This window comes from Saccoglossus kowalevskii, chromosome 14, assembly GCF_978046115.1.
Source record: "Saccoglossus kowalevskii chromosome 14, keSacKowa6.1, whole genome shotgun sequence".
In the NCBI taxonomy this organism is placed as follows: Eukaryota; Metazoa; Hemichordata; class Enteropneusta; family Harrimaniidae; genus Saccoglossus; species Saccoglossus kowalevskii.
The window spans coordinates 21,788,614-21,848,811 of NC_140654.1; the positions used below are offsets into that span (position 1 = coordinate 21,788,614).

Sequence of the window (60,198 nt, forward strand, 5' to 3'; positions counted from 1 at the left end):
TCGCTTTTAACGTGTAGGGATGAAAATACGTTTATCTAGTTTGCCTCATATGTCCGATTTCACTGCCAACGCACAAATGTGCACTCGGTGTTCATCTTTCGGTGTTGGCCTTAGATCGTGTTTTTTTCCCAATATTGTTATATTGTCGTTCATTTTCGTTACATTGAATGAGACTAATTACCTGCTAAATAAAACCACGCTTGTTAGAACCAATTTTCAGTTTTTGTCTTCAGAGGCCGAACAGGTGAATGCAAACCAGCCGATAGTGAAGCCAACGAAAGCGAGAAATGATATCGTGTTTCTCTCCCGACAGCTAAGCTGATCTATTGGAAATGGGTTTTTTTCCTATCGTGAATAGGCAATTACAATCACTGGCAGGCGATCGATGATTCGGCGCTAGACAGAAAGAGAGAAAAAGAATAAACTAAGGAATTAACTAAGGAATTCTACTTGTTTCATAGATTACCGGCCCCAGGAGCTGAACGACTTAGAGCAAGATCGACCTGGTGCTTTCAACTGGTTGCTGCGCTCGTAAAAATCTGTCAGTGTGTTGTTTTCTTAACTAATCGACAATTCTAATGTAAATTGCCCTGCCTTGGACCCTTATGTAAATGTTTGTCCTGATTTGAAAACACTCTTCAGTTTGTACAAATACTCGCAAAAGGGCAATTTATTTAAGACACACATACGTTATGTGACAGTTTGGTTTTCACGTATCTTCCGCCATGCAATAGCGTTGCATTGCGGCGATTTGAAATTAAAATCGGTTACCATGATGTAGTATCTGTCGACATCGCTCATAAAAAAATAGAACGGTGCATTTCGTATACGGAATAAGGTATCTTTAAACAAGTCGACGCAAACCATGAAGGAGAAAAACGGAATTACTAAAGAGTTTGACTCTGGACAGACTCCGTCCACAGTAATGGAAATGGAGAGGGGGTCCCGTAATCGCGATGTCATGGAGATCCCAGGCGGTGCGCTTTGTGGGGATAACTGCCTCCCAGGATGTATAGGGAGCCACTTTGCCTCAACCTCCATGGAGGGGACCTACCGGGCCTATTTTACCCGGCAGAAGCTGGATATGCTACCGGTGTTGTTGCTATTTGCCTTTCTGTTCGACGTGTGCGTCCTGACTTTATATCTGGCAAGTTACGACGAATCGAAGCTGACTGAAATCTCAATTATGGGTATCTCCGTTTTAACAAACCTTATCTTATTCGTCCTGTGTAAATTCAGACTGGTATCGGAGTGGTCTTTAGCCAACGTCATGCCGTTTTTCATTTGGATACTGTTGTGTGGACAACTTTTCGCCCACCTGGGACTTCACTACCATCCCCTTACCCCCAGTGACGGGGTCGGATGGGTGGTGTTTTTCATTTACGCGTCGTATGTCATGATGCCTCTGCGACTGCTTTTTGTGTTATTGCTGAGTGCCATCGCCACGCTGGGTCACAGTTTGATGATTGGAATCCTCGCTTCGGCGAATACCGAGTACCTTGCCTTACAGGTAGGTGGTTGAGACTAGTGTCTCTCTTACAACATACCAAATTTCTTCTCGAGGAACTACCTTAGTCATTTCCTTCTATCACGTTTATTTATTTATTTATTTATTTATTTATTTATTTATTTATTTATTTATTTATTTATTTATTTATTTATTTATTTATTTATTTATTTATTTATTTATTTATTTATTTATTTATTTATTTATTTATTTATTTATTTATTTATTTATTTATTCACCCTACTTGGCCCAAGTAGGTACAAAATATGTTAAACATTCCCATTAAAATGAACAATCCAACGATTTTCGTGTGATTTATAGCCCAATCCCTCACAATTTCATACGTGAATTGTTATTTTCAAATTGAAAAAAACAAACATGTAATTCCGGGGCCATTCAACATGTTGCAAGCAATAAATAACTTGCCAGTACTATAAAATCCACAATTCACAATCTTGTGGGTGTGTTATCTGCTCAGATAAGCGCTCCATCGTAGAACCCATAACTAGTTTATGCTTTTTATTTCCAAGAGAGATTAAAACATTTTTGTTGTTGGGGAGGGGTGGATTTTGACTTGAACTGATCATGTGATTACACGTGGTGATCACGTGGAACACACCGGGAGAGGGGTATATTATAGTTCTCAATATTGATCTTAATGATGTTATTAACAAATAATTTGTGATGTAGACTCGTCACTTTTTATATAAAAGGGGCGCGCATCCATGCTGCTCGGACTTCCAGCCATTGAGTGACAATGAAGGTTAGTTGTTTCGGCGATGTAGTAATAATTGCTTTTTCAAACACTTGTTCAATACCTTCATATGAAAGTTTTGAAAAAAAAATGAATATCCAAATTGTTTTTCTAGTAAGTTTGTTTGGTAATGTATATTTCTTAAGGAAATTGCGTACACAAGATCACGGTGTCCCGGTGTTACTACAAAATCGAAGTTTGTTTGAACTCAGATTGGATTGATTTAGCTGAAGTAGATGCCCTCCTTCAATATTGGACTATGTCATTCTCATATAATACATATTCATAAGTTGATCATCGTACAGTATATCTTAGGCACAGCATTCATGATTTAAAGTTCGAAATATCCACGATACGTGAACACGTGTAGTACAGGTGTAGAGGAACCGTGTACATATTTACCATAGGAACGGGTTTCACGTAATTCATTCAAAAAACAAATTAACGTTGGTCAATATTTGATGACGCCCTCCGACTGAAATTTTCGATGTAGCTTCCTTGTTCCAAATGCTCTATTTTCCAAGCAGTTTTCTCCATGCGTAGTTTAGTTCCGTTACATCAAAGTTTAATAACGCTGAATCTGCATTCAAAAGTTGCCGATATAGTATCCGAAGAAAAAATTCCCACTCACTATAACCTGAAATCGGACACTACCAGCCGAATAACGTGAATAACTACATTCGTCTTATACGTGTGCCTATAGCCTATATCGTACTAAGTCACGTGGCTTAACAGATCGCATTTATTCTACACAACCCCCATTTCACTTGACACTCGCTCTTGTCAAGTAAAAATCCACATTATGCATGCTTTATTTTCATTTCCTAGAACACAATACTTGTAATTATCTCTATACTCACGTGAATAATCGAATCCGCGTAGAGCTGTGCGTAGAGCTTACGCGATGATAAATCACGTGGATTGGGATCGGGCCATGATCGTTTAATTGTGGTAATAATAATCATATTTAAAGGGGCGGTGGTCATCAAGTCGTGTCGTGTTTGACATGGGTCACATAGAAACGTAACCAACACAAGTAAAGTACGCTTATCTGTGCATGTTTGCTCGAATGTTTGCGCGACGACCACCGCCTTTTTTAGTATTTATACTGAAGTTCCTATCCAGCTTATTCTACACAGCACGCACCCCGAAATTGAATTCTCCACTCTGGGACTTAATTACAAGCATCTAACATCGCCGATTATGCATTGCCACAAAAAGGCACATAATTCTTAACGATTTCTGAATTCCTCAACCCCATACATTGACATCAATGTTATCTGCCTCAGTAGTTCCAGGCTGTATCGGAACAAGCTTAAGATAACCGATAGCGAGTTTGTACTACTCGCACGATAACTCCCGGGATATCATTTATTATTTAGAATTTTGTTTAAAAAATCAAGTTTTATATTGGGTTGCATACTGGTCATGGTTACCATGGTTTGCATCGCAAAATCCTATATATGGTGATTGCTTAACATATGATGCGTATAGGTCGTTACCATTAGCAACGCGTTTTTTAAATAAATACCGTGTACAGGACGTAAATATTAGTGATTATCGGATTTATTTTACTGCCAGACACAATGCAGTATATAATGTGATCTGTTCTTATTATATAAACTCTCGTCGATTTTCTCAAATATTTTCCAATGAACTCGATTAAATATAGCGATTTTATTGTCAATATACGGCAGTGTTTCTGTGTTCATCATGAAGTTGGTCGATCTTCCTCAATCGTATTTAGCTCTCTCTTGTGATGTAAAATAAAGCTCAAATGGAAACCCAATTCGACTTTTCATCGCAGTAATCTCGATCGTGTATTCAAAGCCGAGAGCAGCAAGATATCCGGATTATTCGATAATATGATCTTCGAGATCGCAGCTAACGAAATAGCTGCTGTCATTTCCGGTGAATGCAAGTCATTTCCGGTGTACACATAACATGCAGCGCGCATTACGTGAATCAAAATTAATAGCCTTCTATTTTTATGCATATGGCGTACAGAAGAGACCATACTTGACTCGTATTATTATTGGGCTGGCGAATATACTCGTGTTTGCACCAGTTCGAACGTATTGTGAGAAGCTCGCGACAGACGCGCTACAAAATACAAAACTGCGTTGGAAATTGTGCTTGATCATTCAAGTATTAAAATTGTATTCTAGCACGAACATGTAATGAAAATTAACTTCAAATCGTCGTCATGGAGACCAAACCAAAATGATTTCTGCTCTAAAAAAAGATCGACTGATATGAAGAGTTATGTATATTATTACGACTTGCCAGCGTCGACAACAATAAGCGTAACAAATGAAACTCCGGGGAAAGTGTTCAACAGAGCATATCACTTGATGGAGGGATGAGCAGGTGTTTTTAGGCGTTTCATTTTGTCATTCATTGATATATCACGACAAATAAAAATAAGACTTATTACGTTAGCGATTGATATCACAGCTTAAAGGCCGGTACGGTGGTCGTCGCACCGCGTCCTGTTCGATATAGGACTCATAGCGACGTATACAACGCGTGTAAAACACATTGTTTATTTACATGAAATTCGAACACGCGCTGCGCGACAACCACCGCACTTTAAACTTGTCTGCGTATATTGTCTTTGTATAACTTCTGGCAGTTTTTTTTTTACTCTCTGCTGACGGCCACTAGTGACGTACAACTACGATGTTCGATTACGTCTGGTGATTTCAAAGTCAAGTATTCCTCAAATCGTCACTTCGTGGTCAGAACGAATCGCCCTCGGATCTATTATAATTCGTCGAGCATGTACAATTATGAGTTACACATTCCAATTTTAAGTAGAAATCAAAGCGGTGTTATGAAAATCTAAGGTTTATTTTAACTCATATTGTGATGGAAATCTGCGAAGGCCGAAGGAACAGCTTCATACCTAGATTTCTGGTAGAACCTACATCGTTGTAATTCATCGCGCGCTTTCGTAAACAGCTTCTCGCCGGCCGTTCAAATGACACATACCGTGCAATTATCAAGGAATATAGCATTAACGATATATACAACAGCCATTTGATGGAAAGACATTCTGAAGAGAACGCTACTCGTGAATCAGACAGCAAACAAAAAAAATACTCTCTTCAAACATCAACGTGACTCGTAGACCGCTCCTCGTGATCCTGAAATAATTTCCGCATCATTGACGTCAGAGTTTCAAACAAGGGTAGGAACCATATGAGCGTATCTGCGATCGAATCTTGTTCATATTATTCATTTTTGAAGAACTATATCATGAATAAGTGTGGAAAGATGATTATATTGCTAGATACGGCGATTAGGCGTTTGAAAACAAACGCAGAATCCATACTTACCGCTAGTGATCATGGTATATATAATATATTCGGGTCGCAAGAAATCTCATAGATTTTTCTTTGTTATAGAAAATCACAGTTCTTCCGATTCTTCGGAATTATATCACATGACGCGTCATATTGGTTAGATGCAAAATATGCAAATATTAGGAAATCATCTAAAGATATTTCTCTCATTATTAACAACATTCACTCAACCTGTTCGCTCTGTAGAATATGAGAATCAGTACACAATGGCCGCCATTCGTGTTTCCCGGTTGTCAACATATATTTGTATAACCATTTCTTCCAGCTCATGGCTAAATCTTTTTTTTTTTTGATTACTAAATTATACTCGCGCCCTAGTCGCTGACAATGTCACATGACCAATACAGGTAGTGAACGCTAAATCATGATGAAGCACCTGTCGCCGGAGTACAATTTTTACATTGGCATGCGCGTAATTTATCGACGTTTCTAGTTTTCAGAATGACGACCGAGCATTTTTTTTTTAATAAAAATTTCATTTGGCCAGGTCTCCTTTCACAATCTAGACGTGGGAGAACCGCCATTGTTTCCTTTTTAAATAATCTTCCGCGTTATTTCGTTTTCTGACGGTTACTTCTCCCAATAACAAACCTAAATTCGCAAGGTGCACAACTGAACGTGTCTGTCATATGAACAGTAACCACGTAACGATGTATTGTTTCAAAACAACATGCCAAGTGCGCATGCGTTAGTGCGTAAAAAATACTTACATTGGTACTGGCATGGCAGTGGTTGGTTTTTTGGTCATTAAAATCATACACGTGGAGTGTTGTTTATCACTTACTTTAAAAAAAACAAACATTAGTATTTGTTTTAGTGTTTAAAGAATACTCCGAAAATGCAGTTATACAGTAAGACGGTATTTTATTTTCGCTATTGCTATGTTATTGCTTGCGCGTAACGGGTTTCTGTGCAGCATCACGTCGATTGTTTAAGTTACGCGCATGCGCCCCGTATAAACTATACGTACCCAATCGGACAGAAATTTATATTACAAACACATTTTTGTTTTCATTCAGCGATGATGTCTTCTGGATAATGAATTGAATAATATTTAAATTACTAACCACGGGACGTACATAAACAAACGTCTCAACCGGCATTCAACATCGAATTAATCAAATAATACTCGTGTGTGTCGACAGTGAAACTTAACTCGCCATTTTAAATTCAGATGCCCTAAAAGAAGACACTTACCTAATAAGCCGTTAATTGCAGTTTCCATGACAACGCTCGTTACTACGCCGCACTGAGGCAATTCAATTCACTGAATTGAATGTAATTAGCATCACGTATGTACATTTCATTATTGTTCTCTGGGCGCTGTGTTCTTCGCTATTCAAATAGTGTATTTACCTTGTAATATAATTTGAGCTGCAGAATCTACAAGCTAAAATGAAGTTTCAAATTACGAGAGGATCTTCAAACTGAGAAAAGTGATCATATAAAGAGAAAAAAATACGTGACCGCAGAGGATTTCTTTTTGTAATATAACATATTACAGTTACATAATGATAACAAAATCTTTGTAATCGATTCGTTTATCCAGGAGGGCGTATGTTTCTCAATGTGCCCTTTGTGTGAGTAGTGTTCCCATTCGTAGGGTACGTGTTTAGTCACAGATTGTCCACGGATCGTCGTGCTTGAAACATGTTTAACAAACTAGCCTAAGAATGAGAACCGCATTCCTCGCAGCCGTGTTTTGCTTTGAATGAGGAATACTGACTCGAGTGGCCGTACTTCAAAGAAATATGGGTAATTGTCTCTCGTTAGAGTTTTACAGCCACAACGTTAAGTTCAATCGGTCGCACGTGGGTAAAACAAAGATGCGTAGCAATCGACCTCATTAACAGCGAGTAAAAACTGTCTTCGCATCATTTTTACGACCGTTCTCATACGAACATTGTATCAGAGGAGCGTATTCGTATATCTGTGCCGATTAGAAGTGCGCGCGCAGTGTAATAAACAACGAACAAACACACCATCACGTGATGAATATATAGCGCACTAGTACTTTACATATAGTTTCGTTTCGTTTAGCCCGAAATATACATAGATACTAAACAATTTACAAAATGGAGGTCAGTGAAAAGAAACTATACAAAGAAATCATTGTTAGAAAATGTGTTAATAACTGTAAAACGAAGTGTGACTTTGAAAGAATTGCCTTCAGTAAATTTTCCACTCATTATTTTGTATCAGACATTAAAAATATTTGTTTATCTCAGTAATACTTTTTGACGGACTAGCTAAAATGGGCAATTTAGTATTAAAGAATAATCTGGAGAATGTTACCAGTATGACATGATAAATTATGTAATAAAAACGTTTTAACAAATGTTACCGTATTGTTTATAGTTTATGACCGTATAGCATTAATTCCGCCATGTAAAGACGAGAATTACGATACCATTAACGCGTCATTTTTTTTTAAATATGATTTCTCGATACTGATTTTTTATATATCTTATACACGAAGAAAAACGCTGCATGCTGTTGTGAATTTATTTACGTTAATTTACGTGATTGAATGTTGGCCAGTGTAAACTCTGAGAACAGGTGTGTATCATGGAAACAATGAGCAGGGACGTTTACAGAAACTAATATATAAATATAAAATAAATCTCATTTAAAATCTAAGGCAACTTTTCACACGATCAAATTGGGTGAGTAATACTAGTAACTTAAACGCAAATACAGCAAATGTGTCGTTAATATACCACACGCAGCTTTGATGTGGCACCGTCGACTCTGCAGGCGAGACACGGTAAAATCAATTTACAGCTGTTTCGTACCCACCATTCCGGGACTAGCGGCTACGCAATGGCCACGGCACGAATTTAAGGAATTTCTCTCGATTACGTGTTTTGAATCATGTATCAACGCCATTTTTTTCGAATCATGAAAATCCAAATAAAAAAAAATATCGCTGAACGAGGTCGGGACATGGCCACAATAATATCATTTGTTACAATGGAGTCTTACAAAGTTATCTCAAGTACAATCTATATTGACTGATTCTTTAAATAAGAAAATTCCATTATTAACACAAATTTGTGAGTATCGCACGTTGAAATGAACATCTACTTCACACTGACACCAACTGTTACAAAGTTCCCGTTATTAATATTTCGGTTTCTATTTGGTAATTTTGAAATACTGCTCCAGACAACTGAGAGTATACCGACTGCTTTGACGTGACACCCCTTCGAAAGTTGTTAAACCAGAGAGCTGTACGGTTACAGACACCAATGTGTTGCCAATAACGATTACATCTAACCCGCTGTCTCACACGGCCTGGGCATGTCAACAAGACGTCATTTGGAAGCGACAGTGTTGCCATGAAACGAGACGGTATTCGCGACGCGTGCGTGGAAGTATTTGCACGGTTCTTCCACTGTTCTTCACTTACTTAATCAGCGCGAAATTGTCTTCGCTTCCAAGAAATCACCCCATGGCATGCTTCATGGAACTGAGTTTTTAATGTTATTTTCGAGTAATTATTTTGGCATAGTCTACCGTAAAACATTGCAATATAAACTAATATTTCCAGTTTGTTGCTGCCCACTGAACTCAACATATGAGAACTAGGGTTGGCGTGTCAACAGAAATAGTGATGCTCAGTCCCGTGATAGAAGAACTGTGAGTGACGATAACGCGATTTGGCGCTTTGCAAGCGTTGTCACATCGCGGCCAGATTAACCTTCCTAACCAGGCTCCTTTCATTTCACAATATAACACAGTAGTAATTTGAATAGTCTATTCCAAATAAATTGATTTTTAAGAAACAAATTAGACCCGAGCATAACGGTCCAATACATTATCCATAATTGCTTTTGGGGGATATACTATTTGTTGTGCATAAATGTAGAGAAGACAGACGTTATAAATGTGTGGGTTGTTCTCCCGTCTTCCCTAAATTTGGTATTGGTTGTACATTCCAAAGAGACATTATCAATACTGTTCTACTGTTATATTTCCCACGTTGTGTCTGCCGCGCACTATATATATATATACATACTGTGGCCTTAATTGGCCGTGGTTGACGCGCCGCGTCGTGTTCGATATGGAACACATAGCGACGTATACAACGCATGCAAAATACATTGTTTATTTACATGAAATTCAAACACGCGCTATGCGACGACCACTGCCTCTTAAAAGTGTGAATTGCTGGTGATCACGCACCAATACAGCACTAATCCTGCTTGACAGCTTGTAGGTGCTTGGTCTAGCATCGCATTCTGAAATCAAGTGACGTGCCATTTAATGTCACTAAATATGACGAAACACTCCCTATCATATGACATCTCTGCTACTTTTAGATTTACAGTTGGAAAATATATTGCCTAGGAAATGAAAGCAATTATCGGGGAAAATGTCAACGCATTGTAGCGTAAAATCGAAAAGTGGCGGTAATATTCAGTTGGCATGCTATCAATATCGATGAAACCCGGAATTGTAGTTTAATATACTAATTGACTTTACTTTGAGTGTCGCCCTGTCATTTCCCTGTCTTCACTATCATTAGTTTTCCGCGAATTCATCCTTCATCTGCTTTCAATATTTTACAACGTCCTCTCCCAGTTGTGCGACTTTCGTTATATAATACGCAAAGATTCGGGCCGATTAATAGTATCATGATACACAGTCAGTTTTAGCTATTAATTAATCATCGTCAGTCGGTTATCAAGAGAACCCATAATGCACTGCGAGCAAGTATGGGCGTACGTATACAGAGCTGGATGAAGTGCTGGGCAATCCAACACAGTTAAAAAAAATGCTGAATTAAAATCACCATTTCCGCTGCTGAATTAGAATATGTCGAAAAACGCCCAGCTTTGGGCTCGGGCAGTGTTTAGGGTATTCTACTGTGTTTTTATTATTTAACTGTGTGTATCTTGGCCGGGGGTGTGTGTTGTCTCTGTAGTCAGCCCACAAAAATAATGTTGTTTTTTTTGTTTTTGTTTTTTTTTGATATCGTCATTAATTAATTGGTAGGCAGGGGAAGGGCACTTGGAATGATAGAAACCAGTCAGTGGATCTCTCAGAGTTGTACTAAAGAATGTTTAACGCCGCATCCTAGTAAATCTTAGTTAAGGTTTAACGCGTTTATGTTCGAAAAAGATTCGATATAAATGACATGATTGATAAACTAAGTAACGCATTTACCGGCAAGTTAATTGTATCGTGCTTTGATATTAATAGTATTTGACAATATATCGATCACACTATAACGAATCAATGTCAAGTTTCCAGGTCAGCGACCAATGCAAGGAGATACTTCGTCATATGCAGCCACGTGATTCAGCTCTGAGGACACTGGTAATTAAGTTAAATGTATCAATATGGATGACTTCATTAATCTTTTAGACTAATAAAAAAAAAAAAACATTCTGCTTGATGTTATAATAGTGTTCTTTTGGTGTTCCGCGCACCCATTTTGGATTAATAATACGGACTGTTAAAGAGCGGCGATCGTCGCGACGCGCAAGTGCGACATTTGTCTTGATAAACATTGAATTTTCCTACAATCCAATGCGCTCCTCTAATCCAAATCATGAGTATGTGTTTTGACCAAGGCGCAACGTACACCCGCCGTTGACTCATTCGATACCAATAACCAAAGAAATTATATCGTTAAAGCTTACCATCTACTCGGCTTTTACTCATTAGTCTGCACTACAGTCAAAGTCATCATCTTTGCTCATATGAGTCCAATATCTCGCGCATGCGTGGCGCGACGACCGCTGCTCTTTAATTGAAATAATACGCGCTTTTGAATAGTCTTTGTATTTGACCGTGTTGCGAATACAGTGTTTTAACTATGTGGTAGATTTCAACCAAGTAGCAAGCATATCCAAAAAAGTATCAAAAACTTTTCCCCTTCACCCCTTCAATCATAAAAGTCATGCTCTGGGTCCGTCTTCAATTGCAATTAGCGTACGATTCGTCGGAAAATTGTAGCAAAGATGGCGGTATTCGTTTGATTGAATAATAACAATGCTATTGCACACGCGCTACAAATTACAGGTGCGTTAATACGTTAAACAGTTTATTTTACATTTTTGGGGGGCGATGAACCATACCTTAATGTATTTATCAAGACGCGCTAAATGAAACATAGCCTTTCAAAAACGATGAAAATTTTCAATAATACGTGTACTTGTATATAAATTAGCATACATGTAAAAATAACCAAATAATACCGATTTCAAATTATTAAGATATATTTATCAAATGCACGTATTTACATTACATATGCATATTACATTAGTTGTCTAATGTTTACTCTCTATAGCACTGAATGCCTCCATCCGCCATGGAAAGGTCAAGAGGTTAATCCAGTGCGCAGGTAGTTAACGCATGTACGTTTTATTGAACAAATTGTACGATCCAATTTATTTTTCGCGGAAATAAACCTTGTTGTCATGACAGCATCTCGATCAACAGGTGGTTTTTGCCAATAAACGGCGATGAAATGAACAATACACGCACTACGAGACCACGTAATGTTGTACATGTCGTCTGCATTGAAACTGCTAATAGAATATTGGAATATAAATTACTTGGACACCATGTGAATAATTTCAATCGTTGGTTGTGTTTTAATTATACAAATATACGCGACGTCACATTCAGGACAATGAACGCAATCTCATGCTAACCTGAAAATACAACACTGTTCATAAAATAGTTATGTCCAGTACAAATACGTGCTCTCGTTTTCACTGGAACAAATAGTGACATAAAAAGTAGTCCCACCTCTGCAATATAAAAAAAAAAGAAATTGTTAATTAATGACATATTTTCGTATATCGCATATTTGCCGGGCGAAAAAACATCGACACCCGTACGCTCCTCGAGTCTGGTACTTCAAAACCTTGAATTTAATAATATTACTGCCGAAAAGGTTACGACGATGAATGACCTCGAGAATTGGTAATAAATTTAATTTAATCCTCAAAAGTCATTCCGACTAAAATATTCTCTATATGGATGAACAAACGTTATTTAATAGCGAATTACATAAAATATAATCCCATGTATTTATACATGGCTTTTATTTTATTCATATTTCAAACAGTCAGTATTTGTAGTCGACGATGCTTTTGCATTCGCTGTACGACACAGACGAACTTTAGGCAAGACAAAGTGTTACTCTCGACTCGCACGAATCATAAAAAATGCAAATCCAAGAGTAACCGTCAATATCGTACGCCGACTGTAATCGTCAACAATAAAATATATGTACATCAAGATTGCGTATCCATTTCACAGCAAACAGTCAGGATGAATCAATTCGCATGAAATTGTTTATGCTTTTTATTTATAACTCAAACAGTTAGAGAAATATTCTCCTGATTTTTTTTCAGGAAGGGTTACCCTTCACCTTGGAACCAATCGATTAACTATTGATGTTGCTCTGGTTGCATGGAAACAGTATTTTCCATTTATATCTCAAAACATTATGAATGTGTTGCCCATGGAAACAAGTACCAATCGGTTAGAGGTTGGACTTTATTTTTTGAAAAAATGGAAAATATAATATTTGCATTGATATATTTGTTGCCAGATTTGTTTTTGAGCTATTGTCCTTCCGACGTAAACCAGGTGAATAGCTTATGTCAATAAAATCAATGTGATTTGTCACAAAAAGACGTATTCTCACTACCGGGATATGAGTATTTGCATCTGTGGCGGAGATTTGCGCACAAAGAATACCTTCTAGTTTTTTGTGTTTTTTTTTTTATTTTCGTCGTTTTGAATCAGACATGAATTCATATTGCTATACTGACTGTCCATATATAGAGCTGGCAATTTGTCTAACCAGATGAATATAACTCGCTGCCCCACTAATACACGAAGATGACCTATTGGGCCAGAAATCGCTGTACGATTTCGAGCTGGGCTGGCATCATCTGATCGCATTTCCGTTTGCTCAATCATGAACTAATTTACATTTGTATATCATACTCTATGCATTAGTTCTATTTATAGCATTGTGTGCGTGTGTGTTGAAGAAAAAAAAAACACGATATTAAAATTTATGTTAAAAAAACAATGCACTTATTCCGGCCCCAGTACAGATGTTGAATCGCTAATATCCTAAACTCTCATTTCGACTTGTATTTTCATCTGAGCACGTCATACTTATTGCTGTCTCGTTCGTGGCGAGTAGAGTAACAAAGACCGAAATCGTTCTCCAATTGTATATTTGAATGTCCTGTGGCAGGTGAATAAACTTGACATAAAATTCCCCGAAATTCTAAAAAAAAAATGTATTCGTTGTGCTCATTTTTGTGTGTGCATGAGACGCCGAGTCGACTGTGCGTGTCTTGAACCAACTTCGATCGAGCCCGAAATTTTGCTGAATAATGGCGTGCTGGAAACCCGGAAGTGTTCGAGTGTAAGATGTATATAGATACCACCAACAAACTAAAAACATTGTGTCGATTTGTATTCACTCATACTTGATTTTAAACATCGCTTAAAAGGAAATAAGATTATCCATCACCTGCAATTTTAGATTTATAAAATACCCTCTTTTTAACACGTAATATTAATTTGTAATAAAAGTCCGACGACCTTTACGTAGTTTCCGTGTTTCTCTCATATCCCAACTAATCCCGATACCGTGATATGTAATATTGTGTTAGCCTAACCTCGATCGTTTCCACGCTAATAACCAGATTGTTTTCATGCGCAGTTTAAATGGGAATAACCATACTGGCGTAAAATTTGTACGGCAGTGAATTCAATCAGCCAGGAAAGGGCAGAACGAATTAAATTGAAACACAGGGTCGAATCGTTTATAGTTGTGAGGGATAGTTTGGTAGCGGCTTCCGTTTGTCGGTGTTCACTGTATTTTGTGACAGTTGTTTAAAGATTACGCCGTTGTCCGGAGGATGACATTGTCAAGGTTTTCATTAACCTCATTAGACACCCTAACTTTTTCTCACCAAACCTCGGTTTTAGAGGCGGTTCCCAACTGTTGCGTTGATTGATATATGTTTTTTTTAATCAGATACGTTCATCCAAACGCCGCCTCGATTCAATATTCTCGTCGTGATCAGATTCAATTGTTCGCCCTAATACCAATCGAAATAAACATGATTATTACATTATTTTCCCTTTTTCTGACAGTATGACGTCACGATTATTGCAATGTACACCAGCCCAGGTGATCCACGCGTTCGATTTTAACACCCCTGTGACGTATAGAACCAATCTCCTCCTCGTAGGTCTTTGCAATTTACACAGTGATAAGTAGTACGTATCGAATCGTTCGGAGTTCGGTATACAACCATTGGTATACAACCATTGTTTGTATGCGAGACATATTTCGGCACGGTAACAGAAGAGAGACGTTTACTAGTACGCTGATTCAAAACCACAATACTACTCACAAGAATGCACTTGATTTATAGCAGCCACAATTATCGTATCGCTCACACTGCAATGACATAACCGACCTTTACCATATAAATCCATAAATTGGCATAATTTATCTTAAATACAGCTAAAATTACACGTACATTATTTTGCATTATCAATTATGTGTAACAGCAGCTTGGTGTGAAATTTGTATCATTGCGCCACGGTCTAAGCACTTCTCATGTTCGTACACCTACCGTAAAAATAGAGCGATAGCAAACTGCGGAAATAGCAGAATCGTTTCTATTATCAGTCAGATTTGAATTAGCTTTTGCAGTAGGTGATTTGCCATAGCTTAGCACGGTACCAATATAAATACAGTTATAATTAACTCTTCCCACGTGAAAGCGAGAATATAATATTTTAGTCAGCGTTGATTATAAAACTGTGTACAATATTATATTCCAATAATGTATTACTGAATCTGCGAGAACGTGACTTGCATATTTGCGGAAACGCCGTTTAAAAATATTAATAATCTAGCCGAGCGCATGCAAGCCGAATACATATATTCAACGCATACATTGGTGGTTTTATTTGCAGACTCTGTGGCGCTAATACCTGCCCTACCCGAACCCCGGGATGTGGATATCATAACTCATACTTATCCAGTTTAATTAGTTATTGCCTAACTGAATGTTTTCATCCGATTTGTATGACATGTGACCATGTGTATGTGCATGGGTTTAATGGGAATATATTAAGTTGCTGGTGCAGTCGACTCCGAACACAACTTAGGTTGGAAATACATTGTGCGAGTAATTGGGATGGACCCGTTCTGATATCTCATCGCTGCCACCAGGTACAGAATATGTAAATGAGGGATGTATTTAAAGCAGGGTAGTCGTCACATGCGCATACGTCAGATGGCCATAGCGTGTCATTTTTTTACAAACACGTGTCTACCAATGAGCCTTTTCGTTTTTAGCCGTGTTGTTATCGTCGCTTGATAATCAATTCCCGCCCGTGCGCAGGTGACGACCCTCTCGCTTTAAGCTTTTCACTATTTTACATAGAAACACGGCGTTGGTTTAATATATTCCTAGAATATAATATCGTTAGATTTTTTGGGAGTGAAAACACACAAACTTAAAAGTGCAACTACTGAAATAGCATTTTAATATTTGAGATACAACGAGCGGTGACGTAATTCTATCGTCAACGTGACGTTTGCTTTTGCGTTTCATTGTAGTGACATATTTAATACGTAGTACAATCATGCAAATGTATGCAGACGGTATTCGATTAACTGAATCCGTTAACTAGTTTAAAGAATGTTTTCCTCTTTCACTAATATATGTTTACATATCTTGTCTATGCATGTAAAATTGCTGTATTCGTTCATATTGCCTCTCCGTAGAGTTTGATTCGTCCAATAAACCAATACGCTGTGGCCATTTTTCAGACTCCCTCAAATCCTTTTCTAATATCAAAGCCATGGACACTTTCTCTCGAGACCATTTTGTCGGTTTGAATCACCATGATATTATAAACTTTTTGTTTGATTTCAAACGCGTATCGCGGTAATGTAATGTATATTTCATTGTTCGATATCGAGATTTGCCATTTCCTCACAAAAAAACCTTCGCTACGTTCGTCATTGTACCAGTTTATTGAACTCTCAGTGCCACACTTAATTTTAGAGTTTATTATGCCATACCATTCAGTGTTACGCTTTGCTTAGGTTGTTCTCGGGCGTTGAGCGAGCGGCAGAGATGAAAATGCCGTCTTTTCCACTCGATATAGTGCAAAAGCATAACGCAGAATAGTAATTGAAACCTCTATTCAAAGCGGTGAATCTTGAAACGATTTTAAAGAGCTACATTCGTGAAAGCAGACTAGAAATAATGTACTGCGCTACGTGCAGTGAAAAGCGCTCAGTAAAAATGTGATTGAATATTCATTTTTGGATTGTACAACGTCTTTTATACATTTATGAATTATATACATACATATATTCACGAGAGATTATCCGTCTGATTCAATTTAACTCGTTAATAAATCTTTAAATGACTAAGTGCTTTGGTTTACGCAACCACCCGCTATTCAACATCCTGACAATTAGTTTGCGAGAAAAGTTCATTAGCTTTCGACGTAGAGCCAGATATTGTTCTACGTACATTGTTCAAAGTTAATTAGCGGTCAGCGCTCTACAAAGTAACGTATTTTCACTTCAAATTATGTGGAAAAAAACCTTGAGTTTAGTATGCGGACATTAGGCATAAAGCGTTACTGTAGTTGTGTCATTAAAGGTCGCGTATGAAATATACAACGCGCGTAAGTACGTGGGTTTTTAACGCAAAAATCGAACGCGCTGCGTAACGACTTTGGCGCATTAGTAGTTAAAATTTCAATGTGTTATTTTCGTTCTATATAGGCAGTTTTGAAGTATAATTCTGATTGGAATTTAGCTTTATGTGTCGTAGACAAATACGTTTTGGCAATCAAACACTCGACACCGAAATACAATGTGTAATCATTTTTTTTAAAGTGCACCGTTTTTTTTAAGACCCGTTGTCGCGGTTTTGCATCATGTTTTTATTTTGCGCGGCCACCATTTTATATATGGTGACCTTTCTCCCAGTTGGTCAATTGTAAAGTGCAGTCACAAAAAGTCACGAAAATTTTGTTCTTTCACACAATCGTACAAAATTCGTAAGTCAATTAGCGTTTCATCAGCATGGTTATAAATTTACTCAGTCATTTTTTTTTTTCAAATTAAACGTGGAACACGGATGTCGCTATAGCAACTGGTTTTCATAGTTTGTCCTTGTCTCTAATCTTCTCGCTGTAGATGTCATTTCGTTCTGGGTAAATATTGAAACAGAGTCCCCTGCTGACGCACGAGCATTGTGTTATGCCTGACGGAAATTTACTACTAAATAAAAAAACAATTCCCGGGAGGTCGACTAAATATTGTATGTTGCATGACAATTAAAATTGATTGGCAGAAAAATGGCGCCAAATTAGTAAATGGATCGGATGCGAAATTTGGTCCCAGACATGACAACAAAGACAATGATAAACTGGTCAGTATATGAATACAGTATATGCAATATATATATACTAATTGTTATGTATATATTCAATGGCAGCGGCAATTGTTTGGGGGAGTCGCCCCTCCAAAATCAAGCTGAAACCGTTTTGTGTCAGCAAAATTTGCCCCTCAAAATGCAGGAAAAAGCGTTTCAGAGGGTCTAGATTTCAAAATCTTTAAGCGGGAGAGTGCCCCGACCCTTTGTCGCGAGGCTGGTGAGCAGATCTCGTTCACCCATGCAAAATATCGTGCCGCCGCCTCTGTAAATAATGCTGGCGAATACAATATTATTATAAGCACGTGTTCCTAGCGGTAACCACGGTTACTTTACCTGTGTATACTTGTGGTAAATTGTGTTGTATCAAGTGCAGTACAATGCAGGTAAGATGTCAAATGTCAATCACTAATATTCATGGTGTCGAATCATCATCAAAAATGTAATTGAGAAAACGTTAATTGTCTGTCGTTAATTGTCGTTGTCGTGTTAACTTCAGTATGTGTCAACATAGCGTGTTTCTATATAGCAGACAGGTTTTTGCGTAAGTCTTCCCAGTTAACAAATTATTAGATTTTATTCTTAAACGCTATTGAATTAGTTTTGAGACTCGGAATATGAATTACAATTTTGCTTAATTTTACTACGTAAATTTATAAATTTGTTTGTTTGTATCCATAAATATCTCCGACGCTTTGATATTTTAAAAATGTGTGCTTTGCATGTAGAAGTGTTCATATATTATTGTAAGCTAGAAAGAAATACATCTCAATGCATTTTAATTTTTTCCCTTGAAATAACATTGATGTATTTCATATTTATATAATTTGACAGCAGTGCTTAATCTCGAACACTCGGGCAATGAAGCGTAGACTTTGTACGCGCAGCTTGGCGGTGATGTGTTCCGTTGTTGTCGTCAGTTCGGGTCACACATTTGATACTTTCTCTCTGTATATATATATGCATATGTTATTTCCTTGATATACATTTGCTGTTGGTATTGTTAGAAAGTCTTCCTATTTTTATTTAATATTATTGATATATACAAGAGTATAATTACATCCGATTTAACATGAGAAGGTGTATATTTCACAACCTCACTAGAATATAGGTCACTGCGTCGCAAATCTCTGCCGAAACAAGCAACTATGGCAAGCGAAGTACAAATATTGAAGTGCACATCATGTTTCCATCCCGTCCCGTGTGACACCCTAATAGCAGTTTCATTCACGCTCAGTACAGAATAAATAAAGAATGTTATTATCTGTAGCGGGTAGCTCATTTGTATTACTAGTCACGAAGAACTGTTTCTTGGTCGGATAAAGCCGTGTTTGTTTTCAATCTAGACGGCTTCACCTGATGAATGCTGGGTAAAGTAAGCTCTCAATGCATCGTTTATCGCGCGTCGAGCTGTTTCCTAGCAACAGCTTTCCGTTCGGCTAATTAATATATTTTGCACGACGGTCAAAAAAAGACTTGAGTCAACGAGGCGGAGATATTTGTAATGTATGCATGCGTGCGAAGAATTTTTTTTTTTTTTTTTCAGTTCACAGATTGAAAACCTGTGAATATATGTTCGGTGCATGAAATTACATATCTTTTATGATTTTATCCTGTAAGGCGTCGTTACCCGCGCGCGTCGTACACACGCGCGCGTCTATATGATAGCTCATAAAGCGCCGCAGTTATCACGCTGCGCGTGTTCGAAAGTATTTCACACGCACTGTTTCCGTCGCAGAGGACACGGCGCGGTGCGGGAAACACACTTCATTTGTTTTCACTTGTGATAACCATGGCAACATTTGTAATCAGTTAATCCATGCTGCTTAACAGCATTTGTCAAAATTTGAAGTGACATTATCGACATCGAAACTGGTTGTTATTTGTTAATAACGTACAAGTACTAACAAGCTAGCAAATCAGTTAATTATTTCAAATTTTAGCGACCTCGCTGAGCGTAACATTTACGTTCGTTAGTGTAACGATCCAGTTCTTTGGGGCACATCTTCAGAGATTTATATTTTTAAGCCAAGTCAGATTAATTAGTGATCCAAACTACATTAACTGTGATTGTTTGAATCATGCCACTCTCGGAGAACATTCATTAACGACATTCTTCCGCCGAGAGTCTGAGTCACTGTTATTTTGAGAAATCATTAGAAAACCAACTTATTTTGTCGACGTGTGCAAATTTATTTTATTTCTCGTTGCCATCTGTTTACAGCAATTATATATGCAAATTCTTCCATGATAATTAGGTGTGAGCACACATAAAAATGCGTCGAATGTGTGTGTGTTTTATTTGGTTTTATCGGTTAGTTTATAATCGTCATTCGCCATAAATAACGTCATTCTGTGTCGTTTCAGTGAATTTTAAACACGATCGCTTCAATGTTTGACATCGAAATTACTTCTCTGAAACAGCCATGTAGATAAAGACAAGACTGTACTATTTACTATTGCTTGAAAATTAAATGTAAATTTAATATTCCATCTCAAATATTGGAGACATTTGTATATGAAATATTTATTTTTTGGGGGCCTCTGGTATGTTTTATTATACATTTAATTTATTTATATAGTTCGTTTCATTATACGCTCATGCAACAAAATTATATGCAATCGTAACGCTGTAAATCCCTTCACTGTGTTTCTCTGCTTTGTTTGTTTTCTTATTGCTAGGCGCAGACGACGAATAGGTGATTTTCCGTACAATTGCGAGATCTCGCGAGATGCATGAAAGACGCGCGTCGAACGTCTGCCGCAAAAATCGAACGATTTGATTTTGAACTAGAATTTCTTTATTTCGCAGCTTACATTGACCCGCCGATCTTCGACAGAGGAATATTGCTTCCGAATACCCTTACTTAATCGAAATTGCCTATCATCAAATGTGGACAGCACATAATTAAGCATGGAAATGTCCCCGAAATACTTTCGCGTTTGTCGAATCCGACGCGATGTTTAACGCGACTACGACGCTATGACCTCTGTTTGTCCTGTTTTTACGTTCAATTTCACGCATAACGCGTGATTCTCGCAGTGAACGGAAAATGGTCTATTGCGGATTTATGCATGTATTTGGAATTGTTGTGCCGTCGAAAGCCTTTCTTTTCCCTATAACTGTAATTGTGCATTCACTATGTGGTTTCGATGTATATGTATAGTGTCACTTTTAGACGTATCTCTACTTTTTCAAAATACTCGCTGCTGTTGTTTCAGTTGTTGGGCCACGCCGTCTTCGGTGTGGGACCCATGTCATCAAACGCGCGTTAGACGACTATAGCGCTTTACTAATGGAAATAGGTTTTCTTTTGAAACAAACAAATAAAATAAGCCCAAATAACCACACGTCTCCACAGCATATTTGCAGCTTATTGTATCCAATTGTAGACAATATTGACCGAACCAAAACCAAAAAATAAAGCAAAAATCAACAAGGAAGAGATGTGACATACAACTAATTTACAGAGAGCGAGACTTCTCAATATATTGAGTTGAATTTCCACTGTTTTCCAGCATGACTATTACTTTAATTGAGAAATTCGTTATGTGTACCGATCACGGAAACTTAACCATATGTTTACATGTATTTCAATCAGTAACTATGGCAATAGCCTCTGTAATGAGAGAGCTATCTTCAGTTCGATGCAAATCCGATGGTGATGAGCATGACTACAGGTGCCATGACGTCACGAACGTCAAACTACGCATCTAAATTCTCTTTGACACTAAATATCATTAACATGTTTCCAAAACGAGGCCAAGTTGCTCTGAAATGTTGCCATGACATCGAAATAACATCTCGCGTCAAATGAATGATAGAATTCTATTGTCAACTGCAATCTTTTTATAAGCTGCGTTTTTTTTTTTTTTTTTTTTTTTTTTGATTTACAGGTTGAAATCGATGCATTACCAATGAAATGAAATACCGCATAGCTGATAGCTCATCGATTTCGATTTTGGGAATGCATGTGACGCATGTGTTTTGAAGTTGTACATCGTCACTATATCTAATCCTTCTAATTCCGTGCATATTCTAAAATTCACAAACTGTATAACACACTTTCCTAAACATGATTGAGAAGTGTCTGTCCTTTGTGTTTTACATGTTTTTATTATTATTATTTTTTGGACCATGCTTGTGTGAGCGTTTTTGACAAATGTTCAATTTCCCGTAGCCTTCATTTAATTTATGTAATATTACGTTTACGGAATGAACCTTGTCTTGGTCAAATTAATACCAGCTCAAATGAGCCCAGAGGTGTGGAATATAATCACATACCACGAGACATTCTTAAATTATTCAAAACACGACTAACGTCAGTGAAGTCACGAAGGATCGCGTCCGATTTGTAGCGATCAGGACTGGTGTAATTTAGAAAGCGAGAGCGTACAATTCCCACAGGCACCTGTCATGCACTGGCATAATCCGATAAAAATAAGCCATAAGGTTATTTAATCCGTAATCCAACTTCGCACAGTCTATAGAATTGTGGATCAATATAAAATATATATTATGTCGCTATGCCGTGGTATCGATCGGTATATATATATATAACTATATCAAACTATTCTCTCAATCAAGCCTTGTTTTTATTTTGTCGTTGTCACTATGAAAACATTAGGCTTATATTTGACAAACGCGATTACGTATGCCAGTTATTGCATATTTATACTTAATAAGCAGGTTGTCAATGAGTAAAGGAACACCGTGCCTTCATTCAATATCATATATAATTTGAGTTCGTTTGTTTGTTCATTTAGACAAGATTTTACTGTCAGTATGCAATACAGTCAATCGAATCTCTGAATATGTGAAAGATATCTGGTGGGTTCTAAATATATATTAGGTACGTCGTTTCAACGTAACTAACTTGACTAAGTCACCGAGAGTGGTATTACATGGCGCCACAGTCGTCGCGTTGTGTTCGACGTGGGTCCCATAGAAATTATGCAATGCATAAATTACGTTGTTTGTTTACACGTGATTTGAACACGCACGTGACGAGTCAGGTGCTTTAAGTATAGGTGGTAAAGGCAGTTTCTGGAATTTGTCGACAGCATCTATCCATAACACCAGGGACCAGCATCTTTGGTTTTTAAACTAGATCCTAACTAAATTCAACAGTCGGTACAGTGTTTCATCTTTCAGGGCCTGTGCATAATGACACGAGGAAGCGCTGAAATTCGTGTTTCAAGTGAACGGATATTACATTACCTACTCTTTATACGATTATGAGACAAAACTGTCAAAATACAAGTCAAGTTAAGTCCAATAATATGTTGTCATTTAGTATGATTTTGTGAAATTAATCATTACGTACACATATTCGTCCATATAAAGAAAAGCTATTTCCATAATAGGAAACACACTCGATCGGTGGCGTCATGCGCAGAAGTTTCAAATCAATCAGTTAAACAGTTGTACGCCGTCTGAAACAACATCCATAACGTCGAATGTGACCTTTTGTCACCACGCAGATTTTGTTTAATCTACTTTAATCAAGTAAAAACAAGTATTACACCTCGAGGTCAAGGGGCAACATTCCCGAGGAGAAATCGAGTTAGCGTACTGTGCTGTTTATTCGGATAAGATCAATGCATGTGTAATAATTTCTCGTCTATGCCGGAGGGAATTTCACAATGGCGCAAATGAAATTTGCAATCACGCAACTCAGATTAAAATATTTTTTAGTGAAAATATTAAAAAGCACAAAAGCAATTTAATGAGTGCATTGTTGATGGTGTGTCGTGTGTTTCGCGGTATTTTAATAGATTTTAGTTTTCTGGCTTCGCCCAGCGCGCATGCTAGTGATGATTTATACGTCCTGAAAAAAAGAAATGAAAGTTATTGGGATATTACTTTACCTTGAACACACTCGATTGAGCTAATTAAATATTAATGTAATTAGAATTAAGATTTTTTGCTGTCCGACACTTGAAATCGAAATAAAACCAAGCGTTATTAGGTGTTTGCTTTCAGATGAAAATTTTCTTGTTTTGATAAAAGACAAAAAACAAGCATGATTATACTCTCTGTACTCATAATGAAGCTACGTACATAATAAGCTACATACAAAAACTCGGCTTCGCCTCGTGCTTACTTTTAATGGCACAGTGATCGTGTAATCGTGTAATCATATTTACAACAACGAGTGAGTTTTGACATTTCATGTCTGAAAATATCAGTATGAATAGCAAAGGAATACGATTCGGGCGTGCATTATCAACCTTAAATTACTCGATGGGTACTGATTTATATGTAAAGTTAATACTAACATCACAAATTCCCCCTGATAACGCTGAGCGGATTATGCGTCACGGTGTTCCGTAATCGGTAAAGGTCTTGAGGGTACCACGTGATCATTTCAAGACAGACGTGATTATTAAAGTCAAACGTAAAATCATAAAGAAATTGTGTTTGTCATTAACAGTTATTCCAATAACGATCGTGACTGAAACTTACATTGAGTACACAAGAATAATGCTCGCTTTGTAAATATCATGTAAATTACTAGTAACGGCGACTATGCAAATTAACTGTAATTAGGTTGACTCGTATCGAAATTCAATGCTCGACGACTTTCATTGCACGTTATATACACAATAATATTTTCTATTAACATGTATTTAGGTAATCTTCGACGCAATGATTTTCACTTCCATTGAGACGCAATCAGCAACCGTTTCACAACATAACAGTGTCACCATATACGCGACGAATACTGTATTTAATCATCAGTGTACCATCTGTACAACAAGTACAATTCGTCGGTGGTGAATGTAGTCATTGTATGGTCGCTGTACATGTTTTACGTCGAAATTCTGAATAAACTACTAATATTTGAATGCTTTTAGATAGCTGCACTCTGAGACTCTCTTGAAACATTTGAATGAAAAACTGAACGCCTTTGCCATCATGATCGGTTGATGAAACTGCGCTTGAACTTGCGCAGTTCGGAAAATGAGCAAGGCCTGCTCAAATTGCACTACGTTCTAGCTCTAATTATCTCTCTTTTTGGGTGTTATTTTATCATTTCAGTTGCTGGCTAATTATTTGTTGTATAGCTGTGCCGTCCTCCTCGGTTGTGTGTCGTACCTAATGATGGACCGAAAACTTCGCAGAGCATTCCAAGACACAAGAGCGTCACTCGAGGTCAAGGTGTCGTTAGAAGAACAGAAACAGCAGCAGGTAAGGTGACTCTTATAGGGGAACAGACTAATAAAGGCATGGTTCGAATCTCGCGAGATTCATGGTGATATGATCGTCAGGTGACATGCCGACCTATCACCATCAAAGTCGGCGATGAGGCATCTCAACCGGGGCGTATAATGTGTTCAACTATATGAATTTAAATCCGTTTGCGCTGAAAACTGGTACCCTTTCTTTTATCACGCAGATAAGCGCCCTCACGAGGTGTAAGGCTGGATATGATGGCCGATTGACATATACATGTAGTACGTTGTTTTTTTCCTGTAAACAGATATTGTAGAGGGTGTAAACAACGAACAAACAGTGCTAGTTGATGTAATGCACAGTTGCTAAACTGGGAACCTCTTAATAATAACAGTCCATTTAACATTAACAATCTCCATAATGTACCTTCTCGTTACTATGATTAAATTGCTCGTTAACTATACCCCATTTGTGTGTCACGTGACTTTGTTCCATTATAAAAGAATGAAACTAAGTAGCCGTAAACAGCGTGCAGCGAATTCGCATCATTACGTCGTTTACGCTGCGCCGACCACACTGGGAAATTAAACAATTTATTACTGGTAGCCGGAATGAATAAAGAATATACATGATACTTATTATAATACATAGACTGTTAATTTATTTATAGTGCTATATTATAACATCATCGTGCCAGTAAGCTCTATTGTACCCCCCCCCCCATTAATTTATGATTTAAAACATACAAGTCTGTAGATATTTTTTTTTAAATGAAAATTGGTTAGATTATTTGATGCAGAATGCCATATTTTAAGAGCTAGCAGTAATCTCCCTTCAAATAAAAACGGAACATGTTACACTGCTGTCTTAATTAACTCTTTACTGTACATACAATTAATTTGTTAAAGTGAAGTGTTCGTTATAATGAAGTACATAGTACGCTGGGTTTGTTATGAGCCGGAGACACGCCATGTGTTTATAAATCCAGAAATTAATTATAAATGTGTTCATTGTAACCTTTCAATGTACCATACAATGTGTGGTAGAAGCGTTAATAATTACAAAGACAATATAGATAGTACTTTTGAATCTGTTTAAATTATTAAGTTGGAGACAAAAAAAAAACATCTGTATAAAAACAATACGGTATGATTTACATACATACATGATTTACATTTTAATGAAAGCCTGCTGATAGGCTTGTGCTGCAGTAATGGAAATGACATTGCGCATGCGCATGGTATTACCCGTACGTGAACGTTTATGTAAATTCAAGACGCATGCGATTTGCGTTTTGAAATGATTTCATACTCTATTTTCCCTACCAAGATCGAATATCTAACAACTGATTCTAACAAAAAACGGTTTAAACGTCGGTATAATAATTAAATCATAGTTTTTATAACAAACAGTTATATAACGGTATGATCACCCACTTATACATGAATTCTTAGCTAGCGTGTAGCCACGCTCTGTTCTCTTCGGCGGTGGTTTGCTTGTTCATATATTGGAATCTTGGTGCTTGAAATATCTCACTAGTTAAAGTGCTCATGCGTACATGCATATATTATTATTATATAATCAGTGTCCATTTTTCTTGTTGTTATAGGAAACACTGTTACTCTCTGTCCTTCCAAAACACGTAGCGGCTGAGCTTCAAGATGACGTAGGCAGGTCATCCATCCAAAACGGTCAATTTAATAAAATTTATATCAGGAGATACGAAAACGTCAGGTAAGACGTAAATCTGCCCACATAATGATATGATTCATTCGTCAATGTCTGATGTGCATCGATTAAAATGGAACTTTTTACGAGGAATTGATCATCTTTGAGCATGCGCAGTTCATAGCAGGCTTATAGCAGCGTATTTTATAACCTTCAATCACGATTTTTGTGTAGAAAATAATGTTGTTTTTTTTTTCAATATATTACGTAATATATATATTTATATTTTTTTTCCAAGCGCTCAAAGCATATTCTTTCGCTTGAATGATGAAGCAATCTTCAAAATGCAGCTTTGACAACTTGAATGCGTCTAGAGGCCAGACATCGTAACTGGCTATTACTATAAACTAAACACCACAGTTTCTATTTTTCCTCTATTCCCAGTATCTTGTTTGCCGACATCGTTGGGTTTACCGCCATGTCGTCGAAATTGTCAGCGCACGAGCTGGTCAAGGTGTTGAACGGACTGTTCGCGACGTTCGATAAGCTAGCTGATGTAAGTAGCGATTACATATGACATATCGCATATTTTTTTATCGAATCAAAGAATATTTTACGTATGGGGAGCACGACAGGACTGTGCCATATCATCTCCTGTCCCGCGCTGAGTGGCAATTAATCTAAATAAAACACGCTTTCTGTGCATTCATTGCACCACCCATTGTTTAACGATGATTTATTGTATAACTAGTGTTTTGTTGATCATATTGCATGAAGATAAATTACAAAACAGGCTGGAGAGATTATACACTGGCTATTTCTAGCCTTCTTGTATGTAAACGAAGTATCGAGCCTGAGGTCTATATATTCAGTTAAATCACGATGTTTGCTTTTTGCTCAGTCATGAGCGCAAATATTTCACCATGTTTTGTTTAATCTCGGCTCATCTTTTGAAAGTAAATATAGATTATTATGTTAATATTGCTATTTATTTATTTTTGCAAAAATGCCAGCAAGCTTACACGTAAAACACACACAAAAACACAAACTACAAATCCTGGTGTACTTGAAAGGGGGTCAAGCAACATTTCTCGTGCCCTTGTATTAGCATATAATATTCAGTTTTCTATTTTAATTTGTTGTATCCATAGCAACACAACCAATTAAGAATCAAGATTCTTGGAGATTGCTACTACTGCATATGTGGTGTACCGGACTACAATTCTGATCATGCCAACTCGACTGTACAAATGGGACTAGACATGGTCGTAGCAATCGCGTAAGTAGTTTATTACATATAGGTAACGAGAGTGAACTTCGCAGCTGTTAATAAAATGTCAAGTCTCATATTGTCTTCAATCTGTCGCGGATAAGGAGCGCAAAGCTGAGGCGCAAAGGAGAACATCAATCACAACAACTTATCTGTTTTACAGTCTGTTTGTCACTGTTCCCCGCAGTCGATATGATGTAAACCGTCGTAAAATCTGATAAATGCGACGCTCGGGACTGTAGTCACATGACGATGCGCGAAATTACAAAATTGTTCACATAATAAAAAAAAAGAAACATCATAGATCACCCTTAATAACTCAGTAACTAACATGCACAGCTGTGGTTGTCGCCAGTAGCAACCACCTGATTTATTTCGCTAAGGCTATCTGATATTGAAGCCGTTTGTTTCACGCTGCTACCCGTCGCGGCTGAGCGTGTCTGCAATGGTAGTCCCTTGGCTAATTGGCACCTACCTATTTTGTGAGATCTTTAATACCTACTCCTTTCCAGAGACTTACTCATAAATGATCCTTACGTAAAAACACCACTCTAGACGGAGTTAAGACGTGACTGGCATATTGCAACTCAGATACGCTATGTAAAGCAGCTATGTAAACAAGTTGGCGCGTTCCTTGTTAGTACAAAGAATACTAAACAACCTAAGAAATGAGGATTCCAGGAGAAGTCCCATTCTAGCTGCTTCAATTTAAATTAATGTATAAGGCATGATCAACGTAATTCCCCGACAAACAAATAAGTCTTCATTTTACATCTGCTGACGCTGGTCACTCAGCGACTAACTTGAAAGACCACGTCTGATTTACGACTCCATTGCTTCATTCCTTCTCAACAGCAACGATGCGACTTTCGGGTAAGCTTTTTTAAATTTGTCCACGGCTTGTCTCTCTTTACTGTGGAAAATCACCAGCTGTGACGCTGTCACCGATTGGCTACTCGAGCCGTCAATCAATTGGTCGTGTGTATAAATCACATCGTACCACTCAGTTTAGTATGCAAATCATACCGAAATTCCGCGCACGCCGCGTCACAGTGCTTGACGCTGAGTATTTGACGAGTAAATTGCTGATTTCGAGATGACAAAACAATTACTAATTGTAAACTTCGAGGTATATGAATATTTCCCTCTAACGTGACAATTATTAGAGACCCAGCGGAGAATAAGTGTCTCATCAGGGAGAGAGAGCATCTTCGTGTACCCATCATCTCGTGTAGTTTGTAATTGTTTGATAATAGGTTTCATTAAAATATATAACTTTTTGCAAAAGAAAATATCGGGATATGAAGAAATACTCTAACTATGAAATAATCATGTTTCTGGTTCTCACTCACGTTAAAAGCTATACATTCAGTTCATTTATTTTGCGAACGAAACATATAGTTTTCATGAAAAAAAAAATTAACGAAAACACCCCTTTTTCGGAACCTATATGCATTCCCCATAAAGTTTCAAACTTATATTTCTCGAAAGATTGTCAAGTGACCTCATATTTGTTTCTATTTTCTAAATGACTTGAACCCGCTGCGTGAAGACAATTACTTCTAAAAGCTGATGTTCCCGTGACGTTATTAGACAGATATGTTTTCAGTGCAGTGCGCACTGTAACTTTGTGTCCCGTTTAAATCGGCAATTGTCACAGCGGCATATGAATCGGTAATAACATAAGGCATCAGCTATCCCGATAACGATCTCTCTAAGTACGTCATCTAAAACTAGGGTTATGACGTATTTCGTATTCTACTATATATGAAGTACCACTCTGAGGTCATTTCTAACGGTCGATTGGAATATGAATTGAAATGTTTGAGGATTCGAGTTTGCGCCAATTGTGGGAAATATGTACTAAACGTTCAGTTTTCGATGATCGGTTTCCATTCGATTAGTCAAAGTTGCAATATGCGCTGATTTCATAACAGGATAGAGAATTCGAGCTAATTTCGTGCGATTAGATATTTTACGTAATAATACCAAGACTCTAATAAAGTTTTATATATTGTGCAACTGTTTTTAACATTAAACTACTAGCAATCAATAATAATGATAATTAGATAAATGAATAAATAAATGGCTCATGTTTATCTAAATGTTGTTTGTAACGTACGTGATTACTGAAAAGTGGGCATCACGGTGAAATTCATGGAGTGAGAATTTGGAATAGACGCGGGAGCGTAGTTGACTGGACTACTCTATGCCAAAGTGGTGAGGTCGTCACCTGCGCATGCGCAAGGCAGCTTTAGTATGTCGTTCTTCATACAAGCATGAGCCTTTGCATTTTAGCGTGCGTTGTTATCGTCGCTTAGGGCTACCCGGGTGACAAGACCCCCGATTTAATACTGTACTGTACTCCTATATAAACTAATTCACACATTTCACATTCTCTTGGGGTTTCATATGACTGGCAGCCGTCACCAGTGCTAATCTAATTGTTTCCCGTAGGACTGTTCGGGAGAAAACCAAATCTGGCGTTGACATGCGTGTTGGCATACACACTGGTGCTGTTCTGGCTGGTGTTATGGGACAGCGACAGTGGCAGTTTGATGTGTGGAGCAAAGATGTCACTTTGGCAAATAATATGGAATCTGGTGGTGTCCCGGGGTAAGTTTGCAGTTAAAGACAACTGTAGCGTACTACAACCAGAATAGAACTTAGAATGACCAATTTAGTACACTTATTAACTGTAGCAACGCGTGCAAGTGTCATACACGCGTGCCATGCAGACTCCTGCAGCTGGCGCCTTGCGCAGTAATTCACAAAAAACTTGCAAAATTTATAACTACTGCCGAAGAAATTAGAAACGACGGTAAATAATTAAACACATGGACAGCAGTATTGATAAGTTATGTAATACACACGTCTCCAGACTCGCAGCGTATCTGCAACGGACACTCTTTTTTGCCCATGGTTGTGGGCACTAACGCATCGTGTAAACATTCTATTACCACAGATAGTCCTCACATTGGAACGTCGTAGGCGCAGCCAGTTATATTATGGTTTTACTGTGACTCAATACTAAGTTTCACATCGCAATTGGAATTTGTATGACGAGACATAGTCACATCGGCGCCCGGGTATAGGAACCCGGATGCAACGTCATTTTCCTTTTGAAAACATTTGAATGATGTGGATACTCAGCTGAGTCGACTTTTCAGCATTCCGAGTACCAGTTTTGGTTGACTTAGTTTACAACTTACAGCTTCTGTGATGACACCGATGACAAATTTACTTTATATAGTAGAATTTTTTTATAAAGTGTTTGGTACTTTCTTTTTATGTATAATAACCCTGCTTTTCAAGCTGTGCATTGTCGTCTATGGGGAATTTATTTATAGTATGAGACTTGTTGTACAATGCCCTCTATGGTCAGATGAGATGTAATATGTTCAACAAGTTTAATTATACTAAATGTTTGTTTTTTTGGTTAATACAGGCGAGTACATATATCTGATTCCACATACGAATGCTTGTCGCAAGACTTTATTTCTGAACCAGGAGACGGAGATCTAAGAAACGATTACATCAAGGCCAGAGGAATTAAAACTTATCTAATCAAAGCAACGGCGTTACCTATTAAAAACGTGAGATTATGTGAATTTCCGGTGATTTATATGTAATTGCTTTGTTATCTATGCCGTAGTGGGCGCTATTCTGATATTTGTAATTTCAAATTAATTTAATTATTCAGGACAGTACCATCAACCGTTATGAGTTTATTGCAATGTTGAGATTTATTGTCATATATTGTTAATGCTAAGATTTATTTGTGAAAAATACTGCCAGACTGACATTGATTGAAAGTTTATTTATAGAGTAGAGTGGGAAAGGAAAACAAAAAAACACAAAGTAAAAAGTGAATCACGTTATTGTAACCTTGGTCACTTGAACCATGCCTCATTATAAGCTATTTATGTATCACTGACGTGATTATGTCTGAAATTACATCCTTAGTAATTAGCTCGCGTGCCTTTTTCAGAACTAATCATGGTCATACAATGTTTTCAGGGTACAACTCAAATTGACAGTTTGGGCATTCCAGTCGAGACAGTGATTGACGTCGGTGACGAGAAGGGGTCACATGATGAGGTAGGTACCAGCATTTCACACACACACACACACACACACACACACACACACAGAAAAATACGATTATATATTACATTACATTACGTTATTTTTTTACATCCATGAACTTGAAAATGGGTTTAGTGTAGCATACGTCAATAGAAATAAAACTGTCACATGAACTGGTCAATTTTCGTTTTCGCAGACTTTTATCCCCGCGTAAAGAATTTTACAAAACCCTGTTGCAAACGGAAAATAATATTCTTCATAATACATGCAAAACTATATGAATTATTAAACTAATATCTGGTGGCAACAGTGATGGCATGCCGAGGGTGTCAGTTACCAGGTTTCGCAATGATTTCACACTCTCATCTGTTCTGACACACGCACGCCGTAGAGTACAATCATATACTTGTGTATATTATGCGGTACAACTTAGAAGGCGATTTGTTAACCATAACGTAAACTTTCGTAATTTATGTTTGCAAGTTTGCCATGTAACGTTAAGTAAAACCCGTGTGGACATTGTATACTGATATCCATCGTTGTTATTTCCAACAGGTTGAAAGCGAGAAGAACGCAAAGACGTCATTGGCGGCGAGGGCACAGAGTGCTAGGCAAATTGGCTGCGACGCCGAAGTCAACAAAATCATTTACGAAGCCTTGGTGGAACGGGAGCACAATGCGTAAGAAAAAAAAAATCGTCACATTATCCATTTCCATAACTAAAGAACGCATTGACTGGAAAAAATGCAATTATGGAAGATTACCATCTTCATTTCATCCCAGTTCCTCGCGTAATCAATCCTCGTCTGTGTGATTGTGTGTGGAAAATTAAATGATTGGGCAATCAACGTGTGCAAATAATATGTAATTTATAGGTATTAATTAGGCATGCCAGTTCAAGCAAAACCCAATCAACTGATCTCTAAATTTACAGCAACAAAAAAAATGCTCCGGAAACTGTCAATATGTGGGCTTGCCATGTCGAATTTCATATGGTGCTGTACCTTGATTTCAAATCTGAAACTAACTTATAGAAAATACTTTCTGATAATTTCATGTAAGACGATTCAGAAACTACAGTTCCACATTTAAAGTTAGACGCTCTTATACCATTCTCAGAAATACATTAGTAATAATGAAATACGACACTATATTCAGACTGTGTTCTTTTGTCGATGTGCTCATTTCACTCGAGGCAATTATTTTTTACGCCTGACATTTACTGGTAAATCGTAGCGTGTAATGAGAAACCGCAATAATTATGTGACTGTGTCTGTTTCTTTGAGCGCGGTATTCTTACTGCCTGTACACATTTAACACGGGCACGAAGCATTGTCAGTTCATTTGGTAAATTAGATACGTAATGGTGAACAATATATAAACGGTGATCGGATTTCAAAATGGCGGTATAGTAAATTGCACAGTGTTAAACGTGGGCTTCTTGCATGGGACTGATTTTTGTATGATTTCCCAACAGTTTAAGCGCTTGATTGGCACACCCTATTCGAGATGCTTGGTGTGTATACGTTCCCGTCGCTCTCGTGAGACTTTGTCTAAACTCGCGAGACGTTACGGTCTTTTGCGTATTCTAATTGTTTAAACACATCAGAACTGATTTGAGCCGTGAATATATGAGTCAGGCAAACAGCAACAACGACGTCACAACAGAAACTACAGCGTCATTCACTTTCATGTCTTTTCAATATTGAGCATTACGCACAAAGCAAACAATCAGAACATTCGGCGCGCAGTAAAACGCAGAGTACATGGCATAGTAATGATATTTAGTGAGAACAATCGCAAGAAATTGTGTACGTGTAAGAACAACGGAATACTAGAACTACTAATTGCGGTGGAATACAGAATAATAATTACGCCGTGTACGGAATACAAATAAATAAAGTTATACCGCCATTTGTGCATATTGACAGCTATTGCTAGAATTTTCTTGTAAAGTAATCTGACTGCCGCTATGTTACAAGACAACAAATAAATGGGACGTGGGAGTTCTACTTTGTGAAATGGAGATAAACATTTAACAACCCAGTAATTGCTATATAACGTATGAATGTTCGAAACTATAAACCTCAATGTAATTTTTTGACATATGAAGAGAATCATCGATGCACCCTGACATTTGATATTTCAATGTCAACGTCAATAGCATATGCTTAATGAAGAACACGTAAACGATCGCAGGCGCTAGGCGCATTGAACGGCGGGACGAGATAACACATGAGCCTGACTTAGTTAGTATATCTTCATTCTAATACGAATTGGCATTGTACCATTTTTATAATAGTGGATGTGTTTTATTCCCCCATAAAAATATATATTTCACTAAGATCGTTTATTTTACCGATATTCTCGTATAATTTTATAGGTCACGAACTAAGTAGTTTTAAATAATCCAGCCGACTGTGATTATTGTTGCCATGACACTTTTCCCCATTTAACCATGCTGTGAGGTTTTTGAGGTTGGTAACATTCCTATGTGTCTCATTCTTGACTCACGAACGGTCATGTGTGAGCAGCAGTGTGGCTCCTGGGATATTTCCCTTATTCCCAATCCTTAAACTTCATTCAATCGTCGTAAAACCACATCCACTTTGCGGCACATGGTGGTTACCGCATAAATGCAGTGACGAAATACGCGTTCGGCGCAGTAATTCAACGGAGTATAAATGAAACTAAAAAGAAAACTGTTCCAAGTTGTGTAGGAGCCAATCAATACTTATTGCATAGTAGTGAGATTTTGAGCAACTTTACCGTACATTTCTATCTTCAGTGACAAACAAAAACTGGCCAGTAGTTTATATATCCACGTAACTAAAGTAGATGGAAAAAAAATGTTGGTATATATAACTTATTCAACGGATTTCAAAGTTCCATTTTTTCCATTGAAGCAAGGAGTTGTAATTCTACATATTAACGTAGATTCCATTTAATAACAAAGTTCACTTCACTTTCAGCCAAAAATAACGACATTAAAACCGACGAAGAATTACTAATTTATCGCCTTTAGTGACAGAGCGCTTTTGTAACGTATGTGAATATAAGAAAAGTCGTACACACACATCCATCAATAAAAAACATAAGTTTGAGAGTCTTTACTATGTTCTGCCTGACAAACGAACTAACAAATACAAAGATTGGTTGGCATGAATGAATGACATTATCGGAATATTACTTTCCACAATCTACATCGAAGAAGGGCTTTGTCCCTGAGAAACGCGCTTTACAGGAAAAGCGTATTGCCTTCCAGCATGTCATTTACATTATTGTAAAGCGAACACAAACGCATACGTACATAGGTCGATTCACAATCCCTGTTGAAAAACTGTGGTCGATTCTAGGTTCTCGCATGTTATCAGTATACGCATTCTCATTGCCATCTGTATATATTCTGCCCTTCTATATGTTGGCAACATCACTAGCAGCTAACAATTAAACAACTTGAAGGCACATTCGACTGACAAACCGACATTTTCTATAGAACGAAGTGCATTCGTGATTTGTTTATCTCGACTATTATGAGTTGGATATCGTTACATGATATTTAACTCATTGAAAGTGTTTTTCTTCAGTGTCTAAGGTTGTAATGTTTTGAAACGTGTTTTTTAAATTTATTTTATGATTAGCCTTGGATCGTATCACTTTTATGGTAAAATGACAATATTTCAATGAATGATAGCAGCAATTTACGCCTTCCTATTTGTTGTCTACAATATATTCTTGTAGCTGAGATGCATCTTTTTATTCCCGTTTTAGTTTAGCTTATGAAAGTGATGAAATTTGAACTCTCTGTTTTCGGTGGAACACACTCACAATCTGGTCGAGAATATTTCTTTTATTGAAAAATGTAAATTTTTGGGACTTAATTTTAATTGATGCATAACTTTTGACTACACATTGAAAACATTAACGCAATAATTGTTAGAATCGTTTGGTATAAGGTATTTATCACACGTATTAAGTGGATATTAGCAAACATGTAAGTTTATTTCCGGCACTGAATACAACATTCAATGTAAAGTAGCTCCAACGTGATTCTTACGATTGTTTTGAAAAGTTCAACTTGAAATATTCATTATCTTGTGTTTCACCTCCAAACGATGTCTGCATTTTGTGAAATTTTGCACAGAATCGGATAACATTTTTCAGGCTAATTTGTGTTTCACCATTTTAACCGAAAAATAGTGTTTTATGCACAATATCAAGACCATTTTACGAATAAAAAAATAACTGCATTTTTATCTAGCTTTCTGAATATGCAGTGAATTTGTCTTCATCGTATATTAGCTCATTTAGCTTATTTTTGACTACGCTCTGGCAATCAAACTAAGGAAATCATACTTATAATACAATAATACAATGACGCCGCGTGCCGTTCAGCATGGGTCCTACGCGAAGCATGATTACATGTATATTACATTGCTTTGTGCCGACTGTAGGGCTAAATTTCATCATTTTCAAAATACATCTATTGAGTTTCGTCGCTCTGGCCATCACCAAGTGTACAACTGCACATCCAGGAAAATCAAACAATTCAATGCGCTTTTCCAATAGAACGCGCCCTCTATCGACAGACCATAGTACGTGTGTGACGTCAAACGCCATTTAGGATATACTAGTAATACATTAAAAATTAATAAATAAATGTTGACCGGCTCACCACAGATCAAACCAAACTCGACGATATTATCGCTTAAAATTATTAAATCATCCAAATGTACGAGATTGAAGTCTGTGGATCATCGTGACAAAGTGCTATCCGACGCAAATGAACACCGATGCCTTGCGTGAGCGAGAGAGCCCCTCAAATAGTGTAGCTATGTTCCCTTCCGTCGAGTCGACTATTCACACTAATATGGTTACATAGGTTAGAAGAACAGTCGATGCGATGACGGGAGATAGTAAAACTATATTTGAGGGACTAAAATAAGTCTCGGGGATATGTCGCTCTCAGCGAGATTTTGGCGCCATTTGCATAAAATGTCCTTTTTGCCGAACTACACTTGCTCTTCAGGATGTGAGAAGTACACTCGGTTTTGTATAGAACGATGAATGATAAATGTCGTCATCAGTACCAACACCCACTTTAATGCACATTTTGTTTTTCTTTACAGAAATATTTCCCAGCAAACGAACACAATTTTCCTGAATTTCAAAGACCCTGAGCTTGAGACCCAGTTTCATTGTGAGAAGGAACGCCAAAGCGCAGTCGCCATTGGCTGCTCCGTCGTCATCATAGTTTTCGCCTTTTTCACACAACTGACAATTTTACCGAGGTGAGCTGATTTCAGAGCCCACTATTTTTGCGCCTTTTGTAGTGTGTGTGGTACTCTTATTTCGTCAATAGCGTTTGAGGTTGGTTCATGACGCCCACAGCCACGAGCTTGACAACCTGCATCGACGAACAGCGATGTTTTCATGATTTTGCCGGTGATATATTTAGAAGGCTATTTAATGTTTATTACATGACGTGCTTCGAACGAGCCTGAAAAAATTGCAGATTTGTGACGTAATCGGACACTAATAACACGGCAAAACCCCGACAATAATAAATATTTACACTCCGAAATCAAGTTTTTACAGACTGACGTCAAAATCAATTGGGGCGTCTAATGCGTAGCCGTTTTAAATTAACAAATCACGTCTCCCCATAGCCCTCGAAACGGCGACTCGAAGTTATCTACATACTTTAAGATATATTCATAATGGCACACTAATTTCTGGAGGATAGACCGTACGCTGCTGCTCTCGTGATAATATGTGTACTAACTGTTGCACAACTACTACGACTGTGTTTATGACAATACTGCACATGCGCACTTACTATTAAACGCGATAACCTCTGATACATGTCCCCGGAGCACGTTGAGTTGACAAGGTTTTTTTTTTTCTTGAATTGTGCAGTTTAATTGTCTTATTTAACGTAGTCATAAATTCCCTACTAAATACTTACTTGACTACTAATGGGGGTTCCTACCCAAGCCAACTAGTGATACCAAAGTAGACATAGTCAGTGTTGCCGAGCGTGTGGGAGTCTATTGAAAATCTGTCAGTTAAATACTCTCTCTATCTCGCGAAATATTCGAACTCGTAAATTGTCTTTGCTAGAAGTGGCGCCCTCTAGAGACTTAGCACTTATCTGACGTCATAATGGCATAGTGAATGAAATTGACAACTGTTAGTTGTGTAATCATTTAGCACCTAGTATAACCTCTCAAAACATGATTTCGTATTGGTAGACAACTACGAATCAACAACATCAATGTTGTTAACGAATTTCTTTTCATCCATTCACGTACCTAAGCGCGTTGTCGCTAGATAAACCTCATATGCGTAATATGCAATTTTAGCGAATTGTAGTAAAATGACGTAATGGCGAAATATTGATTTAGCGAATCTCTCTTGTCATTGTTGATTTCTTTGTTTGGTGGCCATTTTGAATGGATTATAAAGTCTTTGGCGACATCTTGAATTAACGAATCAGTTCTCTCGCTAAATTCGCGAAAAAGACATGCTCGCGAAAAAGACATGTTTTACAGTATTACGACCCACCGTCGTAGGCACGTTCCAATTTAGAGACTTGATCACAGTCCCACACAGATGAACTGTGGCTTGATTATGGTTACCGCTATAATAGTAAGTTCTCTTTGCTAACATTCTTGTCTTTCTTCAGGACCATGGCAAGTTACGTAACCTTTGCAGTGGGTTTATCGCTGCTGTCTCTTTTGACATTCCTATCTGCCGGCACGATATTTCAAGAGAAATTCCCAAAGTCCCTCGTGCGTTTTGCCAACCGGATAGAGACCACTAGGTGGGCACGCAATGTGTGGGCAATGCTGGTCATAGCAATACTCGGAGCCGCAGATATGATAGACATGGTGAGTTTGCTGGTAAAATATCGAGTTGTACATCATATATATATAGTGGAGGGATTATGAATAAGTTCCAGACTATCTGTTGCAATTATTACTGCGTCATAGGTCGGAAATATTAGTGAAAATATAACAATGGATCGTAACGTAGCAAAATGTAATTTCACTGACAAGGACGAAATCAACATAAGTAGTCTGGATCAGCTACCCGATTACAAAATGTCGATAAATTGTGTTACGTATAATTTGTTGGTAGCACATTCAGGGAATATGATTCAAGTTAAAAGTACCATCCGATTAGTTTAGTACAAATTTATGTATAATAATTAGCATAATTTGTATAATCGCTCAATTGTGAATTCTTATTCGTGTTTTGCACACTGCTTTATGTAGCCTAAGATGATGGATGAATACACATAAATATACATCTTACTAATGTAAGTTCAGTTATTCGTACATTACCCAGTTTTAAATTCACATTTCAGTTTTCCTGTGACGTCGAGACAGACTATCCTGAAAACCTGACTGCAATGTACCCATACGATGCCCGTTGCTATTATCCTCAATATTTCGACTTCCTAGCAATTCTAGTCTTGGTGAGTAATGATAAATGTCGATATTATATCAGGCAGTATATAGCTTAAAGCTGGGGGGTCTTCATAAACCAGCGCCTGCCCATGAGCCTATGCGTTTTTAGCGTGCGTTGCTGTCGTCGTCGTTTGGGACTCAATTCCCGCGCGTTCGCCGGTGAACATCCCTCCGCTTCAAACCTTGTCCAGTAACAGCTCACGTCTGAAGATGTACTCCACATGATTAATCTACTACCCGAATTCAAAATATTGATGCAACTGTTTATTTTGTATTTCATTTCGGGGGCGAAATCTTTGAGTTCAGTGTACAAGGCAAAGAAGTAATTTTTCATTTTTTTGTAAAATAACGCTTCACAACGACGCAAGGTGAAAGCAATGTACACTGTATTTAGTTGCACGTTTATAACGACGAAAAAAAACTGCCATTATTTATAATTCTGGCATCAGATTAGTATCCCATCCCGGTTTTGATGGGCTATATAAATCGATTGTCCAGACTCAAAGCTTCACCTATCACGGCGATGAACGCCTCCCTGTCGAACGTGAAGTGTGCAATTAGCGATGACTTCTAACATTACGGTGAAATCACAAGTGCCCATTGCGTAAATTGATTCTGTTTGATCTCTTTGGATCCGCTTTACCGACAACGCGAAGAGATGATTACTTTTTTTTATTAGCGTTGACATAAATCGCTTAGGTTAAATAGGCAACTCCTACTACTTATTTCACTGTACCTTACGCGCCGATTAACAAACACTGCCCTCTATAGTTTCAAATAATGAATACTTTTGTTTTTATCCTCATTGTTAAGTTTCGCAATTTGCACTATGATATACCAACGCTGATGGCGCAATTTACCGACTTGAGTATTTTTTAATTGTTTTCAGATTGGGATAACAATGTTGGTGCAGATTACAAGTGACGTAAAGTTGTTGATGCAGATAGTAATTACTCTCATGTACTGCGTAATAAATATAGTTCTTCTTCCCGAACTTTACGACCGTTATGACGGGTCTATCTACACAGGAGTCTAGTGAGTTTAACATATTCTGATTAGCGACACTATGCCACACACGCCAACAGAGACGCAATGAGATTCATAATAAAATTGATCGCAATATTTTACAATCGAGCTTGAATATACTGTTCATATAGTAAGACATTATACAATTCTTACACGGAGACCTTTAAATTGGACACATTTGTTTGACAATCTAACCGAAAAATCGAAGGAAGTTCCTCTGACAAGTGATTTATGTGGCGGAAGTCGTTGGAACATTCTAACACGAACACATTGCCTGTATTCAGGAGTGTGTTACTTTTATGCGCAAGTGTATTGGTTGTATTCACTTCTAATTTACTTTTCTTTCAGTGGAACTCACCTTATTCCTACGAAGTATGAGATCACGGCAGCGCTTTTAATTATATCTCTGGCGCTGCTTTACTATAACAGACATGTAAGTATAGACGGTCGTCACGACAATGTTAATAGTTTGGTTATTTTCACGTTTCTTTTTTCGAAATAGTGATATAAACTTTGTAAGTCAAACTTGTTATATATTGTTGTGGACTTTTTTCGAAGCCTTCACATAATAAATGACAAGTATTCATATAGTATGGAAGGCTCTAATGTATAAATTCCACTGCAATTATAAATATGTCATGTTATGTTCTTGACTTGAAGATGGAGTTGACTTCGAGGTTGTTGTTTTTATGGAGAGTCGAAGCAAAAAACCAAAAAGACGAAGTTTATGAATTGCGAAGAAAGAACGAAGCGTTAATAATGAATATCATGCCGTCCCATGTTGCCAAACATTTTCTTGGAACAAAACGGAAAGACGAGGTAATTTAATTAATATAATAGCCGCTCGAATTTTTGTTTGTCTCCGTGTAAACTTAATTTCGGATTATGGTGACTAATGTTCTGTTATTTGTTGCAGGAGTTATACAGCCATTCTTATGACGAAGTAGGGGTCATATTTGCATCAATTCCAAACTTTTCCGAATTTTACACCGAGGATCTGATAAATAACCAAGGGGTGGAGTGTTTACGTTTCCTGAACGAAGTTATCTCTGACTTTGACGGTGTAAGTACTTTCCCTATACCTTTCCGCATGTGACGCCCTCTAGAGACTAACATAAAAAGATGATGTAATGTATGTACTAGTATTTCGAGTCGTTCCAAAGGGAGCTGTGTTTGGCGGTGTACTAATTCGTCGTTTACAATAAGGCAGATGTCTAAAACAGTGTTTGTATTATTAATGGTCGGCTACAAATTAAAACAAAAACAGCAGAATGGCAGAATCATTATGTTTTTTCTAACATGCAATGCCACCAAATCATCATATGATGTCAAACTTTACGCATACTCCATTGCTGGAAAATCAAGATGGCAGACTACATAGTACTGACGAAAAGTTGAATATCTAAAGACTAAAAAGTGTTATAAAAAAACGGAAAATTGCATTCTCCCACATTTGTGGAGCTCTTTCATCTGAGAGTACTATGCTGTTTGCCTTCACTTCCCCTTTATAGTTGTTTGTGATGTTGTCACGTGATTAGTAGTCATTATGTAGAAAGTAGTTGCATGCTGGGAATATCACCAATGTGCCATATTTACATACCGAGTCTCAATGTCAATAATTAGCAATATTATGACGTAATTACGACATTCTACTGTATTTCGTAATTCCCAGCTCTTAAACGAACCTCGTTTCAAGACTATTACCAAGATCAAGACCATATCCAGTACGTATATGGCGGCGTCCGGGATGTCGACAGACTTCGACAACTTAGTGTCTTCTGGCACAAGACAACGATGGTCACATCTCGCCGATCTGGTCGAGTTCTCGTTGGCACTCAGAGAAAGTTTGGATAAAATCAACCAACAATCATTTAACAACTTTATTCTCAGAATAGGTGAGGAGGATTTTTTGATTAAATTGCGCCCTCTAGTGTTTATTACTTCTGTTGAGTAGTTGTTACTTCATTTGGAAAATGACGAAACAATGGCGATATGATTGACTGTATTTCTATTGGCAGCTTTGATCCCAGTAAGAAGGAACAACTTTGAAGCCTACCTTACATTTTTACATAGTCTACATTATTGAGAATGTTGTCGTAAATCGCACGACAATGTTCTTGGGTTTATTATGTAAAAGTACGCCGTTATAGTTCTCATGGCAACACGAAACAACATTCTATGATGTAGTGCAGAACCATGTTGGCCAAATATTATTTCAAAACTTTCTGTTGTTTTTTTTGAACAGTTGCATGAAACAAAATGTTAAAGTAAAAACCGATTTTGTGTATTTTTTTAAAAACCCGAGATTGTTGAAACACGTCAGAATGTTGTGATTTACCCATCCAACAATTTGACATGTGGCATAATAACAAGATACAATTAATGGCAAAGAGAAATGAAAAGTAGGGGTACTCGAACTTATTTTATGCATCTTTGACTATATTTACGACTAACACTTATTTCCTTTTTTCATGAAGAATAAAAAAAAATCCTCATCACCGAATTCATACTTTTCTTTATTTTTATTTCTAGGTTTAAATAAAGGGCCGGTCCTAGCTGGTGTAATAGGGGCAAGGAAACCTCACTACGATATATGGGGAAACACAGTAAACGTCGCCAGTCGTATGGAAAGTACTGGAAAAGCCGGACATATACAGGTGAGCCTACTCTACTCTAATTATTTGAATTGCTATCATACAGTTCATCTTTGAGGTTTACCATGAGAACATATAATTAAAATTTCGTGACTTAAAATAAGCTTTTACTTCATAATGTTTTTCACAATCTACAGATAAAAATATATTTTCTTTACTTTTCGCACAAAAAAAAAAAAAAAAAAAAAAAGGTCAAACATCAACGTGAACAAATGAGGATGTGTACAAATCAATCATTATATACAATTTCTCAAAAAAAAATAATTTGTCCATTATTTGTATTTATGAATTTCAAAGGCTTTACACATGTTAAAGCTCATTGTAACATCTTGGATTTGAGCGTGCCTACTTAGAAACGTTCAAATGAATGGATCCCAACTTCTTTGTGATAAATTGCGCCCGCTAGCGAAGAATCGTGTTTGCAATATCATAAAGACGTATAAATGTAAGAAGGGCAGAACGATGTACATATATACATATATTTGGTGGTTTAGCCTATCATTTTTTTATTATTTGTAAAGAATTTTTTAAATATATTTCAGAGAAATGAACGCTACAAAATATTGCCAATGATACTAATGACAAAAAACATCACTGTTTTATCCACGCAGGTTGTCGAAGACACAATGAAGTTGCTACGTCCATTCGGGTATAAATTTGAGCAGAGGGGTTTGGTCAAAGTCAAAGGCAAAGGCGAACTACTGACCTTTTACCTCATCGGAAAAGAAGATGGCTGCAATGCTCTACCAGGAGCCATATCGTAGCACCGCCGCTGTTTTGACAGACAACTTCTCATGTTTTGAATTTACAAAATTAAGTGCATTTACTTAAAACAAGAGTTGTTCAGAGTTTTTAACACCACGGCGTGATCAAATCGAGCTATCGTCGTCCATGTTGAAGTACATTGTCAACTATTTTTCTACTATTAGCATATTTATATTCAGCTGATATCTATGCATTCTTTGATACGTGTTATCTCACGGAAGCTGACACAACTAGCAATAGAATATTTCACAATGTTTCACATATAAATGCCAAATACTTGACACATTCGACATCGAATTTGCGCAATATTAAACGATGAGCTTATATGATGCTTACTTCAAGAAAATTTACAGTCTTAATTATACAAATCTACAAGTAAGGCAAGACAAATATTTCATACATAATTAATCAAATGTATCCTCAAGAAACCGTTTGCTTTTTTTTCTACGCCACATTCGTCGCGCTACGTCGGGTTCGATATGGTTTCCATACGGCGTATACAGCTGCAACATATTTTTTTTTGTTTCCGAAGACATTTTATTGCACGCTGGCTGTAGCGACTCGTATGGCGGCGACCCTCGTACTGCGTCGTGTTTCACATCTTAAACACTACTACGCAAGGATTTCTCCCGCTCTAAAAAGCTAATCACGTTGACATGTATATATCAATTAAACTAAAATGAAACGCTTTAGGGCGTTTTGTGAGCAAAAACTGGTAACAAATCGCCGATGCTTTATTTGTTTGGACATTAAATGTAGAGCAGAAATCCACAAGCGTGAAACAGGAAATACCGACACTCCTCCTAACCACACGCGTATTATGTGCAGTCACGAGTAGCTATTTTGTCAACACCTTTCGAAATGTACAATGTAATGTTATTGACGCGCTTACAATGTAAATAGCAATAACAAATACATCACATTTATACAGACATGCGCAGAGTAGTTATGCCAAATATGAACTATCTGTACTTTACTTATCAGTTAGCGGGTGTAAAATCACTATCCTTTAATATGTATTCCATAACATTAGATTTTCTACAGCTATAACTTCTTGTTTGAAAACGATTTAATGTCTGCAATATCTTATTTTCAAATTATTATATATATATATATATAAATAATAACATAAGACAACTGATACATTCTGTCCAATCACGTGATCATTCCGCGCTGTAATTAATAAGCTTATTTTTGATATTTCAAGAACGATGACTGATTCTGTCAATCATGGTAGCATTCCTAAACTCTTGGTCGTAGTCTAAAATAACATGTAAATAACCCACTTACACATTGCACTTGCTGTCTATCTATTTATTTTAGAATGAATTGTGTACTATTTATTGGAAGATATATCACTCACAGCAAGATATTTATTTGTAATTGTACATATTTGAAATCAATAAATATTTAATAGTCTGTCTTATTATGCTTTTACAGAGGACTGTGCTTTTATTTTATTCTTTGTATGTATCGTCACTTCCACCAATGTGGCTATGTATATGTCGGAAATGGTCGGTTTTGTATGTACGTGTGGCTGTGTGCTAGAGATAAAAAAGTTATGCGGGCATTTTAATGAAGGTTTGACGTTTTTGTCCAAATGTTATCGCTCAAAAGCGATCCATGTAAGATTAATCTAGTTATGTTTTCAGGTAGACTTTGTATAATCCTCAATAGCCATCACGTGGACATCAATCAAGCAGTCATGTGACAAAAAGACTTATTATTAGTAAAAGCCTTTTTTTTTTACAAAAAGATAATATCACGTAACTTCGCCAGCGAACACGTACGAGCACGTATGGATTCAAACGCCGTTATTGTCCCAATAGTTTTAGGTTTTCCACTCCGGAACCTCTTAATTGTATAAGTTATTTACAATGTACATGCAACATTGTTCCATATTCATAAACGGCATATTTACCATGTGCATATGGATACAAAGACAAGAAAAATACGCACAAAGTAAAACGTTTACATTCTAATCAAACCACAATGTTTCGACAGTTTAGCAAACAATGGGTTATGAGAGACACTTTCCAAATATAATAGAAAGTTGAAAATAATTTTGGAAAGATTTAAATATATCTGTGATCCGCCAAGCTGTCATTTTATTTACAACATTAGCAAACATAGTCACACAATATTATTATAATGGTGAGCGAGACTGAACATGTTTTGGAATGATGGACTGGTACATTTAGAAGCAATGCTCAGCTTGACCAACTTTTCCAATAATATTGGTAATTATAGCAGTATTAAAATACTGAAAGTAACACCATCAGCATGAAGTCAAGAAATTATTCTTGAACTTCTAATTGGCGAGCTGGAGTTACTGTCAAACCCAACGCGTGGGGACACTTATTCGTTTAGGGATGCTCGAACAACTTGGCTGTGCGATAATTTGTTTTTGGACTACTCGAGAAGTGTGAAACAGACAAACTTGGCACGAGCACATCAAGACTATACACAAGTTACAATCCTTCCTAACAGGACAAGCGAGTTTCGCTTACCTACATAGATGGGAAGCTGAAGCTGTATGCCCATCAAGGGAGAACACATAACCTTTCGGAGATCTCCTGAATCATATTCTCCAGACAGGTTTTGGCTTAGAGTACCAAAGCCAACCAAGTTTTATTTGACGATTTCTTTTGAGCTTGTCGGCCGTCGCACCCTTGGACCTTTGGCAGGTACTGAATTTACTAGTTTGCGTTAGGTTGTTGGATACGTTGTACTTTAATTTAATAAGCCTAAATTTTCTCATTTAAAGAAAAAAGCGTTCTGTCCTACCGACCAAGAATTTAGGTGTTACAGGCTGGGTTTGCCTGTCAATATAACTGGCGACCTAATTAAGGGAGTTTTTAGAGACATCTTATACTTGGACTTTTGATTTTTGGAGAGAGCTGTGTTATAAACTACACTTTTCATCTTCAGTTGGCAGTTTTGTGCTGAAAAATACACCCCATTTGTATTGACACTCTTTTAAACCGTGTGATGTAATTCAACCGACTGGGCTCATTAGAGCATATACGTTACACTCGCGCAGGTACGATCGTTTCAGCATTTTCAATATTACAGACAATGTGTTTGAAAATGCTCATCTAAATAGGTAAGATCTGTGATCTGATTTCCAAATCTGTATCTGATTAATGTGTTTTGTACGTTTGGTATATTTGTAATTGAAATATTTAACAAACAACTAAACATATGGCGTTAAAAATGAAACATTCAAACAAAAGCTTCAGTAATAGCAGTGTTGATTATTTCGAGATTTGCATATGAATCTATACTTGTCGACAGCTTGCTGACTTAAACATATGATGATACAAATGTACAATAACAAAGTCACATTCCATGGTTTAGCCTGGTGGAAGGCTGTGTTGTGTGTGTACTGCATTTTTGTTTCACTCCTAAGGAGTCTTTGCGCTGAATAAATACACCTTATCTGTGGACTGATGAGTTTTCGTTCATGGATTCTTTCTACACTGTAAATAGGGTGGCAGTTTCTCGCCCTTTCTCGATATGCATGGTGAAAAGGGGAATTATTATTACGATATATAACAAATACGCCCTCCGGCGATCAGTTAGGAAGATGTGGTGATCTCCTCGTAAATATTACAAAAATATTTATTATCGAACTAATTGAAAATAAGATAATTAAATCAAACGATCACTGCTTAATTACAAGAATACTTCAAACTGTAGGTATTGGCATCTTATTCCATGACATGAGTATTAAGACTGCCCTCTACGTTTCATATATAATTGTTTAAACAATGAAATCGTGGTCGCGTGCGCACTTGAAAGGTACGATATCTTGTCTTCCATTTTGTACCACAGGTGGAGAGACCCTGATTTTGAAAAAAAAAACAGTATATTTGCTCATTCAACAATGTTAGTAATGTTTTTTTTTTAATGTTGTCAAAATAATTCACTCTCAATTTTGCGTCTTGAAGTATTTGCCCCAAAAAACAGTGTTGCATTTAGCAAGCCGTATCTCTTTCTAATCGAAATATGAATAATTTAAATTTGTTGTACGTTTACCATATTTATAATTGAAATATTTTGCAAACACGGGAAAAGCGTATGGTCGTTCATCATTGACACACACACAGCTTTTGTGTTCTGCATATAGATCAAATTGTCAGTAGTTTTTGACGTGCAAATATTCAAAATTATGCAAAGCTAAAAAGTGCATGGTCACTATTTTTTTTTTAGCGTCGTACACTGCGCTATAGTCGTGTTACAGATTATCCTGTTTCTACCAAGCACAGATGATATAACTAAACGTACAAAACAGCATACTTAAATCGCTGAGACTCGACTCGACTGTGATATGCAGGATAGCCGGTGACATTGCATTATGATGTAGAAGTACGTTTTCTATATTACAATTTCTTCAAACATGACAAATGTACTATTGATTGTGTTGTGTTACGAAACATACATACATACATAGATCTAAGCACAGTGCATATTTAAATACATACGCCAATGCCACCACTATTACTATGCCTCTATACGAACGATTCATTAAAAACTATTATTTCACAATGTAGATGTACAACTCAAGTTTAATTATATTTATCGATTGCCTTAGATTAGTGATTTTTCAGTCGCGTTGTATTATGTCACTTAATATATGCATTGCTTAGGGTGTCCTCACTAACTCTTCATCGAAGTAATTTTTGAAACAGATACAATTTTTCAACATAAGCACCGAAACTGTAAAGGCAGCCATATTGATCACCAAGCTCGATAACGTAGCAATATGTATTCAGATGAGATGGAACACAGATAAATCTCCACACATATGTTTGCCTTGTGATAACAGTTTCATTTTTGTGAAAAGAAATTGAAGTTAGAATAAACAAGTGAAAACCAATTAATTCATACACTTTCAAACATTCACCTCCAAACAGCTCCGCCAATGACATTGGACTCCTGTCATGAACTCCGTGCTGACTACTGGTATTAAAAGGATCTACAGGTTCACAAGTTGGTATTACTGTCGCTGGACGTTTAGAGCCATCGCACGTTGCTGCAGTTTATGTAAGTGTAGCATGGATAAGTTCATTTCTCGCAATGCTAGCTATACCGCATCACAGTAAAACACAGTGGTCAGATATTTATTTATATCCACTTTTAGGTAAATGTAATTTAACATTCTTCAAATTGCATTTTTTTCATGTTTTTCTTTGTCATTGCAGGGATTTGTCTAACCCTGTCATCATGAATATAATCTTCGTTTGCTTTGCCGTTGTTATGGTGTGTACACTTGTCCGTGGCGATGATCTTATCGAGGTGAGAATCTCATTGCCATATTTGGCAATACTGTTATAGTGCTTGTAATTCGCATAAATTGTATGCTATGAATGTGTTTCTAGTTTACAACAAATTACCTAAATATCATGCTGTCCGTGTACCGAAAATAAGGATTTATCGTATTTTGTCTTTATCTTCGTTTTTGTAGGCAAATGAAGCTGGAGACGGTAAGTACATACATGATATCTGTACAAATGACAATTTTTATAAATTCGCCATTCCTGGATGTGAATTACTCGCTTGTTGCGGGATGTGAATCGCTCCAACGCTTCGCATTTAAAAAAATACAGTCACAGAGTTAAACATATTACAATAGATAGCTTACCGCTGGACATATTTTCGAACCTGATGATGTAATTTCTTCACCAACCAATTAATTATTAGTGAGCATCCTAAGTGACGGAGGAAAGAAAAGCAAGCGTGCTTTATAACGTAAAAGTGGCGTGCATTATAGTAACCTATTACTAACGAAGTTACTATGCGAATTTATTTGTTACTACGATTAAGTTAGATCGTTGTCTTGCAGCTAAGTAACCGCAGACTAAGACAAAAGAGAACGGGGTGAAATAAGTTGCTAGCGCAAGTGTAAGATAAACGTTTGTGTCATTGTTTTTATTTTTTACGTAGAAGCATGTGATCCTACAACAAACGTCTGCTTTAAGTTCTTTCACGCATTAAGGGCGGAATGGAGTGAAGCTAAAGACGTATGTATCTCCGATGGAGGACAACTACTCATCATCGATTCATTTCCCCTTCACAAGAAGATCAGACAATATATTAACTCACATCCGAGTATTAGTAGTCCCAAGGGCGGGGGTTACTGGACTGGTGCAAATGATATAGAAAATGAGGGCGTATTTGAACTTAATGACTGTTCTCCATTAAACTATGATGATGGGTGGCATTCTGAGAAACGTGGACAGAGAATAATAACTCAACCTAGCAACACAGTTAAAAATGACATCAATGGACAGGACTGTGTCCAGCTATGGTAAGTTGTTCTAGTCATACCATAAATATGTCCTTTTTAAAAAGAAATTATTCAGCTCCAACAACAACAAAAACAGCAACAGTTATTTCGATTGAAATGTACATGGTTCTCCATGTGTTCAGTCATGCAAAATGAGTGTCATTTAATGAAAATAATATATTTTTTCTGTGTTCAAGGGAACGCCCACCGAAACCGAAAAACGCAGTATGGAAATTCGACGATGACTACTGCTGGAAGCGTAAATCTTTCATTTGCGAATATGCCGGTGAGTTTTTATTATAACTATTTTATCAATGTAGGCTAGCCATAATTAGAAATATTTCTATGAATTTGTTTTTTTATAATAACAATAGTATCTTTATTAACTGATAGATGGCCATCTGCCCAAAACAGTAAATGCAAAATATTTAAATTATTCACAATATTTCGGCGGCTTCTCTCCGACGTTTTCTACGATATTGCAGGATGTGTGTTAACGTTGAGTGATGCTAACAGTGTACTTAAATGAAAACTGTTACGGTCACATTTCTAGACCTAATTAATACAATAATACCACCTTAAACAGTTAATAACTAAATGACTGCTCCCCCCCAAGATTGATATTTATATTATGCCTTATTTATCTGTGTGAATTAATGTGATTATTAATGCTACCATATATATTTCGGTGTTTGTTAGCCGTGCGTTGTTATTATTGCTTAATGTGTACTGACTTTAATTCATTTGGACGGAAGATAACTGTTGATAAATTGATCCAACGTTGGGGTTGGCGTTTTAAATTTTCTTGACAGGCATCTTCAGATAGATGGAACAAATGGTAAAACATCCACCCTATCGTTGACATGACAACGCCAAAAAAACTGAATTTTTGACCGTGGCTCTGCGCAGAATAACTCTTTGAGTAAAAAAGTCGGACTAAGCTTATTATGTCTTGCCTGGGTGTGTGCCTTAAATTTACTATTTTTTTTAAGTCGATGCCAGTGCTTCCCCTGGATCGACACTATGCATTACACAGAACAACAAAAATATTTTAACAATAAGTTCACCAAGCGTTTATGTTCAAGAAACATGTCCATAAAGTAACTACGTAATCTGCTTCTGCTATTCTTAACTTAAATTTGCGTCTTGAATTTGCCTCTGACGACTCGATTTTTAACAGACATTATATAATAAATGAGATGATTTCAATTTTATCTTCGTTCTTTTTTGTACCATCCCATTCTCTTCTACCCATAGAGTCTACATTTTCTACAATAAGCATTCGCTATATCCGAAACTGTAGCACGTATGCAGGATCCGAGAAGCCATAATATTACTATATGACATTCAAAAGTGTTGTGTTGGTAGATACAATTGGCACATGGGCAAATACTAGCGATTGTCTGAGATGTAGACCTCAAATTTAAAACAGAAATCATTTACTTAGGACGAATATATAGTTGATACCACGTGCTCACTAATGTCGAAGCACCAGGCATCTCTTTATGTATCTTTCCTTTACTGATTTGTCTGTGCTGTGTAGCGTGCTTGTTAGCTGTTTTGTTGTCTTATACTTTTGTTCTAAGATCAACAATAGGGTAGGTTACGTTTTTTCCATTCTTTCTACTTGTTTTATTCCTTACTGACTCAATACCAGTTACTGACACGGTCGGCGAATCAGTGTGCAAGTCAGTATCTCTAGTACATTTCCATTCTTCGTGCAATTAGAATGTGTTTTACTTGCTTTTAGCTCTAACCTGCGGAAGTGGATTTTATGAACACGAAGGGGAATGCAAACGTAAGTAATTTGTTTTTACAACATCGGTATAAAATATCACGTATAACCTCCACTCTAGTAGAAATAGTTATAATAATAATTCTATATTTCTACTCTCAGCGTCAACATCGTATTTCGTAACGTTCGTGTTTACCGCCGTAAATGGTGAGACGTCTACCTACACTGATGTTTACCTCGACCCAGCATCGGACGAATATCGCACTCTATCTGGAGTGGTTAGTCACTGGGTACGTATGTGCGCTATCACCAGAAAACGATATTTACGTACCCTGTTTGTTTATAATGAAATACATATAAGAATACAAACTTATACAAGAGATTTTTAAATACAGTGATTAAAAGTGATTGATAATAATAACACTTGTTAGACATATAATGAATTACGAAAGTCAACTGTTTTCAGTCAATCTTTTATTTAACACAAAGGTTCATTAAATCGACCATCAAATAGTAATTACAATATAAATCATATTGACTATGAATGCTTGGTTTTATATTTATATTCATGTGTGAAATCAGAAATTTGGCTTGCGGCTCTCCATCTAGTCACTGTCTGAACATGACTAATACACGCTATTTTTTGTGGACAGTAAGCGTGTGGCATGTGCTGTATATGTTTTATTATAACGAGTGTTCATATTAATTACGTTATAATGTAAATATTTGTCCATACAGATCAACTCAGTCCTTGATATAGAAAGCACAGATTACTATGGTATTGAAATCCTTGGTTTTTATCCTGGTAGCATAGGCGTCGATGCTGTTGTACATTTTGACCAGACTACTACTACAACAGCAACCGATGTGCGAGAATCTCTGAATACTGCGTCTGACACTGGACCGTTAGAAATACTTCAAGCAACCATTAATACAGCTGATGAGCGCGTATCATGGCGAGAGGACGGCCGTTGTGGATCACTTTACCGAGGAACAAACGGGGTCAACCCAGCTGAATGTGATCCTTATGGTTCGACGCCTTGCTGCTCTTCTACGAAAGTCTGCGGCGATTCACCAGATCACTGTGAATGTGATGGATGTATAGACTACAGAGATGTGTATGGAGGTAACAGTTTTAGAGATGAAATATGATATATCATATCATGTCCTATCATATCATATCATATCATATATTGGCCACCAGAATTATAATACTTTTTTCATTTAGATTGTAAACACAAATTTCAAATGTTATATTCCAGATTAATTAGTTATTATTAGTTTTTATTAGTTATTATTAGTATTTATTAATGACGGTTTATAGATATTCACATTGAGAGGGGTTTATGGTAAAACTAAATATGTTCATCTATTTTAACAATTTGTTATTAATTTCAGTTACCATAACAACTACAGCCGCCGCTATGTCTACGGATTCGGGTATATATATATATTATGTGTTTAATTGCAATTTATCTTATTTGTATCGGTCATGATTTTATAGTCGATATAATATTTGTCATAATGACTATCAATTCAAATATTAAGTAATTTTTAATATCTCATTTTTACTTAATATCTATGTATTCTTTTAAAAAGTTATTATTAATTTGTTTATTGAAAATATTTTGAAACGTTTATACTTCAATTTACGTTTTGACAAATATACACAATCTATAAACTTGAGTTTTGTTTATTTATATCTAAGTTCAACGTATTTTGTTAATCAATTTCAGTTACTACTGAGGCTTCTGTGACTACAGAGTCAGGTAAATATATTTCATATCAACATTTTATTTATCAATCTTTCGTTTAAGTTGGCGATGTCGTTGAAGCAACTCCATGTACTAGATAAACACACTGTTTATTCATGTTTAGATATATGTATTTTTCAGTGTTGCGCACACAAAAAAAAAACATTCGTTATTTGATTTGTTGAATAAATGTTAGCATGTCTGCCAATCATTGGAGCGGTTGTGGGTTCCATTCCCATGGTTGGCTACACATTCAGCAGCATATTGCCAGGCTCGCGGCATATCCCCGTGAAAGATCCAGTTGTCTTGTCGCAAACGGTAACGGTTCCCGTTGTTTTGGGGATAACAGTATATTACTAACATATTACAATTTGCGTGTGCGCCGAACGGCAGGCGCATAATGTGAAAGTGTTTCTATTTCTCCAATGTATATGATTTCCTTTGTATATTCACACACAATCTTCAAGTATTAAATTGGTTTTCTATTTACTTTATTAGTGGGTACACCAACGGCAATCCCACCAGTGTCCACCACCGAGCCAGGTAAACTGTTATTATTGCAATATATAATGATACATAGATTATGAATTATCAGTAATCACTGAGTCATGTTTTCTTCTACTCGACTCAACATGACTAAATATACCCCCAAAAATACACACTAATATCGCCGACTATCGCGATGAATGGCAACATTTATCCGTATTTGAATTTATTCTCAGAGGAAGTATCGGAAAAGATTTACTGGGCACACTGGAATAGCTCAACGTGGGATCAAACAATATCCGTGTGTGAACAAATGGGAGGATCAATTATAACCATTCCAAATGCAGAGGCCCAGCGAAAGCTAGAAATAAAGATTCTAACTGACACAGAACATGTTCGAACAGGTAAGAACCGATTGATAATGTATTTCCCAGCTGATTATCCTCGCCAGTTATGGGTTCATTTTGTTCGGCCGTCGCCTCACTATTATACCTTGGTAGAATTCCCTCTATGAACTTGTATTCACTGTCGATGAAACCAAACCGACAGCTGCCCATGGTCTGGTGCGTTTCCATGGAAAATGAAAAGCGAAGTTACGTCTTGAAATCGACCGTGAAGTTATACGTGGTTTGGTCGGGAAGGCTACGACGTTATATGAGATAGCACATTCTGATGTTTTAAATTCAAAATTGGTGCGCTGATTGATAGATCCATGAGCATTTTTGTAATTAGCGTGCGTTGTTATCGTCGCCTAGAACTCAATGCCCACGCATGCGCACGTGGCGATGCTCGCTGTATAATCATCGGGTGAATACATTATTAATATTTGTAATAATCTAACTGTTATGCTTGTAGACTTATTTAACACGAAATCGCAATGTTACATATACACACGCACACATTGGTATAATTCGTTAACCGACCAGATACATGGCAGCAATATATGTTTTGGAAATACACATTACAGTACACATAATTAAATGAATTGTTTATACGACCGTTTGACTCTTATTTATTCAATTTATATTTAATTTCTTGACTCATTTCCTTGTTTCACAGTTGGATATTACCTTGGAATTCGTCGATTACCGGATGACACATGGGCAAATGTAGATGGGTCTCCGTTGACGTATACTAACTGGGACGATGGCTATCCTGATAGCGAAGACGGTGACTGCGTTTGGTTCTAGTAAATCTCAAATATTTAATCATTATTTTATCTAGAAGTCGTATTTCCAATAAGCTGGTCAGATAACATTCGGAAATATGTACATTTATTTGATACATTGAAAAAAAAGCCGTAAATCGAATCAGTCTGTGGTATACAAATCAACTAAACTTCTAAGGGTTTGATTAAAATATGTACGGTTGTCGATTTATAAACAGACATTGTTCTAATTAATACGTCTTTATCTTAAAGTGGGGCTGGAATTGGAGCTTCGTGGGAACCATCGTTCGGGAAGTGGAGAAACCGACCTTGTTATGTCAGACTGACCGTGGCCTGTCAATATGATGCCGGTGGTACGTTTGACACAGTACTGTGTTTATATTGTAAATGTCATTTCTATATTTAGGGAAATCCTTATTTTTTGAAACATATACACCTAATAATATGTTGTTATTACGAGAATACCTCAAAGTATGCACGAAGACAGTACATTACAGCTGGAATATTGACCGATGCGCAGCGGAGGTTGGTGCGCGGCTTACTGTACTGTCCTTCCAACGATACGCCATGGGAATGTCAAAATCCATAAGTTTAGAACATATTGAGCGAACTTCTTTGTGTGGAGTCTGGTCAAACCCTGGTGGCAGCCATATTTGTTTTTATTATTCGCATTCGCACTTCCTAATAAGGTAGGATGAAAATACCGCAAAATTACGGCACGCTGTAATTTATGCCGTTACAGTGACAGATGTATAATAATAATTATCATTCTCATACATTTTAAAATAGTTTTTTTTTTATCTATCGTATATATACTGTAATTTTCTAATACGCCTCCGTGTATTGGCAAAATAGAACCTGAACCCGTGATACCACCGGAAGTGAGATATTACAAGGCTTATATAGGACCTAAAAATTGGGACTCAGCAAGAGATGTTTGCATGGACAATGGCGGAGACCTTGCTTCAGCACCTGACGAAAGCGCTTATAAACAGCTCGTAGCAGCACTGGTTGAAGATGGCATTTACACAATATTCGGTGAGTGTATTCTTTAACAGTATTTACGCACCCACACTCAACACATGTCGTATGTTGATTATGTTACCATGAATCGAACATTGTGTTCTGACATTTAACTGAATATCTATCATCGAACCCTATACTTGCTATGTTTTATTTATTGTCATATTTGCGCCAATAATAATACTATTTAGTTAAGAATGATGATCCTGAATAATTCATTCAATTTACAGCATTACTTGGTATATGTCTATTTATTTTAGACTTCTTTTGGATTGGGGTACGTCGGAACGAGGCGGGAGTTTTCGTTGATTTGAAAGGAGTAGAACAGACTTATTTGCTTTGGCCGGCAATGGGGACGTATACTATACCAGAGTCACACGAATGCGTCGCAGTTTGGTAAATACTATCTTTATTTTATTTAAATATATATATATATATAATTCAAATTATACACTTATTTACTTAATTTTATTTACTCACTCATTATATCATAATATATCAAATTTATTTTTATATTATTATCTGCATATATGTTTGATAGTGAAATAAACTTCATGCATTCATTCATTCATTCATTCATTCATTCACAAGTTTCACATGATTTTAAGCTGCTAAAACTTATAATGAAAATTGTGAAACTGTTATATTGTTTACGAATGGAAAGTATGCTCTAAGTGTATTTTCTGGCAAACTAGAATTATCATCTTTAAAGTTGTCTATTTAAAACTTTTTAATTGAATGTTGGGACATCTAAATAATAAATAAGTTGAAACTCAGTTACTTGTTGCGCTTTTGATAAGATTTTTGTTTCAGTGATCAGACTTTGGTAAATACTATGCCAAAAACATTGGCATGTCTGTCGATCATATCTGTATTAGGAAATGGTGTAATAATAATGTTAAACAAATATTCATTTTGATTTACAGATAAATTAAATTTGCCATGTGACTTGATACGTATAATGTTTTTAGCTTGATGTTATGTTTTTTGAGTACTGACATCCTTTCACCTAGACGTGTGTAAAAACACATTGCCTATGTAAATTATTATTTGAAAACATGTAATCATTATACAGGACATACAAAGGTAATTTATGGCCTTACTACTGGAGAACGTACTCCTGTACATCGCCACAGGGTTTCGTGTGTGAGTATTCGTCTGAACCAGAAGACGATGGAGACGAAGACTGGGACGACGAGGGACAAACTGGAAGGTACCGTGTGTATCATGACTCAACTGACTGGCTAACAGCCAGAGGTTTGTGCCAGGAACGAGGCGGCGATCTCGCGTCGGTTGCCAACGCAGATGACCAGGCAGCTATAGTGCAGAAAATTGGCGTAAACAGTTGGACATACCGTATGTAATGTCAAATGTGGCTATATGTAACACCATTTTTGTGTAAACTAGTCTTTGATATGTAATTATCACTGTCGCTACAAATCACAATGCTTATTTGCAAACACACACTATCGGTGATGTTTAATACGGACACGTATCTAATTGTTACATATGTAAATAGTAAATGATCGGTGATTTAATAAACATTTTCATTCAAAGGTGGATTCTGGATAGGAGCTCACCGGGAGGAATGGGCAGGAGACTTTTTAAATCCAGATGGATCAGTCATCACTTACAATAATTTCCAGTACACGCCGTGGAGTGGATATCGTTCCGCCTTCATCAAGTAATAATTCAGTTTTTCTAAGTAGTCCTTACCCATGGTTGTTCGACTAATTGAACGTGATCGTTAATAAATAAATGACATTTGGTATAGATAAAGACATTCTACAAGATATTCGATAAGTAATTAAATTGGTAACCGATCGTTTTTTCACAAATATAAGATAGTATTTAATAAAAAAAAACTTTCGAAAAGTTTTTTTTTTTTAAATGATAAATTAACTCTTTGATTGACATCGTAATTTTAGAGTCAAACCTATACAGAATTTCTTGTTTTTTACAGAGCGCTTGGATTTGGGTCATCTTTCGGCAAATGGGATGCCAGCTATCCTAATGTGTGGAGATATTATGTTTGTGAGTTTGATGAATAACTGGTGCAAAGACGTCATGATGGTACGTTTACTTACAAACATGATTGACTTTCGAGCATTTTAAAAAGTTGGAAACCACAACACATGTCTTGTCTGAGTGATAGTGCGCATGCGTTTATCTACTTGTGAAATCAGTCTTACGGCTCATTGTGGTATCATCAATATATTAATAAGTAATTACTAGTAGTGTTGAAACCAAATATTTCCACTTGTTCACGAACATTGTTGAACAAAACTTTCCATTGTTGTCATCATTTGGGTGTCCTTATTTATGTACTTCGTTTTCTTTCTTTTATTTTTATCTATTCTCTGCACGTATTGTTTTTTGTGTCGTTATACCACGTATATAATACACACTGTTTGTAAAAGTATATTGGAAAAAAATGCACATTAAAATATTACGAGTAGATATATTATGCGTGACATGCGTATATATATTCATATTTACATCATTTTCACAGTTACAAACACAAATAATATACTTACACGTACTTCTACTATTTTGTATCGAATATTCGTTCCTTTGACGTTGACTTTTCTGTTTTATTACAGCATGGGAACCGATTAATGCGCAATCAATTAATAATTACTCGGCATCAGAAGATAAAGACGATATTCATTCAGTTTTTATTTATTTATTTAGTTTGTGATTAATAAATATATGCAATATATATCTGTGTAATATTCATTTAATTTCCGGACACGTGAAATCGAACATATAGAGTATAATATCGACTCATTTTTATATACGTATATTCTCATTAGAATGAAACTATTCACTTCAGCTGTTAATATAGCAGATCATACAGTATGTACAATATCATCTGTACTCCGTGTACACTTGTTAGGGGGTTATACAAATACATGATTATCTCTCCCCTTCTTGGACTCTAACACACGACATATGTCACTGACTGTTGAGAAAGTACATTTGTTGCTCAACCAAGCTTGAACAAAAACCTCAGAGCATATCACTTTTCCAATAAGACTTTCCTCCCACATACTGTTAAGGTTTCGGTGGAATGAGATTTGTTATCTTTAACTGTGAACAATCAGCCACTTTTATACATCCGTGTTCGTACGAACGGTGTTTTCTTCGTACCACCAAATAACGTGTCGTCTAGAGGTACTTTGTACTGTCGGTTGCGTAGTGCTGTTATAGTGTTGTAATGGTCACCATCACGATTACCACCACCGAGAGCATCTTCCAATACAAACTATGGTCGTCCAAGTGTTTCAAAAATGGCTAGATTAAATCGAAGACGCTAATTTTTATTTCGTGCACGATAAAACTCATTTGGGTATGCTGAATTTGTATTCGACAACGCTAAATTTTCATTGGTGCACGCTAAATTGTCATTGGTATGAGTTAAAATTATCGAACATGCTAAGTTCCATTGGTAACGTTAATAATATGGCTCCAGCTAAACTTGGATTCGATAGTGCTGAAAAAAAATCGAGAG

At 36.8% G+C, this 60,198-nt stretch overlaps 1 protein-coding gene and 1 long non-coding RNA gene across 2 annotated transcripts; both read left to right on the forward strand.

Annotated features, from left to right (window-relative positions):
• The first annotated feature begins 472 nt into the window (after positions 1 to 472).
• On the forward strand, positions 473 to 45,663 carry LOC100372163 (adenylate cyclase type 3). The gene is made up of 19 exons (XM_002734049.4): positions 473 to 1,510; positions 25,145 to 25,294; positions 26,889 to 27,013; positions 27,392 to 27,503; positions 28,099 to 28,226; positions 30,675 to 30,833; positions 31,666 to 31,813; positions 32,238 to 32,318; positions 32,862 to 32,986; positions 37,436 to 37,597; positions 38,995 to 39,199; positions 39,679 to 39,789; positions 40,671 to 40,816; positions 41,156 to 41,240; positions 41,468 to 41,626; positions 41,724 to 41,870; positions 42,480 to 42,702; positions 43,340 to 43,464; positions 44,073 to 45,663. Exons 1-19 carry the CDS (start codon positions 866 to 868, stop codon positions 44,223 to 44,225), a joined length of 3,189 nt encoding a protein of 1,062 aa, XP_002734095.1. The 5' UTR covers positions 473 to 865; the 3' UTR covers positions 44,226 to 45,663.
• A 12,578-nt stretch (positions 45,664 to 58,241) lies between these two features.
• On the forward strand, positions 58,242 to 59,406 carry LOC100372018 (uncharacterized). The gene is made up of 3 exons (XR_014931533.1): positions 58,242 to 58,368; positions 58,648 to 58,757; positions 59,288 to 59,406. It is a non-coding gene; the product is annotated as an uncharacterized LOC100372018 (long non-coding RNA).
• Positions 59,407 to 60,198: the final 792 nt, after the last annotated feature.

Excerpts from the sequence above, each read along its gene's own strand:
- LOC100372163 (XM_002734049.4), top strand. The coding sequence starts at position 866 with ATGAAGGAGAAAAACGGAATTACTAAAGAGTTTGACTCTGGACAGACT. Across the intron at positions 1,511-25,144 it reads CCGAGTACCTTGCCTTACAG|TTGCTGGCTAATTATTTGTT; the intron begins GTAGGTGGTTGA and ends TTATCATTTCAG. Across the intron at positions 32,987-37,435 it reads GTGGAACGGGAGCACAATGC|AAATATTTCCCAGCAAACGA; the intron begins GTAAGAAAAAAA and ends TTTTCTTTACAG.